We start from the raw sequence: 72,089 nt of genomic DNA, 5'->3' as shown, positions 1-72,089 counted from the left end.
GTTTCCTCCACTCTTCCGGGAAAATCCTATCTATGAGGCACGTCGTAAATGTTTCAGTGAACCCCCATGGAACTGTTTCGACGGCCACTGTGAGTGTTTTATTCGGAATGCCATCTAAACCTGAGGCTTTAGTTTCGGAAATCTTCTTCGCGGCTTCCAGGACTTCTTTCGTGGTTACCTCGGGAATTTCGCCGGGATCTAACTGGACAGTGGGTAGGTTCGACTAACTTGAAACTTGTGGGAAGAGAGTGCTAATGATTTCCCGCAGCAAATCAGGGTTGGTGGTCGGCGGTGAGTGCTTTCCCTTGATTGTTGCCTTAACTGCCTGCAGAAGTATTTCCTCGAACATTTCTACATCAAATTTTTTGGATGCCCAACCCGATACTACAGTGTTCTTGATTCGCTTTGCTCCTATCGTACGCTCCATTTGTAAGATGGTAGCCTGATGGTCACTGTACGTATATTCCTCGCTCACCTGCCATTGGAGATCCTTAGATAACAACAAACAACAAACGTAACGTCTATCACCGATCCCATATTCCGTCTCCGAAAAGTATTGACGCCGCCAGTATTTGCCAGAACAACGTTCAGACGTGAAAACACTTCGAGCAATATGCGGCCTCTAGCATTTGTTTCGCGACTACCCTAATCTTCGGCCCAAGCGTTAAAATCGCCAGCTATTATTATTGGGTTGTGGCGGCTTGCTTCGGAAGCTAATTTTTTCACCATCAGTACGAATTCATCTAGCGTGAGGCTCGGCGCAGCGTAACTGTCAATACTGCCTACCTTAACTCGTATGAATCCGTCTTCTATCCTATTGCTCGTATTTTCGATCGCTCGGTTTCCGCAAGTCCAGATTGCCGCCTTGCCGCTGTTGTCTGATACAAAGGCACCACGCTGGAAGTCGGTGTAAGATTCGCATATAATGGCAACGTCAATTTCATGTTCCAACACGCTTTGAGACAGTAGCTCCTGAGCTGCCTGGCAATGAAATCGGACATCTGTAACTGCCTGTGATATGATCGACGTTACCCTCCTGTGTTTCTCTACATAGCAGGCATTTAGGATTCGCATTGCACTTTTTGGCAATATGACCTTCTTCTCCACATCTTCGGCACAACTTAGATCTATCGCACTTGCTTGAACAGTTTCTCGAGATGTGTCCAAATTCCAGGCATTTGAAACACCTCTTTGACGATATCTGTTCTCGCAGTCGGCAGCTGACCCAGCCGACGTGTATTTTGCCAACAGTAATAGCCTTTTTTGCTGCTTCGAATGGTGAGGCTATTGTGGCCGTCTGAGGACCACCATATGCTTTTCGAAACCTTATCACATTGGACTCAAGGCCTCGCAGATCTCCGCTTTTGTGGTGATCTCATCCAGGTCCTTGCATTGAATTAGCATTGAGTCCTGGCTCACCTTTACCTCCGCTACTTTGCCCAGTGATGACTCGATCTTCTTATGTAAATCGTGGGACTTACTCTCTCCTGGCCTAAGCTTAAGGAGCAAATCGCCTTTCTGCGTGCGTCTTATACGGTTCACCCAATTCCAAGAGGGAACTGCTTGTTTTCATTTTCCGTAAAATTTCCGCATGTCTGTTTGTCTGTCACACGGACTTTTCTCAGAAACGTCTGTACAAATTGACACGAAATTTGGTGAGAAGGTGGGACCTGTGAACGCCCAGACATGTAGTGAGCGATATCCTTCTACGCTAAGATTGAGGGGGGTCCCAATATATCCCCGAATATGGTCATGTGAGATATCAAATTAAAGGTCTTAATTAGTACTTTTCGAAGCCGGTCTTTGTTTTGAGATTTGTTAGAAAGGCGGGGAGTGGGAGGGGTGGAAACTGATGATTTCTTTAACGGACCCATTCTCAGAAACTACCTAACCGAAAAATCTGAAATCATGATGCTGCCTCTATATGGTGCCCAGGCCTTAAAATACTTTCCATATCGATATCTATCCAAATTAAGTTAATAATAGTACATTACCATATTTTTGGGAAAATTGAGTAAAACCCCCCTTAAGTTTGTCCCAGAGTTATAACAGTTGGTAGTAGTATAAAATATAATATGGAGCATATTATCCCATATTATTGATCGAAATCATACTATTAGTTTGTTACTAATAGTAACAATGTTACAGTAGCTCAAATTTGTCTTTACCGTGTAAATTTACAACCCGAAGTACCAAATCTGACATGCTAAATGTATATATGTTACATAACGGGCTACGTACAATGGGATAGTTCTACACTTAAATATATTCACATAAGAAGCAAACAAAACCTTTCATACCTGAAGCGCCCAGCTTCTGTTTTCTCGACTGTTTTTATGCTGCTATTTGGTAAGCACTGGTTTCCATCAGGAGTGCTGATCAGTCTCGTCCTGAAGGAGTGCCATTAGGTTTGGTTGAGTTTGGACACGTTGAAGTGCTTCGGTGGGCGTAGGAGACCAAGAATTCTATAGGTCATTACAGATTTGGATCAGCCTGGCACGTTAGAGCTCTCTCTAGGATGTGAAGTGCTGCATGGGGGAACGAAATTCGGCATCGCGCTGGAAAAGGAAGCATTTAGCATTTAGAGATGAAGGTTAGGTTTCTCATTGCCGGAATTGCTACTCAAATTACACGCACTGAACTTTTTTGTAGTTCCCAAGATTTTAATTTGTGCAAAACTGCTGCTTTCACTGATTTGAAAACCGTGGGGAAATGCACATCTTCCACAACATTTGGCGAGATGCTTGTGTGCTCATGAAAAAACGATCGCTTAAGTTGTCTCTTATTGGAGAAAAAGTAGACCGTTTTGCTCTGAATTTATAAAACGCGATGTCGTGAGCATAGCCAGTAAGTTAACCTGTCAGGGGAGTTTGGTTCGTGTCATATAGTTGAACATCATATTGTACAGTAGCGGGCCCAGTAACTATACTTCATCGTTTACCAAATATTCAACAGGGTCTACGCCAGGGTTTTGAGGAGCTTAGTCCTTGCACATTTGTTGAATATAAAGTATCCCGCTGATTTAGTGCTATATACTGCCATTCTACAGATTTGAAAGCACTCCTTACATCGAGAGATAGACAGCTTTTTTGATTGTACCGCTCTGCGGTCATGCGAATGCAATTACTTTCTCGACTAGACTGACTGTAGATGGCATCTACTGTCAATCGAGTGAAGCGAAAAGTTTAGTGTTAATTAAACATGCCTCCTGCTTTCTCTATACTTGAGAGCAGGTATGGAATGCACTTCCATACGATCCAGTAAACAAGTGAAGCGGTGTGAGAATGGTTCACATCATGTGGTTGTTACTCTTCATTAACAGTGCTAGCATCTTGTTTTGCCGATGGCAAGACACCTCCCTCGAAGCAGATACTAAACTGGAGGCGAACCATCGCCTTTAAAGCTACGGTAGATATTTAATCCAGCCCGAATCTTTTGTTGGCTCCAATCTTTTCGCCGGCAATGATAAGCTCGACTTTTGTCACAGCCAAAATATCCTTTGCAGTATGCTCTCCTATGACCATAACAGTCTAGCTATGGATGGTCATCGTGCCAAATAAAACTGGGCTGGTAGGTAGGTATCGGTAGCCGCTTCAAACAGCACAATTAACGCTGTTGTGTACTGTTTTGATGCCGCAAACTCGTAAGACTGTTGTTGGAAGGGCAAAGAGAGCAGAATCGAGCGAGTCTAGATCTTCAGAATGAACCCGTAGAGTTAACGAAGGATAGTCGCTCTCTCAACTTTTAAACTTTTTAAAATCAGGAAAGAATTGATTACCCGCCCCTGGCAATTGCTGGAGCTGGCCAATTGCAAAGGAATCGTCCTCAATATCCCCGGTAAGGATATGCCGAATCTAGCGGTATGATGTCATGAAGACAGGTCTCAGCGCAAACCGCAATAATTCTGCACGTGTCTGGCCCAAAACCTCTCGCGATCGAGTCTTATTATAGAAGGGCCGAAATGCTTCGCGATTTGGCGCAGATGGTAAGCTTTCGTTTTCCGAAGGCAGTGGATGTTAGATACTGCTAGTAGATTCCACCTTTGACGGTCATCCGCGAGGCGCAAACTGTTCTCGCCAAGAGCAAGAGGTACGTTTTTCCGGTCCGTTTGTCCTTCATTCTCCTCTATATTCTAATGAGCTGAAATCCAAAGAAGGTGACTTTTAGCGTGTCGCCTAGTCTGTTCAGCGTATTCATAGACTGCCCCACTAAACCTGGAAGATGTCGCATACTGAGAACAAAGCCTTAATTGACGCTTGGTTGTTGCTCAAAATGCTATTATGCTTTGGACTCCAATTATGCCCCAGCCAGGGACTGACTTCCAATAAAGCAAATAATTCCCTGTGGAAGCAAATAATTCCCTGTGGAATGGAGACAGTGTTGCGGAGCGAGTAATTTGCGTGTCGGATGCACATAAGTGCGAATCGCGGTGCCCATGATGTCGAAAAACAATTTTTGATGGCGACATGAAATTTGCTGGGAAGGTGGGAGTTGTAAACCCACAACTTAAGGAGAGTGTAAAAGATGGAGTATCAAATGACAGGTGCCGATTGGAACTTTCTGAAATAGATATAAGTTGTGACATTAGTTTCAAAGAGGAGGAATGCGGGGGTCCATAAAGGTCAATTACTTCAAAAATTCGTTTTCAGACACTAATCATTTGAAAAATTTAAAAAAAAATATGGCGGTTTGTGCACGTTTTATGTAGGTCTCAAAATACTTTCGGTTACAATATCTGCTGAAATAAAGTTTATAATGGTATTTTATTAGATCCTGAAAATTTGGTGCGAGTCCCCTTAAGTTCATCTTAAATTCACATTTTGCAGTAAGATAGGTTTTGATCGGAAGCAGATTTGACTTATTTTGTCCCCTATTCAAATCCTTAGCAACTTGATTATCAGTTCAACCGAGGTATATGAAGCGAATGACATGGTTCATTGAACGCCTCTATATCCCCCGGTCATGGCAGGCACATTGCAGAATCGTTCATCATTCTAGATCCTTAACATTTTAGACAAAAGAATTGGCCTCATTAAACAAAGTTTCTTACATAAACAAGTTAGAAAATCTTTCATTCTCGGTTTCGAATTTATCTAAGTGGATAAAGGAATCACGCGATTATATTTCCAAGAGATCTGTTTTTAGTTTATTGATCGTCCTATTAGTTTACTTCCATTGAAAAACTCCTTTTTCTCGAATATATCTCAAAAAATTAAAATGTTTCTTGCGGTTAGACGCCTTGACTTCTTATCAAATTAGATAAGAATAAAATAAGCCACTTTTACGTTAATTAAGTGGGACATGCAGACAGACAAGCCTTATCACCACTCGATGGTTTTTACACTTTCAACCTTAAAACTTAGTCATAAATTAATAGAGCTTACTATTCATTATGTTGATAACTAAATTAGAGGAATATATTGTCTGCACTTTATTTTAAATTCGTAATCTGTAAGCAGGCATGTAGTTGTAGGGGAGTCATTTTTTGCAGCGGCTCATTCTACATTACGAGATAATGGAGCTTTGCATTGTCGCGCTTTTTGAATTTTATAGGAGAAAATATAAAGAAAGCCAAAATTCAAATTTAATCGAAATTAATTCAGCAGATATTATCCGTAATTGTTTAACAACATTTGTACACAACATGGGAAAAGTAAATAAGTCGGAAGAAGAAATTGAGGGCTGGTATTCTGTTTCATATGTAAAGAATGTTGTTCCATTTATCATCATCAACGGCGCAACAACCGGTATCCGGTCTAGGCCTGCTTTAACGAGGAACTCCAGACATCCCGGTTTTGCGTTGAGGTCCACCAATTCGATATTCCTAAAAGCTGTCTGGCGTTCTGACCTAGGCCATCCATCTTAGGCAGGGTCTGCCTCGTCTTCTTTTTCTACCATAGATATTGCCCTTATACACTTTCCGGGCTGGATCATCCTCATCTGTACGGATTAAGTGACCCGCCCACCGTAACCTATTGAGCCGGATTTTATCCCCAACCGGACGGTAATGGTATCGCTCATAGATTTCGTCATTGTGTAGGCTACGGAATCGTCCATCCTCATGTAGGGGGCCAAAAATTCTACGGAGGATTCTTCTCTCGAACGCGGCCAAGAGTTCGCAATTCTTGCTAAGAACCCAAGTCCCCGAGGAATACATCTTTATTCTTCCTGTTTGATCAGTGCGGTTTGATGTTGTTGGCTGGTTCGTCTTCGGTGCTGACGTTGCCACAATACATATATTTTGTCTTACCTTCATTGATTTGTAGCGCAAGATCTCGCGCCGCCTGCTCGGTCTGGATGAAGGCAGTTTGTACGTCTCGGGTGGTTCTTCCCATAATGTCGATATCGTCAGCATAGGCCAGTAGTTGTTCTGGGACTTAAAGAGGATCGTACCTCTTGCATTTACCTCAGGACCACGGATGACTTTCTCGAGGGCCAGGTTAAAGAGGATGCATGATAGGGCATCCCTTGTCGTAGACCGTTGTTGATGTCGAATGGTCTTGAGAGTGATCCTGCTGCTTTTATCTGGCCTCGCACGTTGGTCAGGGTCAGCCTAGTCAGTCTTATTAATTTCGTCGGGATACCGAATTCTCTCATGGCCGTGTACAGTTTTACCTTGGCTATGCTATCATAGGCGGCATCGATGAATAGATGGTGCAACTGTTGTTCCACTCTTACCTAAAAATTGAATTAACGCATAATTTTTCAAGACCAATTTTCGCGTCGAATTTGTCCTAGAAACTGCTTCGTCCAGAATAGTTTCCAATAGTTGAGTATGACTTAAGAAGTTTGAAGCAATTCAAATTATATTAATTAATTAAATTCCTTTCATAGTGTGACCTATGTGCCTCCTTGGTGGAGGCACATAGGGCATCCACACACTCAGATTGCGCTTCAGTTTCACTATAATCACACTTAACGCTGCGTATGTAATTAGCTCACAGCAACGGGGCAAACACAAGACGAACACAGACATCCATGACGATAGAGGTTCCAACCAGGAGCACCGATATTCAATAGGTAATAAGAATAATATTGTCAAGTGGGCCCTAAAAGAACTATTGTACTATTTTGCTGGTTATAGTATACCTATAAACTATAATATATCCTTTGAACCTATAACCAACAGGAATTTTGTTACGTTTATTCCTTCTAAGTGTTTCATCTGGCATCTGGTATTAAGTATTCTTCTAGGTGCCTTAACTTACTTTGCGCCTGTGCGGAGTTGCCAAATCTCCCATCAGGCGCGTCCCTTCGTGCGGATAAGGGAATGCTCGGCGAATGTGTCATGGGCATGCACATGCACGCATCCGGAGATGTGCGTGTATGGGCATGCTTATGCGCAGGCCGGGTAGGTGGGAAGTAAACGCCCACCCGTGGATAAAAATTGGCTATGGGAAGGACACCCAGAAATTAAACCAAATATGGAAGAGGAGAAAAGTAGTTTTTTTACGGTGCAGGGCTTCGGAAACCCAGTGCCAGTGGTTTTTGGGAGTGAGCAAGCGGGTTCCCGGCCGTCGATATCCAACGACCGCAGTGCCTCAGTAGTGGGAAACTTGGCTACTGTGGCATCTAATGCTACAAGAGATAATGGTGGAGTGGAAATTAGGTCCACACCGGATCCCTTTAGGAGGAGTTCGAAGCTTGGGAGATCACCACCGAGAACAATGGTTCTTTTTGGTAGTCGAGATTCGTCGCGGGACTCTGAAAGAAATACGAATAGTCCCTTAATCGAGATCATTCCTTGTGGCGCAAGGCCCGAAAGCAAACGGGAACATACCGGAATGGCGTTCGTTACACTCGGGGAACGAATAAATGAACTGTGCGAGTTCATCAAGGAGAGGCGGAATATCCACCAAAATATTCGAGCCTTGATAAGAGGCATTAAATTGTCTTATATCAGGGCACTCGAAGAAAAGAATTCCCAAGCGTCAGTTGGCAAGGTCACAAGGGAAACGCAGGTGACGCCTCCCCGTGATAAAGCAGGCGGGAAGACAGGAAAACGGGCTAGAGACGATATCAGCGAGCCTCTTGGACCACAGCAAGTCCCGAAGAAGAAAAAAGCCTCTTCACCAAAGAAGGCGGAGCCGGCGAGAGTACCCGCGAAAGTCGGTAATTTCACGATTGCAGCCACAACACCTACAAAAGTGGAAAAAACCAACGCCCGGAGGCCCGAACAATGGACTAAGGTGAGCAACAAGAGGCAAAAGGACAAAAAGAAGCTCAGCCCGGAAATAATAATTATTTCCAAGAAGGGAAATATGTCCTATGCCGACATCCTCCGAAAGGTGAAGTCAGACCCGGAATTGAAGGATTTGGGGGATAATGTGAGCCGTATTAGGCGAACACAGAAAGGGGATCTGATGCTGGAGTTAAGTAAATCCGCCGACAAGTCGGCCGATAACTTCCGCGGGAAGGTGGAAAGTGTACTTGGAGAGGAAGCTGAGGTAAGAGCTCGGAAACAGGAGATAGTGGTTGAGTGCAAGGACCTAGATGAAGTCACCTCACGGGAGGACATCTGTGCTGCTAAAGCAGCAGTTCAACCTTGGCGATATAGACCAGAGTGCCATAAAAATGATGAAGAAGGCATATGGTGGCACACAGACCGCTATTATTAGTTTGCCGGCGGAATCAGCTATTAAGTTGATTACCGCGGGCAAGGTAAGAGTAGGTTGGGTCGTGTGCAGGCTCAGGGAACAAATCTCTCTAAAGAGATGCTTCAGATGCCTCGATTTCGGCCATTTTGCGGCGGCATGCACTAGCCAGCATGATAAGTCGAGGAGTTGCAGGAAGTGTGGGGAAGAGGGCCACCTCATCAAAGATTGCACCGGCGATCCACGGTGTATGTTATGTAGTGGGAAAGAGGGCGTGGACAGCCGGCATATTGCGGGAAGCAGCAGATGTCCGGTATATAGGAGGGAGCTGAACCGCACAGGAAAATTAGATTGATACAAATCAATCTCAATCACTGTGAGGCAGCTCAGGACCTGCTCTCGCAAACCATTCGAGAGTCGAATGTCGATGTCGCGGTTATTTGCGAGCCGTACAGAAACTACGGCGGTGCGACTTGGGCGGTGGATGCGTCTGGCAACGCGGCAATCTGGGCGTGCGGAAGACAGGCCATTCAGGAAGTCATGGCCCCCCCGGCAGCCGGTTTTATAAGGACGAAGGTCAACGGTGTCCATATTTACAGCTGCTACGCTCCTCCTAGTGCAACCTTAGCACAATATGAGGAGATGTTAGACAGTCTGGTGTCGGATGCTAGAGACCGCAGCCCTAAAATCATTGCGGGCGATTTCAACGCGTGGGCCCTGGAGTGGGGAAGCCGATCGACGAACACCAGAGGTCAAATTCTGTTGGAGTCATTTGCGGAGCTAGACATCGTGCTGGCCAACGTCGGATGCGTGCCCACCTTTCGAGAAAGAGGGTCGGGTTCGATCGTTGACCTGACATTTGTTAGCCCTTCACTGGTGAGGGGGATGGCTTGGCAAGTGAGTGAGCACTACACCCACAGTGACCACCAGGCCATCTTCCTCCACATTGGGAACCGGGGAAGCAGTCAATGACGCTCTGGAGGTGGAAAGGCTAAGGCGGTTGGCTGGTCTATCGGAGCTTTCGACGAGGAGACATTCCTGGCCGCATTGGAGGGAGCCCATGATCCGGATGGAACAGCGGTGGAAAGGGTCACACAGCTGTCTCAGCGTGTAACCGAAGCATGCGACGCTACGATGCCACGACGACGTTTGCACCACGGCAAGAGGCCAAACTACTGGTGGAACACGGAGATCGCTGCCTTGAGATCCTCTTGTCTCCGAGCGAGGAGACTTTCCCACAGGACAAGAGGAAGGCCGGAGCACTAGGAGCGTGAGGAGGAATACAGGGATATGCGAAGCAACCTTAAGAAGGCCATTCGGAGAAGCAAGCGGGAATGCTACCAGAAGCTCTGCATGGAGGCTAATACGAATCCGTGGGGTACAGCCTACCAAGTTGTAATGAAGAAGATCCGGGGGCGAAAATCACCTCAGGTGACATGCCCACGGCTCTTGTTGCAAATAATTGCAACTCTTTTCCCGCAGCAGGAGCAGGACGAAAGAGAACCCCAACTGGCAGCTCAGCAGGACGTCTTCTCGATCCCTGATATTACCGAAGAGGAACTTTGGGAAATCTGCAGACGTATTGGGGACAACAAGGCTCCGGGATTGGACGGAATTCCGAACAGGGCTCTAAAGGTGGCGGTCAAGGCCAGACCAAGGTGGTTCGCAAGCACATTCGAATCGTGCATGGCGGAAGGGGTGTTTCCCGCCCAGTGGAAGAGGCAGAAGCTGGTCTTGCTACCGAAGCCTCGAAAACCACCCGGCGTGCCCTCTTCATATCGCCCTATTTGTCTCTTAGACACCATGGGGAAGATGTTGGAGAGGGTGATATACAACAGGCTGCTCCCGTTCATCGAGCTTGCGGGTAGTCTTTCAGAGCGGCCATATGGGTTTCGGCGAGCCCGTTCTACGGTCGATGCAGTAGCAAAGGTCGTGGAATTGGCTCGAAATGCGATGGCCATGGGCAAATGCTGTGCTCTGGTGACGCTGGACGTCAAAAATGCTTTTAACTCAGCCAACTGGGGCTGGATTAAGGGCGTTTTGGCCAAACTGGGTGTTCCTAGCTACTTGGCTCGGCTCATCGAGAGTTACTTTTCGGATAGACTTCTCTGGTACGAGACGGACGACGAGCCGAAGGAGTACATTGTGACAGCAGGTGTGCCTCAAGGTTCTGTATTGGGACCGCTGCTGTGGAACATAATGTACGACGGAGTGCTTGGCCTTCGCGTGCCGGAGGAGACAACGCTGATTGGTTTTGCGGACGACTTGGCGGTAATTGCAATTGCAAAGCATCCCGAGGACGTGGAGCTTTATGCAAATGAAGCCATTCATACCATCAAGTCATGGTTACGAATGGCCAAGCTGGACCTGGCGGACGAAAAGACGGAGGCGGTCCTCATTACCAACCGTAGGAAGAACAACACGGTTACCATCCGGGTTGGTAATCGTGAGGTCGTCTCAAAATCGGTTGTCAGATACCTGGGGGTGATGATCGATGCCAAGCTGAGTTTCAAGGGACACTTGGATTATGCGCGAGAAAAGGCAGCAAATGCCAGCTCATCCCTTGCAAGGATGATGCCTAACGTGGGAGGGCCGAAGTATAGTCGCAGGCTACTCATCGCGGGAGTGGTGAGGTCGATCCTGCTATACGCAGCCCCTGTCTGGGCGGGAGCGTTGAACCACGCTGTCAACCGGAGGAAGATATGTTCGGCATACCGGCCAATTGCGCTAAGGGTGTGCAGCGCATTTAGGACGGCGTCGACGGAGGCAGTGTGTGTTATCGCAGGAATGATCCCTATAGATCTTCTAGCGAGCGAGGCACACTGGCTCTACGAAAAACGGAAGACAAATCCAGCCGAGGTGAATGCGGATTTCCGAAAAGCCATCAAGAGAGAGTTGTGTGGCAAGTGGCAACAACAATGGGATAACTCCGACAAGGGCAGGTGGACCCATACATTGATCCCATGTATCGAGAAATGGGTCAACCGAAAGCACGCAGAGTTGAATTACCACCTGACACAGTTCCTTACGGGACACGGTGGCTATAGGAAGTACTTGCATTGCTTCGAGTTGGACGAGTCTCCCAACTGTCCTGAATGCGGTGCTACACTCGAGGACCCGGAGCACGTTATGTTCTATTGTCCCAGATTTCTGCAGCAGAAAAGGAGGTTGAGCAGCATCTTAGGGGCGGACATCGAGCCCTCTAACCTGGTGGAAGAGATGTTGAAGTCGGAGGAAAACTGGATGGCGGTAAATGAGGCAGTAGCCGTGGTGCAGACAAAACTCCTGGAGTTGGATCGAGCTCGGCGGCGCGACGGAGACGTGACATAGACGAGCTGGTATAGCGAACCAGAGCCTCCCCCGCGAAGTAATACTTCACGGTGGTCCCGCGGGGAGGGGCGGAAGAGTGGGGGTGGTTTTAGTGGGTGTGAATCCCACACACTGCTGCAATCTGGCGCAGCAGCGTCTTTCTAAGATTTCCACCTCCATCCATAAAAAAAAAAAAAAAAAAAAAACTTACTTTGCGCAAATGCCTTATCATTCTCCTCACAGAGTCTACAGATAGTATCCGTAGATATCCCTAGCTTACCCAGGTGATAATTTTGCCTACAGTGATCAGGTGTGATCCAGGCACTCTTCTTAGTCAGGTGTAAGCAACCTTCCGAGTGCTTGAGTTCGTATTCCCTCATGAGCATCTTGGACTCCTCCAGGACTCCTCCTAAGTTGGCCCACTATAATTGCCTAAGCAATTCCTCTTCGTTTTTTAGTGTAGACCCATTGCCAATTCCATCGAATGGTTCAGGCCCGGCCCTGCTTGTTTTCTGACCAGCTTGTCGGCTATCTCGGCCTCTTTTAATACAATGTGGCCTGGAACCCAAGTATCAATATCTTATTGAGGGAGGCTATCACGTCCAGTCTGTTAGGATGTTCCTATACTAGTTTGGAATTTACCTGGTACGACCTAAGCGCCTTGATCGCCGGATGGCTGCGCTTGTTATAACAATGTTCCCCTGTAGTTCCTTTCGAGGTTGAAGGAGGCGTATCTATTTTCGGCGGTGATGTGTTTACCCTTTGATACAAATTACATTTTCCATCGATTGAATGATCCGGCGCTTGCTCTTTTTGCCCTAAGGGATTCGCCAGTGTACCAGGTTTCTGGTTTATGCAGTATATCAATTCTACGCTTCCGTAGTTTGCTCTGTTGTTCCAACCTGTTTCAAACTTCTTACCGAAGTGAAACTTCTTTGACAGGTTATATCGTCTACAAACAATATCAATTTTCCTTTGATTTAGGCAGCTCCTCGGCTGATTGGTACTTCTGGACATTCTGAAGATCCCAGATGGGGAGAAGTTAATCCCAGAGGAACCTCCATGGATGCCTATCGGCATGTCCTCATTACCCCACTGATACACACGCAAGCAAGCAAGTTTGTGTAACCCCCTGGCTTTTGTGCTGGGTTCAGTTTTGTCTGATCAGATTATCGCTTTATAGATAATCATTGGCCTTAATATTGCAGTGTATATTCAGTGCAGTATTTTTGGGTCCTACAAGTCGTCAGAGCTTTTGTAGCTTCCTGACATATGTTTTCAATATGTATCTTGCAGTTTACTCTTTGGTCCTGTGTGATTCCCAAATATTGTACCTTTGTCACTCGTTTCACATCCATGCCGTGTAATATAATGATTAAGCCTGCGCTGTGCAGTGAATAACCACTTTTGCATGCCTACATGCCTTGGTATATATTCCAACACTATGCTGCCCCTTACCAATTTAAGATAATGATTTCTGGGCCTCTCTGGAGTAGTGCTATGAAAATGTCATCTACTCCGGATGATTTCAGTGGTTTAAAGGTTCCCACTGCCTACCTTACCCTAGCTTCCAAGCATACCTCGTTTGCTAATTTCCAGGTCTCTTGTTTTTCCCTTCTCTTTATTGTCCTCATTCTCGGTAAAAGTCCAATTTTTTTTTCTTCAAACTGCCCACGTTACCCTAGCTTCCGAGCATATCTCGTTTGCTAGTTTCCAGTTTTTTGCTTTCCCTTCTATTCATTATTCATTCTCGGTAAAAGTCCGATCTCCCTTCTTCAAACAGATAGAAGATATTGCCCTGTGGCCCTTTGTCTCTAGCTTTGTATAGTCTGCTTCCATGGTTTGTTCGATTCTTTTATAGAATTTCCTGACACTGTTTCGTGCTGCTTGCCTGATCGGATTGCTATATGGAGTCAGTGCATTTTTGTTCATCAGTCATTCTCGGCTTTATTTTGCCGTTTGAAAAGTTTCCGGGCGCCAGAGTACAGTCCTTGATGGTTTAACTGTCGGACATCTGGCCTCATATGCATCAATGTCGATTTGATTGAGGTCTTCCAGTTCCAGTTTGGTTCTGTTACCACCGCCCCTTTGTGGATGTTCCCCCGGGATTCCTGATTATTCTTTTTATTTTGGAGTTGCCCTCATTGTCGGATCTAATTTTTTTGTGATTCGGCAGAGAGGGTTCATCCCAACAATTCTTGAACAGCCCGTTTACCAGAGTATTCTATAGAGTTATGTTTACTACCTCTTGTCTAGTGTTGATTACGAATATTAGACTGTTTCCTATATTATATAATTCTAATTTATTGGTAAGACTAAAATTCTCTTCGATTCGCTGTTTAACTAGATTCCTTGATGGACGTTTGCATCGCGGTCGCGGATTAGTGATAGTGCCTTCTGTTCGCAGAACTTCACTAGTCGAGGTTTCCAATCAGGAACTCTAAAAGACATGTAATCCCTATTTGTGTTTAAGAATGCTGCAAGCTCTTGGCTTTCAGCTAGAAAAATCCCAAATTTCAAGCATACTTCCTCTTTGCAGACCACGAATCTGCCCTCGGTACACCTAGGGTCCAATGTCGTCCTCGGAGGTTGCCCTTACAATCACTGTAAATACATCTGTTGCATGGTAGACGTTTATCTGGGCCATCTTACTATAGATAGCGGAGAATATCTTATAGATGGTACCCATCAACGTGATACCTCTATAATTGCTGCACTGTGCGATATCTCCCTTTTTATGTATGAGACAGATAATGCCTCGTTGCCAATCATGAGGCATTGATTCGCTGCCCCATACCTTGTGCACAAGTTGATGAACCACTGTAACTGGTCGCCTCCACATTTAACCAATTCAGCTGTAATTCCATCGCCTCCTGGCAACCTATGATTTTTTAGCCGATGAATTGTTATCGGCTTTGAAAACATAAGCGAACGACTATGCACTCTGCGCCTACGAGACACCTTTAGAAATATAAGCCTCATTAACGTTCACGCCCCTACAGAGGAGACTGCAGAGTCGGAAAAGGATACCTTCTACGAGGCAGTAGAACGAAGCCTCGAAACCTGTCCCAAATATGAATCAAAATTAAACTTGGGGATTTTAACAGCCAGGTAGGGAAGAAGCCCGTATTCAGGCGATACGTTGGCTCCCATAGCTTACACCAAGATACAAATGATAACAGACTGCGGATTATTCAATTAGCAGTGTCACACGAAATGGTTGTTGGAAGTACCTGGTTTGCGCGGAAAGCGGTCCACAAACATACGTGGGCCTCTCCAGACGGGACCACTTTCAACCAAATTGACCACGTGTTGATTGAATGCCGCCATCTCTCAGCCTTGATGAATGTCAGAAGATATAGGGGGGCCAATATTGACTCGGATCACTATCTCGTTGGCATGGTGGAGCTCGAATAACAATACCACCTAGAATCTCCTCTGACAATCAGGTGAGAGTGAACACTGAAGCCATCCACAACACAGTCCTCCGCAACACCTATAAGAGGGAAATGGATGCCGCAATAACCGCAGCCGACAGAGGACCTGGAAATGAAGCATCAACAAATGATCTTCACAATCACCTGAAGAACGTTATCATGGATACGGCCACAAGCATACTTGGCCCCAGCCGCAAAAGGAGTCGGAAAGGCTGGTTGGACGATGAATGTAAGCTAGCAACGGAACGGAAGAATGCCGCATACCGAGTAATGTTGCATTCTCAAAGAACGCGGGCACGCGCAGAGACTTATCACGAACTCCGTCGAGCGGAGAAGCGGAAAAAGGAAGCCTGGGAGAACCAATGTCTGTGAACTAGAAAAGTACAGGAAGCAACCGCACCAGGCACGCAAGTTTTACCAACAAGTCAGCAGGATGAAGCTTTATACACCTCGATGCTCATCCTGCCGAGACAAAAAGGGAAATCTGCTTTCCGACAGAACGGGCATATTAGAGCGATGGGTTGAGTACTTTGATGAACTACTGAACAACCAGAACATCGGCGAGTTGAAGGTCCCGTCAACTGAAGACGACGGACAAATACTGCCACCACCAAATATAGGAGAAACAGTCCGTGCAATTCATCGGCTAAAGTGAATATTCTGACAAAGTGTATGCATATACATTACGTGCTACGTACAATTGGAGCAAATGTCACTCAAATATTTTTATGTAAGAAATACACAAATATCAAAGGGAGAGAACTGCGGTTACGGTATTTGGGGAGAGTTTCTAGGTCACCTTTTGGAAACCTTAACTGAAGCTGGCTGCGAATGGAACTGTCGCTCACCCAAATATTCCTCCATACAATTTTGCTTCCATGGTGCAGTGGACGACAACGGATATCCTTGGAAAGCTGCAGTTGGGTCAGATTTGCTTGGACACCTTCCGATTCTTTCCTCTGTAACATTTAACCCGGTGATTGATAAAGCCCAACTTTGGAGTCGCTTTTTGGCCAGCCATAATAATTTGGAGTCTCCACAAACTGTCCCAAAAATACCTTTCTTTCTCAGAATAACAAACTCGAGAACATCTCGTTATTGGTTTGAATAATAAATGAACTAAAAGCGATATAACTAGAAATTGAATCCAAGTATCTTTACAAAAACAACCAAGTTTGCTCGCGTATCCAGAAATATTTGCATGTTTATTTGGTGATAAATTCATCGTATGACCAATGGGTTGGCCAGAAAACATTATGATTAACGCAGTGGAATGTTTGTGCGCTTGTTGATCCAGTCCAAGTAGGATGTGATACGAGTAAAAGCAGCAGGGAAGCCCTTTTCGCAGCCGATTTTCGATCCGAACGATGTAGCTCCAACCAAAATGGGTGTCCCGTCAGCTTCGTAGACCACTAGAGGTCCACCAGAGTCGCCGTTGCATGTGGAAATACCATTTGCTCCGCCAATGCAAATGTTGTTATCGGTTGGCACAAACAAATACAAGAGTTTGCATACAGCCAAACTGGAAATTTGTGTTTCGATGTAACGTAGCACGGGGGAAATCACTGTAGACTCTGTGCAAATAAAATAGATATTATTCATACCACCCTTAAGAGAGGGGCAGTAAAAGCTCCAGGGTTTAGCCAATTTTTGAAGAAAAGACGCCAACTATGATTCGTTCCAATGGAATTCTATTCGATTCTGTTCCTTTCATCTGACGTCAACATCTACTTACCGTCTGAATCCTTTCCCCAACCTGATGCAACAGCTGGTTCTCCTTCGAAATTATTATCGACATCAGATTTACGAGGCAACTTGACGGGTTGGATTTTATCTGAAAATTGAGAAAAATTCTATGGAGTGTGTTATAATGAAGACAGTGGAATTGTGGACTAACCTGAAAATTTGACTGGCTCCGGTAATTTTATCAGCGCAATGTCATTGCGTATTTTATCCATATCCCATTCTTCATGGACAATGAACTCTGTAGATAGCATTTCGACACGGTCCTCTTCTTGTTGGATGTGATGTGCCCCGAAATGAAGCAAAACTGATTTTGCACTGAAATATGAAAACATATTGATTCTATTATGAACAAATACTGAAAAAGAGTATCTTTATTCAGGACCAAGTAATCTGAGAAAGGTTATTTTCCAGGCTTTTATCACCGCCTAGTTTGTGTTCACGTACTTTATGAAGGTTGAGTTCGTTTTGCGAAAAAAAGGTAATTCTTGAACCCATCTTACAGCATTGTGTATACCAGAAGTGGTTCCGCTACGCAATAACTCACTTTGTCTATGATGTCAATATAATAAGTTTCCCATATTGTCATATTCATAAATAAACGGAAGAACTTTAAATGGCGAAAATGGTCCCATTAAAACAGATTGATTTTCCTAATTAAGGGATGGCAAAGCAAAGCTAACTCCATGCAAAGCCAACTAATAACGCACCCGCCTAGAACAAGAACTATTCCCTCTTTTCGCAGGTATCACTTCACTTCTCAAATTTATATTACTATTCCTTATGTTTCAAAACTTAAGTATAGACTCACCCATCGGCACAATGGGCTGCAGTTAGCACCCATTGATCAGAAATCAAGGATCCACCGCAAAATGTTCTGAATTCCTCTAACTCAATCATTAGTCCAACTTGATAGGGAAATGCGTGCTTGGGTGCCTCCTGACCTCCTGTAATTCGTCCTTGATGTATTCCATTTGCTTGTATATACTTGGTTGGAAGTCCTCTAAGGACGTCTGGTAGAATATCGCGAGGATGGATTTGCGACCAATCAATTTTTGAACTTGCCGCGAGGGTAATCGTGACCGCCGCGATGATTAGAATTAGAGACCGTGCCATCGTTACTTAATAACTTCAAGAAAGCCAATTTTCCACGGGTTACTTCTCCATTTATATAGCGTAGATAGCTTGTTCAATTTGAAATATCTGTTGATAAAAACTGATTGCCATCATTTTCGGCCCCTGTGGTTGGTGAGCCATAAATTTGGAAGCGATAGGGTTTGGATTAATTAATTTATGGCAATAATTGAGATATGTTTGTCTTGAAAGTAATGCGACAAACCCGTACTTTCTGCAGCTACAAAACTATTAGGGATGTCTATATTAAGCAAGTATTTCCGGAATCGGTAGAAAAAGGCTTCAATCATACCCAATTCCGACTTTATCATCATCATTAACGGCGCAACAACCGGTATCCGATTTAAACCTGTCTTAATAAGGAACTTCAGACATCCCGGTTTTGAGCCGAGGTCCACCTGTCTGGCGTCCTGACCTACGCCATCGCTCCATCTCAGGCAGGATCTGCCTCGTCTTCTTTTCCTATCATAGATATTGTCCTTATAGACTTTCCGGGCTGGATCATCCTCATCCATATGGATTAAGTGACCCTCTCTCTCGAACGCGGCCAAGAGTTTGCAATTTTTCTTGCTAAGAACCCAAGTTGTACCGTTATTGATATCGAATGGTCTTAAGAGTAATCCTGCTGCTTTTATCTGGCCTCGCAAATTGGTCAGGCTGAGCCTAGTCAGTCTTATTAATTTCGTCGGGATATCGAATTCTCTTATGGCCGTGTACAGTTTTACCCTGGCTATGCTATCATAGGCGGCTTTAAAGTCGATGAACAGGTGGTGCAACTGTTGTCCATATTCCAACAGTTTTTCCATCGCTTGCCGCAGAGAGAAAATCTGATCTGTTGCTGATTTGCCTGGAGTGAAGCCTCTTTGGTATGGGGCAATGATGTTCTGGGCGTATGGGGCTATCCGGCCTAGCAAGATAGTGGAGAATATCTTATAGATGGTACTCAGCAACGTGATACCTCTATAATTGCTGCACTGTGTGATATCTCCCTTTTTATGTATGAGACAGATTATGCCTCGTTGCCAATCGTCAGGCATTGATTCGCTGTCCCATACCTTGAGCACAAGTTGATGAACCACTTGGTGTAACTGGTCGCCTCCATATTTAACCAATTCGGCTGTAATTCCATCGGCTCCTGGCGACTTATGATTTTTTAGCCGATGAATTGTACGGACTGTTTCTCCTAAACTTGGTGGTGGCAGTATTTGTCCATCGTCTTCAGTTGGTGGACCCTCCAACTCGCCGATGTTCTGGTTGTTCAGTAGTTCATCAAAGTACTCAACCCATCGCTCCAATATGTCCATTCTGTCGGAAATCAGATTTCCCTCTTTGTCTCGGCAGGATGAGCATCGAGGTGTATAAGGCTTCATCCTGTTGACTTGTTGGTAAAACTTGCGTGCCTGGTGCGGTTGCTCCCTGTACTTTTCTAGTTCACAGACTTGTTGGTTCTCCCAGGCTTCCTTTTTCCGTCTGTGAAGTCGCTTCTCCGCTCGACGGAGTTCGTGATAAGTCTCTGCGCGTGCCCGCGTTCTTTGAGAATGCAACATTACTCGGTATGCGGCATTCTTCCGTTCCGTTGCTAGCTTACATTCATCGTCAAACCAGCCGTTCCGACTCCTTTTGTGGCTGGGGCCAAGTATGTTTGTGGCCGTATCAATGATAACGTTCTTCAGGTGGTTGTGCAGATCATTAGTTGATGCTTCATCTCCAGGTCCTCTGTTGACTGCGGTTATTGCGGCATCCATTTCCCTCTTATAGGTGTCGCGGAGGGTTGTGTTGTGGATGGCTTCAGTGTTCACTCTCACCTGATTGTCAGAGGGGATTCTAGGCGGTATTGTTATTCGAGCTCGGAGCACCATGCCAACGAGATAGTGATCCGAGTCTATATTGGCCCCCCTATATGTTCTGACATTCATCAAGGCTGAGAGGTGGCGGCGTTCGATCAACACGTGGTCAATTTGGTTGAAAGTGGTCCCGTCTGGAGAGGCCCACGTATGTTTGTGGACCGCTTTCCGCGCAAACCAGGTACTTCCAACAACCATCTCGTGTGACCCTGCTAATTGAATAGTCCGCAGTCCGTTATCATTTGTTTTTTCGTGTAAGCTATGGGAGCCAACGTATCGCCTGAATACGGGCTCCTTCCCTACTTGACTGTTAAAATCCCCAAGTATGATTTTGATATCCTATCTGGGACAGGTTTCGAGGGTTCGTTCTACCGCCTCGCAGAAGGTATCCTTTTCCGACTCTGCAGTCTCCTCTGTAGGGGCGTGAACGTTAATGAGGCTTATATTTCTAAATTTGCCTCCCAAGCGCAGAGTGCATAGCCGTTCGCTTATGTTTTCAACCCGATAAGGTGTCATTTTTTGGCTGACTAAGAAACCTACTCCAAGCACATGGTTTATTGGATGGCCACTATAATATATGGTGCAGCGACTCATCCCCACGAAACCGATCCATGTTCAACGTATCTCTGGTAACGCCGTTACATCAGTCTTATATTGGGGCAAGGTATCGGTTAGCTGCTCAGCTGGTTCATCTCTGTACAGAGAGCGCACGTTCCATGAGAAAATGCGCAAATCGTTATTCCGTTGTTGTTGCCGGGTTCGTCGTTGAGTTATCCGTCCAGTCCGATGCTCCTGTTGTGGCTTCGTAACAAGTGGTTTTGCATGTAGGGTTGTGAGCCCTACCCAACCATCAACCTGGAGGACCAGCTGGTACAAATCGCCCCGTTTTTAGGCGCGGAAGACTCGCCTTCATCCTTCTCCATCTGCAGCTTTTCGTTAAGAAAGAGCTCTCAGCGGTCACTACGTGGAGGTGAAGATAGGGTTTGGTATTAGAGCCATTGGTGTTGGTTCAGCAGCCGTTTCCCAGGTTTTATGCTCCATCGTGGGTACCAAACCACGTTTCGCCCTGAGATCTATACTACCCTTTGACCACCAAATTTCGACTTTAGGACCATATTTTAAAGGGATCTCCTTACAAGGATTAGATAAGATTGACTTTAGGAAAATTTTGTTACACTGCGGTTGCAATATAAAGCAATGAACAGAAAGCTGAAATATTAGTGGGATTCTCGGATATAACAACTATTTTATTAATATTTTTTTGCGAAATTCTCTAATTCATGTCCCTTAGTTAGTTGATTGCAATCGCAACTCCGCGTTCCTTGTGTTTTTTACCTTTTTCTGGTTACATGAGCCCGAGTCACCAAATGGGCAACAGCATCGCGGTTCTCCTGGCTCTCCATTCTTGCCAGTGCTTCCTCCAGCCTCTTCCTTTCCTCTATAAATTTAGAATAACTGAAGAAGTTATGCTCCAGGTCCTTCGGAATACCGTCACAACTTGGGTGCTTAGGGAAGCTGTCCAGTTTTTTATCTGGTGAACAGAAGAAAGGACCTGACCTATCCCAGACAAGCCTCATCTTATGGACCAGAATACCGATCGGCGTCATTCCAGCTATCGCATTGTGTAAGTCGATCTTCAAGCCATAGGCCTTAAACTGAATTATTTTTTTGGGCTATGCATGCGGTATACAGCGCAGTTCCCCAAACAGTCACTACGTGGAGCAGTATAGACCTAATCTAGCTAGAACCCGCTTACGGGTGTATCGCGAGCTCTCAACATTTGGCACCGTCCTTTGAAAAGCCGTACTGATATTGACGGCTTACAAGCATGTTGCAAATGCTACTTAATATTTAGCCTAGCATCTATCGCCACACCGAGGTTTTTCACTGCAGGTTTGGAAGTGAAGGTGCCATTTCCTATTCTAATGTGAATGGTCGCTTCCTCACCATGTTTAAGATAAGTACCACTTCTGTTTTGTTCCCGATGAATGCAAAATCTGCATTTTTTAGTCACTTATTTATAACAGTGATTGTCTGGGATGAATACAACCATTTTGCAGTAATAACAATTTGTCTGCTATGCGAAATCCACTATCGTGGTTAGATGACTTTCAACAATAAGTTTCCCATCGCAGCGCCCTGTGGAACAGGCATTATGACAATTAACCCCTCGGTTCATCGTCCGTCTCCTTCCAAAGCTCATTTTCTACTAGATTGCTGTTGACAAGAGCAGCTAAGTAACCTGATTCACTAATTGTTGCCGGTGAGGCCACTTCTAGTTGGTCAAGTTGAATTCATTTTGCACATCAAGGGTAATCACTGCGCAATCTAACTCCACAAATATATCCGGGATCAACATAAAAGTCAGCTTAAAGGCTCCGTTTACTATTCCACCCGCGCCTACATTCCATTGAAAATAAATTTTGATCAATTTGTAAGAACAGATCGGAACATGTAATTTGCAGAGCCAGGTGTTTAACCTTTGTCCAATTACAACCCTATAGGTGTTGAGTTTTTGATTTGTATCCATCTATGCACAAAGTTTTTGAAGAATTCCTTCTTATTTTGCTGAGGTTTGTTGGAACTTCCTTTTAGACATACCCCTCTGCCTCCCAAACAGTCCTACCCATTTCTGTCGATCGGTGCTGCTTGCCTAGCTTGAAGGCGCGCTCACTAAAGATCAGACAGATCACTGCTCTCCCAGCAGTTAAGCCTTTTACTGACGAAAGTATGATGTTCCGGCATTGAGCAGTGGCATGTGATGCACTCCGTCTATAACGGTGTGAACGGTATAGTGCCTTGGACAAGCCGCAACTCCATATACATGTACCTTATGTGCTCCTCATTCTAGGTCGCAGAGGCTAACAATTGTTTAACATGATTGTCAGGCTAAGGACGATTGCCTAGTAATCACTGTACGTGTGGTGTTCACAAAGGTTCTAGGCAATATTCCGGGCTAGTGAAGGAATAATGAAACTTAACCCGCCAGCGGACATTGTTAGTCAATTCGTCAATTGTTTAACTGCGGTAAGGTCTCTATTAGAAAGCGCCACTTGCTTTGCTTCAGGAAACAAACCAACTAGAATTATATGCGGCCTATTTGTGCCCATATGAAGATGGCCACCGACTATATGCTTAGATACGCCATTCTGCGGCTTACCATTCTGTTCTGCTGAGGCAGCACAGGTCTTTGCCTCATAAATGACCTCGTCTAAGTCCTTTGCCTTATAAATGACCTTATAAATGACCTCGTCTAAGTCCTTCCACTGGAATATGAATATGTACTGTAGCACTCGCCCCATGTAAATTTCTCACTTAACAATGGAAGCCTTCGACTGTGTTCCCAACGGATGTTTTTTAGCTTCAGTATAGGATTTTCCTTTCGGTTTTTTCAGATCCTGCTGCCTTCCTTATTACATCTCTGACGGACATGTTCGTGCTTTGATATGATAACCATAATGAGGCATACTTACATTTTTTTTTAGTTGATATTTTGGCTTAAATTTAGTCCAATGGTCAGGTTTTTTTCGACTGGACATCATCTCCCTTGTTGGAGCCAGAATTTTTCCAATTGCTTCTCTCGCGCCGCTCGGTATCGTGCTCTAATTGGAGCATGGGTTTTGTGGGGAAGGGGGGGGGGGATTTCGCTCTTTTAAATACTCTCAAACAAATGCTTTTTTGGATAGAGTGAGTAAATGCGTTTACGCACTAAGTATTGGATTTTGTCAACAGACAAATAATTTGAACTACTAGACACATTACTTAGGGCTCCTACTTTTCGACCTTTTGTCTGTTCGACATCAATGAAACAGGATTTGCGCAAAGCTCCGAGTTTGCCGGTGACCTTTACGTCTCAATCCATCTTCCCGATTAGTTCCTGTCAACGGCGTTGCTTTTATTTATTGCGAGGATTTCTTTTAGCAGATCTATCCTCTGTCATTCTGGTGATCAAGCCCTCCTAGTCGTATGGACGCAGTGCCAAATTACTCCGCTGCAGGCTTGTCATGGTCTGATGCTCCACAGATAGTTATTATCAGGTCCATATTTGAATCCATGACACTGTCAGATGCTCCACAGATAGTTATTATCAGGTCCATATTTGAATCCATGACACTGTCAGATGCAGATCCTACGCCTCCGAAATATCTCCATGTGCAGTTCTAACCGCCTCAACAGCTTCCTAGAATCTCCAAATGTTCACTTTTGCGACATGGCGCGGTGGTTTAGTTGAATAAATGTCAGCCCCTCAATATTGTTACCCCAAGTTCGAAACCCGGTTATCATATATATCTGTAAGTACGATATGATTGAAACTAAACACACTCCCATTGAAATAAAATAAGAAGGAAAAAACTAAATAGTAAAAAGAGAATGTGTGAACGTCCTGTACTCTATGCAGAAGGACTCATATACCAGTTTAGCGTTTTTGTTACTAACTGTCCACGTGAACTCAACGGAAGAAGCCTACTATTAGGAGTAAGAATGAAAAAGAACTAAAGAATTACTGTGAGCGTCAAAAATAAGTAAACACCCATCTTTTTTGTATTTAAACTTTTATTGCACAACGTTTATTGATAGAAATTAAAATGTTTTATCATAGCTTGAAAGGCTCATATAATAGAAGTTTATGTCAGCACAAATACTTAAACAAAACAAAACATTTTCAAAAATAATTCATCTTGTCTTAAAATACTCATGAATTTACGCGTCAAAAGAAAGTATACAGTGGCAACACTTCTCGTTTTATTTTTAATTATTTCCGGGAATCACACAAATTTCTTTGAAACTGTTTATAAGTGAAGTAAGCAAATATAGTGCACTAATATTTTTCGTAGATTTTCTTTGTTTTTGTTTGAATAAGTGCAAAAGTATAACATTTAAGATAATGGGTAAGCAAACCACAAACGAAACACGAAAAATAATTTTAGATTTACATAAAGAAAAGAAATCTTTGCGTGAAATTGGAAAAATCGTCAGAAGGAATCATTGTACGATAAAAAAAATTATAGATAAATATACGACTCGTCATACCATTGAAAATTTACCGCGGTCTGGGCGACCTAAGAAGCTTACTGACTCCGAAATGCGGACAATTGTACGAGAAGTAAGGAATAATCCAGTTTCAAGTGCAGTAAACATATCAAAGAAAATAGCTGAGACTTCAGGCAAATCAGTGAGTGCAAGCACAATTCGAAGAGCGCTCCACAAAAATGGTCTACATGGCAGAGTGCCACCTAAGAAACCCTATATTTCTAAAGCGAATCAAAAGAAGCGTATAAAATTCGCCAGAAAGTACCAAAATGAGGCTCCAAACTTTTGGGAAAACATTTTATACTCCGATGAGAGTAAATTTGAAATATTTGGGGCGAAAAAGCCACCAAAAATATGGCGAGCGGAAAATGAAGCATTTCTCGACAAGTGCGTTACAAGCACCATAAAGCACGGTGGAGGCTCAGTTATGGTCTGGGGATGTATGGCGGCATCCGGAGTTGGAAATCTAGTTTTCATCGAGTCTAAAATGACTAAAATAGACTATTTAAATATACTGAGGGACAATATCACTCTTAGTGCTGACAAATTGGGGCTGTCGGGAAACTGGATCTTTCAGCACGATAACGATCCAAAACATACGTCCCACATTGTTAAGGAATGGTTGTTACACCGAACGCCAAAAACCCTTGATCACCCACCGCAGTCCCCAGACCTTAATCCTATCGAGCATTTGTGGGAGCACCTTGACAGGAAAATCAGACAAAGAAGCATTTCCAACAAGGACGACCTAAAAAGGGCTTTAATCGAAGAATGGAACAACATTTCTCCAGATATTACAAAAAATCTTGTCAAATCAATGCCTAAAAGACTGAATGCTGTTCTAAAGTCACATGGAAAACAAACTAAATATTAAAAATTATTTCTAATTAATTATTGGATATTATTTCTTAGAGAAGTAAATTCTGTATACTTTCTTTTGACGCGTAAAATCAGCAGTATTTTGAAGCATTAATAATTTTTTGAAACGGTATTTTGTTTTGTTTAACTTTTTTTTCAGATTTGAACTTCTATTATATAATACTTTTAACCGGTGATGAAGCATGTTAATTTTTATCAGTAACTGCTATGAAATTAAAGCTTAAATACGAAAAAATTAAGTGTTTACTTATTTTTGACGCTCACAGTATGTGCGCTGTTTAATTAGCTTGTTTCACGGGTCGACTACTAAGAATACGTCCGCACTCACCGGCGGTCGGAACAAAAAGGAAGTGGTAGTGCAACACGCCGGCCTCTTGCCAGGCTGCCAGCTGTGTCGGCGGCAGTTCAGTGCGTCGGCGGAGGTGTTCTCACCGCCGACAATGCAGTCGGTGGTTCTTGCCTCCAATGTGCCGCCATACTATTATATCAACTTCGCAAAAAGAACCGGACCGGTGTACGCCCGGGGTAGCGCTGCCGAGTAGCGCCGCAAAACCTGCCAACAGTTATTGGCATTATAGTCTTAACCAATCATGATCCGCTCCTAAGCTCCGAACGAAGACAAAGCTATCCCCTCGCTTTTGGATTCTAATTTGAAGACGGCTGTCACCTTGAACCAAGATAGCAATGTTATGTATCTAATAAATCAAGACACCAGAAGCTGTTGCCCTGTGTCTAGTAATGTTCGCTCATTAGCACTAATTCAGATTTTACCATAACATTGAACTAGGCTACCAACTATTGGGCGGCTGCGCTACGATTAAAGGTGATTTGTAAAACACCGACCAAGTTAGCTGTATCCTAGTCCTCCACGGTTTCGCCCTGAAGATCGCACAAATCTTCGTTTCGTTTCCCAGCTGCCTGCATCTACGGTCTGTTATTATTAGCGTCTGCCGTTATTAACGCGAAATGGTAGACATATTCCACCCACAGCGAGCCTCGGCCTCGAGAATTCAAATAGGTGGTACCTATCCGGATATTGGCTTGTTACAGGACATTTATGCTTGATAGTAGCTTCCACTTCGGTTTTTCCTGTAAGACAGTCGCGATTCACAGAGCATGAGATTATCGGTTGTGTTCGGACCTAATTAAACAATAATTAGACCGGATTTAGTCTTCTGTATAGTTGACACTTTTGCTTCACTAATTCGGATTTAATTTTATAGCGGATCTCATCGAGGGCTTCGGCAACGGTCTCCACCTTCGTCGGTTTGACGAACAGGCAGCGGTCCAGTTCTCTTTGCTTTCTTTAACTTTTGTTTTTTTGCTTGGCCATTCGTATCTACCTTCACTTCAGGCAGACGGTACTGCTGATTATTTCCTCTTGTTCTTCTTTTTTTGTGCCATGGAGACTACCTGGATGGAATCTCATCCAGGGCCATCATCCTTCTTTCGCTCCTTGACCAGTTTGCTTCATACTAGACTATCTGTCGCCCGTGTGGGGCTAATGTTGCTCGCAACGGGAATTACGACTGAACATACTCGTAGGCAGCTACGATTCAGCAGATCTTTGAGTTCCACCAACTCTTTTTTCGCGTTTTTCCTGACTTTTTCTGGAGATAATTTGTAGACTCTAGGGAGTCAATTCAACCGAGGATCAAAGCCAACGATTTTTTCTGGGCTTCTTTCCGGTGCATCAACACTGCAGAGTATTGGAATTGCAGTCTTCGCATCGGCAGTCATATCATTTCGGGAGACTTCCTTTGCATTTAGCCGTATACGCTTTGAAGTTTCGTCGAGCATTGCAGTCCTTGATGCCTCCTTAACTGAGCGCTGCAGCGTACGACACATTTTCATACTGTGCTATACAACCAGTTTTCCCTCCTCCCCAGAGAGGACTCTGTTTCATTCATTCCTTTGATTTCGATCATAGTTAAAAATAAAACTTGATCAGAGATAATGCAGGTGATGGTTTCACATTCAATATTTAGGATTCTTACATCCAAAATGCATGCTTAACCTGGAAAATCTAATCTAATACAGATGCATTTATGTACCTTATTCGTCTTTATTGAATATCAAAGACTAATTAGTTATAGTCTCAGCGTAAATTATGGTCCCAAAACGATTCACATCAACGAACCAATGATTTCCGAGATATCTGAAGTACAGATTACACTTGTACCTTTCCTAGAGATTGAAATCCGGTTTCCTTCGAATATCTCAATTCATTTGTTCGATTTCGGTTAATCAAAAGTCATGCCCCCCAGTTCAATCGATTGATTTGGAGTGGGAGGATGCGATCCGAAGACAAATTGAAAAGAAATCAAAATTCCCAGGCATCTTTCAGATGCCCTCTTTCAATATGCTAATAGAAAAAATGATGAAAAAGGCAACAACGGATTGAACAGATCACATTGAAAAATGTGAAATTTGTTCACAAGCGTATGTAGAGCAGTAGACTCAAAACTCCCAGTGAAAACAGCAAATGGTTTTTCTAGAGCTACTATGCAGAGCCGTTGATAACTGAGGATCCACTGCGATGAAAAAGATGCATAGATTATTCACAGTCCTTCGGTGCTCAGAGGTGACGAGGAGGCGGAAGGGACAACAACCCTCTCAGTCGAGTCAGCATCAAGCGGCCACAGATAACCCCCAAGAGGTGGCACCGGCAAACACAGTATTCAGTTTGATTTGCCGGTCGTGATACAGTAGGTGAATGTTCCAAGAGCTTGGGTGATCCAACCTGAATCTACATGGGATTCATCTGAATCCGGCCACAAAGCCTCAACAGAAACAGAGTTGGCAGTCCGAGTTCATATATCTCCGGTTATTTATAGCTAACTCCTTGCGGATTGGGGTTCTGCCGACATCGTGGACAGAGCTCCTTTTGGACTCAAGCGTGGAATCGCCCTGCACAACTCGGGTGAAATACTCCTTAGAGAGCAAAGTAGAGGCTTTCAGTAGGTCCTGCATCGACCAGTATGAATACCGAGTATGCACTCAGTATAAACTGGTACCGTTGCCAGTCGCCAGTCATAGCGAGGCTCTGATTATGGTCTCCAAATCAATCCGTGTTTCGAGAAAATCATAAAGTTAGGTCGGCACAGCGGCTACGCACGTAAAACCACTTGCTCCTCCAAGATTGTATTTTTCATATGAATACCGAAAGTTAATTGAAAAAGGGATCACACGATCACAGAATGAGCACAAATATTCAGTGATAGTTTGTTTTGAAGATTATTTAGGAAAGGGTTATATATTGACCTATTTCTTCTTCTTCTTGTAGATCCCCTTCTGAAACATCATTTGACCTTCATGATGGGCATTGTACATCATCAGATCTGGTTGATAATGTATCCTGGTTTATTTCTTTACGAATTTTTCAATTAGGGATTATCTCTAGTAGTGATACATAAACAATGAGCACAAAATAACGTTCATAGTTCATTCAGTAAATTCTCTTCTTTATCTAATCTAGATATTTGATGTGGGTTCTGCGGTTGTAAAAATGACGGAGGTTAATTTATTGGCCAAGCAATTCAAAATCGATTAAATTGAAATCAATAATATAAGTGTCTGTTATTCACAGTCATAAATCAAACGTAACAACAGAGAAATGGGAATTTCACAATCTATTAATATCATTTTAATTAAATATTTAACCCATAACATATGCAGGTTTTGGGTTCCTGAAAGTATGAGACGAAATCCGGAAGATCAACGCTTCAGGTATGAGAGATCTTCTATATTTCTTCTTCTTCCGTAGAAGGCGCCTTTATAGAATATCTACATAAACAGGGTCTTCCCCACCGTTCGAATCAAACTAGATGTTACGGAGCCATAAAAGGGACTTCGGATTGGGTTGATTTTATAACGAGCACCCGGCAATGAAAACAAAGACGATTTGCACATTTTCTCATGGATCGTAGCTGGCCTTGTCTCAATATAACACTGATGTCAAGGCGTTGCACGAGATGCAGTAAACTTTTATTTTATTGCTCGTGGAAAACATATGGATATTTCGATGACTGTTCGCCGCTTCCTCAGTGCTAAGGTTCGATTCGAATGCCGATTAGGGTTCGACAGAGATCCTATCCTAGGCAGCCAAAAGATGAAATTGAAAATATGAACGAACGACTCTGCGGCTCTCCGTTTGCTAGGCAAGTTCCAAAATATAAGCTTCATTAACGGCTCCTTAGGAGACTCAAGAGTCGGAGAAGGACCTCTCTTATGAAACAGTGGAATTGCAACTTTGAGTCTGTCCCCGATAGATATCAAAATCATACTTTCCGATTTTAACAGCGAAGTAGATGCGGAGCCTGCATTCATGCTATGCGTCAGTTCTAATAGTTTGCATAAAATTACCAATGATAACTGACTGAAAATTATTCAACTACAAGTGGCAAAGGAAATGGTCGTCGGAAGTATCCGGTTTGCGCGGAAATATATCTATAAACAAACCTGGGCTCCTTCAGACGTAGTTTGTAGAATGTGGAAGAATAGTTGAACCAAATTAAGGACACGATCCACAAGGCGGCCTATGCAACCCTCGGGGCCACCAAACCAGGTAAGCGGCACATCAACCAAGATACTTGGCTTTGAAATGAAGGTCCCTGAAAAGAAACGCCTCTGCCACAAGTTTCTCGATGATAAAACGGTCGCTGACTGGCAATTTATAAGAATGCTGATCCTCCACTTCCACAAACATTGCCTACATTTGGACCAATTCCACCTGGTGCTCAGAGGTGGCGGTGAGGAAGACGGGGCGATAACCCTGTCGGCCAAACCAAAACCAAATAGCCGAGGAGAACCTCAATAGTGGTGGCACCGGGAGACGCAGTACTCACTTTGGTTTGCCGGCCGTGATGCAGTAGGCGAATGCTCCAAAGGCCTAATTAGGGCGATCAGACCCGAGTCTGCACGGGGACTGATCTGAAGTGGTAATTGGCCACGAAACCTTGCCAGGGGTATACTGGTACCATGGGAACCGGGATAGCCCCTGGACTCTCATACTTCGGGTGAACTCCCGTTGTATGTGAGTACAGCTCGGTTATTTTTGGTAGGCCCCCTAGTGGGAGTTTCATGGGGGTTTGGTTATGCTAAAGCGAGAACAGACCTTCGGGCCTCGGCATGGTGTTGCGTTTCAACACGGGTGCCGTACTCCTTAGTTCGGTAGAGATTTAAGTATGTCTTGCATCCACCAGTATGAATGCTAAGCCATGTCTCAGCGGGGCTCTGATTGTGGTCACAAAGTCAATTCTTGTCTTAAGAAGACCGTAGGATTAAATCTCCACGACAGGTACCTACGTTAAATACTCAAGGGCTTAACTGTCAGCGTCACTGGAGTCATAGCAATAAAGCAATAAAATGAATGAAATCGGGGAAAACAAAAGGACCTGACGACATCGCATCTAAGCTCTGGAAAGCGAAGAGCTGGGACTCAACACTGAGGCTGATTGAATTCTTTAATCGGGTTATTCAGCAAAATAGAACACCATCTGACTGGCAAGAAAGTACCACAGTATACCCAATATGGAAAAACAAAGGTAATTGACCAGAATGTTCTTGCTAGCTATTCTATGCTATGGCAAAAACAATACACGGGGATAATTGAATCGATATGCTGACAAAATTGATAAGACTGACTAGGCTGAACCTGACCGATGTGCGAAACCAAATAGAAGTGGCAGGATCACTCATGCAACCTTTGAATCCCAAACACTGACCTAAGGCATGAGGGTCTACTATTCTACCTAAGGTCGAAAATCGCAACCGATAACACCCACAACGACGAAATCCACCCGCGGTTGTGCAGCCAACAGAGCCTATTTCAGCTTACAAAAATTGTTTAGCTCGAAACCTTACATCATAGGGTCAAACAAAACAACGATCTTGCCAGTCCTCATGTTCGAATTCTTTTTGCAAGCAAAATTGCGAAGTATTAGGCGCATTCCAAAGAAGATTTCTTCGAAGCCTTTTTTTGCCCTCTATAGGAGAATGAACGATCCGGCTCAATAGGTTGTGGTGGGCGGGTCACCTAATCCTTATGGGTGAAGATGATCCAGCCCGGAAATTCTATAGGAACAATATTTATGGTCGAAAAAGAAAACGTAGGAGACCCTGTCTGAGATGGAGCGTTAGCGTGGCTGTTTGCTAGGTAGAATTGGGGATCCTCGGCGTAAAGCCGGGATGCCTAGAGACCAAACACCAGTTATTTCGCTGTTGATGATAATGATCTCTACATCTTTAGAATGCGGCTAAAAGTTCCGAATTTGGTTTGCTTATGACAGAACTTAACACAAAATATATGATACATCACGATCTCTGCCACAGCCTAGCGGAAATGAGCATGCTCGTCTTGTTATCTGTTGTTATATCTATCTCCACTAGACTAGTACCATTTGCCATTGTTGTTGATACTGATGGTGGTACTATAAATTTAAACTTGTTTCGTCGGCGTGTAGTTCCAACTGTTATGCCGTCTGATCAATTCGATCAAAGGCTTCCTGTAAAGCAGCTTCACCGCTGCAAAAAACAACCTTGTCAATGGATGGATTAGCAAGTAAGTCAGTTAGTGAGGGTGATATCTCTCATGCCAATTTTGAGTCTAATCTTTTTTTAACGCCAAATTGAAGGCAACAGCCGAACTTTTCGAAAAGTTCCTCTCCTTCCTCCTAAAAGTTGCGTCATTATTACTGCGGTGACCTACTTGTCGACCCGAGCCAAGAGCACGCATAGGCCGTTTTTTGCTTTTAAAGTTTTGTGGGAAATATTAAAATTTATTCAATGTCTGTCTGTCCGTATGTCCGTCTGTCTGTTTGTCACACTCGATTTACTCAGAAACGGCTGAACCGATTGTCACGAAATTTGGTGAAAACATGTGGTTTGTGTGTCTCCGCATCATTTTGCATTGGGATTAAGAGAGGGGCTCCATGCATGCAAGAGGAGTGTGTACATTTTTTTTCACAAAATATAGTCATGTGGTTACAGATGGAACATCTGGATTAGCACTTTTCGAAAAGGATCTTGTTTCTGACATTGGGTGAAACGCGGGAGAGGGAAGACTCAAAATGTGTGTCCTGGCCTGTTCTCAAAACCTATCCAACCGAACAATCTAAAAAAAATTACAGTGATGTAACATCTAGGCCTCAAAATACATCCCATTTCGATATCTGCTCAAATAAAGCTAATAATAGCATATTACTATATTTTAGAAATTTATCTGAAAAACCCCTTTGGATTCATTCAAACAAATTTGGCATCAGTATGAGTGATAATATAAGACACAATTGTGGAAAGTTTGAAGACAGTTCAACTATAACTAACAAAGTTATAGAAGGACAAAATTGTGTATTCCACGTGAATTCGTTGTACTTTGACATGTGTGGCGTCATCATCATATACACAGAACTCATATCGCAAACGATCTACTGAATGGCGGCCGCACTAATTTGAGTAGCAACTCGCTCCGTTCCGTTGTTCAGTAGATGGCGGACTCAGGGAGTTTTGAATTTCGTCAGGCCTGGCTGGCTTTTCAACGGGGGTGGGTTTTGGTAGACTCAGAAAATTTCATGAATCCGAGCGTTTGATTGACGGATTTGTCAAGGAAAAAGTGATGAACTTGTAACAATTTTTCGGAAGGAATTCTTTGGCAGTTGATTGAACAGTCACAGTCTTTCTGTCACTGCAAATAGGTTCCCTGTTCTTAGTCAGAACGAATTTGCTGTAGCATTTTTACATCTTGGAACATATTTTACCCGGGCTTGATATCTGCTAATTTGCGGGTTAGCTTTTTGTTACGGAATTTCGCTTCCATTTCCCAGATTAACATACTGAGGCAGATGATCCAAAGAGCCATGCTTTATACTCAGCATTAACTCTATTTCCGTTCTTACGAAACGCTTAAGATTTATGCGTTAAATTTGTCTGACCTTCAGGTGTGAAGAAATGAGTTGTACCGGTACTCATCGTCATTAATAACCTTTGTATTTCTGCGTGCCGTATTCATGGCGTCTATCGTCAAAATGATTTCTTCGTCGATTTCTTTATCCTATAAATTACGGGTGGTTGCGATTTTTTTCAAGTTCAATCTTGGTGTTAAATCTGATTTGAATATATGCCACTTCGCCTGGGCGAAAGATCTGACAATTGTCATTACTCACTTTTGTGCAGAGTTGGGGAGCAGTCTGAGTTCCACTGCATAGTTGTCGGACATACCTGGCAAGGCTTTAAAGGAGACTACTTGAAAGTTTTGTCTTATTTCCTCAATCAGCAGGAAGTAGGAAGGATTGACTAAAAGGTGTTTTTGGTGAATTCGATAAGGCTATCTCAAGGTCGGTTGGTATGAAAGAGTTGTGGATGCATTTCAGGAGGGTTTACCCATTTAGGTTGACTGCCGTATCGTCTCAGAAGATGCGCCGTGAATTTAACTCGTCACCGAGGGAAAGTTATTAAGATTTTAAGTTGACATTTATTTCTATAGGTTGAGAATTATGTTAGTTTCATAACAGCGAAGTTACGCTGCTCGTGGGTGGGGGGCTGAAGAAAGCGCTTCAACTAATCCACGGAAAGCGTTGGTGTGTGGATTGGGAACTGGTTGAACAGCCGCTACGGCCGAGTTGAGCGTAAAAGACCCCAGGATTTGTCAAACTTTGTGAGAGTTGTGTCACCGTCCGCTTGACACGAAAGACTTCCGTTGTTTTCCGATTTTTGGCAGCCTCCCTTCTGGCTACTATCTCTTTGTAGGCTGGGCATCTGCGACAACTCGCAGGGTGGCCAGCTTGTCTGCATTGCAACAGTGCGGCATTTCATAATTTGCTGGTCCAATGCATCCCCCCTCCCCTCTCGCGTGGATGGCTCTCTGTATACTTAACGCACCTGTATACAATCGTACAGTTTATGCCGATGTGCGCTAAGTTCTGGCAGTTAAAGCGCTGCACCTGCTCAATTAGCTTTACGTTTTCAAACGCCATCTTTTGATGAAGAATTTACGTAATTTTTAAACCTTGAATGACCTCTTGAGCGGGTTCGAAGGTAACCACGAACAACCTCGATCGCAATTTAATCGGGAGCGTGGGGATTTCCAAGTGGAGAGCTTTATCCTGTTTGGTCACAAGGTACGAACGAACGTATTTTAAGCTGGGGGTATCCAAATTTTAATCGATAATTAGGAACTGCGTTCTTAATTAAGAAGGGTAATTGTACAGGCGTTCAGTCGTAGCTCTTTAAGAAGAGTGAAAATCTTTCCATGATCCTCGACGGACTCCGCGAATATATTCATGTTTTTAAAGGCTACTTTCAATCCGCTTTGTCAAACTCGCTAACGTTGTGGTCTATTCACAATGATAGGTGGAATCTCCTCCTTTTTTCAAAACAGAGGGCTGGTTCGCATGGAACTGCGAAGGAGATGAAGAGGATGTCTGTGGAGCTTTTACATGCTTACCACCAACCTGCTTCTTAGTTCTCTTTTTGCGAACTGCTAGAAAGTTGAATGTGTCCCCATTAGTTGTTTTATACCCGTCTAGACTATTTCCAAGATCATGTCTATCGTTGTTGCTGGTTATATGTTGATGTTAGATTATGCCGCTTGCTGCTCTTGTTCTCGTAGCTAATCCGCTTCATGTAGATGGCACTGCTGCCGCGGTTGAAGCTTCTCTTCTACGACGATTCGTAACTCCTCTTGAAATTTAAGGATGAGTGTTTGCTAGTATTCAAGCTAATGTGCCCTAAATGCTTTTCCTTCTTCTGCTCTTGAATTTAGCTTAGGATGACCGACTTCCACCCCAACTGTTCTACGGGGCCCAACATCCCCCTTGGTGTTACCAGATGGCCGTTAGCTGCTGCTCGGGTATCACTTTAATTAAACTAGAGAAGCTTTTTTAGAAAAAAGGGAAAATTTTTTCTCAAAATGCAGCATTACTCGCTTCGACTGCTCGGAGCAGACTGCATTGCTCGTATTATTTTTGAAGATAACGTGATTTCCAAATGTAAAAAATTAGACGATAGCGATTTCCATATACACAATCCATCATATTTGCATTAAAGTTTTACTATCCAAAAAGAAATCCTCATAGAAATCTGTATCTTGAAACTGGAAGAATAGTGCAACCGCAGTATTGCTACTTTGCACAATAAAAGCTTAAATATGAAAAATAAATTTTTACACAGTGAAGCTTTCCCAGTTTTCATACATACGTACTTTCTTCCTATGTGTGCTTTTCAGTCAATTTACGCGTATGAATGTACAGGGTACGGCAGCATAACTTCCTTTTTTAAAATGCGCGCCACTCAGTTAGTTGATGTCATAGCGGAGCGCTAGTGGTCTCGTTCAAGAGGAGATACTGTAAAGTTTTTTTCCCGACACGGTTCAGTCGCCATCATGCGTTGGAATAGTGAGGAGCGTCCCTTTTTCGTTGAGGTTTACTTTCCAAGCGGATGTTCGGTTATTGCAACACAGCGTGCATTTCGGAATCGCTTTAATTTAGCCCCGTTGGCTCCCGTCCCACACCGCAAATCAATTGTTACATAGGTCACTACATTCAGACAAACTGCAAGTGCGACAAAAGGAAGAACTGGAGTCCATCGGCCCGTTAGATCACCTGAGAACATTGAAGCAGTGAGAGCGTCAATGTTGCGATCGCCACGGCGTTCTACGCGCAAACACGCATCTGCCCTTGGACTATCCGATCGTTCTGTGAGAAGAATTCTTCGTGATGATCTTCATTTTCATCCCTATAAGATGGCGATAGTGCAGGAACTTTCAGAACGTGACTTCAATTCTTGGATGAACGCGTATGAGCTTCTTCTTGATGTCGTTCCCGAGGGTGCTATTGGTTTTTTTAGTGATGAAACCCATTTTCATTTGTGTGGGTCGGTTAACAAACAAAACATGCGCTACTGGGCTGACACCAACCCTCCAGAATTGCATCAAAAGCCTTTGCATTCACCCAAAGTCACAGTGTGGTGTGCAATTTCCTCAGCTGGAATTATTGGTCCCTGGTTTTTTGAGGAAAATGAGGTTACAGTGACATGCTACAGGATTTTTTTTCCCACGGCTAGAAAATTTGGATTTGGGGGACACTTGGTTCCAATAAGACGGTGCAACAGCACACACTTCAAGAGCATCGATGGCTGTTTTGAGGAAACACTTTCCAGAGCGCCTTATCTCAATTAGAGGCGATTCGGAATGGCCGGCACGCTCTCCCGATCTGTCCGCTTGTGATTTTCTTCTATGGGGTTTTTTGAAATCCCGTGTTTATGTGAACCGTCCAAGAAGCCTACAAGATTTGAAGACCAACGTCCAAGAAGAAATTGCCAACATAACACCTGCTATGCTAACAAGAGTCATGACAAACGCCATAAATCGGTTTACGCAATGTATGGAGAATGGGGGACGTCACCTAACAGATTTGATCTTCAAAACAATGTAAATAAAAGCTTAAGACATGTACCTACATTATGAAAAATAAATAAATATTTTCCGATGCATACAATAGTTTTTATGGGGTCAAGCAGTGTACTGCAGGATAGACTGATGCGGAACATAGCTCCCTGAGGCCAACCTATCTTTGTCTAAGGATGAGTTGTCTCTCCTCTGGGACGGTGTGTGCCTTTTCAGGGGCCAAGCCTCTCGTCTACCAAGACCGTTAGTGAGTGGTGATAGCCACACCCTGTACGAGGTGACCCTACTATTAACAAAACGCTACGGATCTAGACTGGGGAGTCGAAAAACACCTCCCCCAATCCAGGGTGTCATGCGAACCGTGCCCATTGGATAGTTTGCAGTCAGGGGTAACTGACTGTATTCGAACGGAGCCTCACTGATACCTGGTCGCCTCAGTGAGTAAGTTAGATCTTACCGTGCTACGGGGGGCTATGGCACGGCGGACCTCTTAACCCCCATACTCGTGGGAATCAAATGAGTACTAAATTGGAAAAAAAAAACAAAAACCAAAAAAGCGGGGCCCCGTACCGCACCAAAACTGGTTAATCAGGTGGAGGCACGTCTCCGAATTACTGAAAGCCAGGTGACTACACCCAAGAAGGGAGAAGTTGGGACGTCAAGCAGTGGATCCAAGGTGAGCATTGGTATACTGCATGGACTACAGCCAACGAACACCACTGCTCAAAGAGCAGGGACCAGCAAAAGTACGTCTGAGATAAACATAACAGACGTCAGGAAGGAGACAGGTCTCAGTGGCGCCGGGGTTAAATGGTACCTGCGCTATCTGAAGGAAGGCCTGAAACCAGAAGAGGCCCTTAAGAAGGCTCAGGACAGACCTAAGCCATCTCTACCGGAGCCGAGAAAGCGGGGAGCAGCAGAGATCAGCCCGCATGAAGGGAATGCCCCCAAAAAACCCAGACCTGAACCCACGGGAGGAGAAAACCCGGGCAGGTCAGGAGTGAAGGCAGGACCCAGGAAGCCCGGCATTAGCTATGCTAGTGCGGTCAAGGGCATTCGGCTGGCCATACTGCCAAAAAGGTTTCCCGAGCAAATACTCACTCGGGAGGAACAGGAAACCATTGAAGAACTGGTCGTCAAGCAGATGATCAAGGGATGGACGTCAAAACTGGTGTTCACCGGGATACGCTTTCGACCAGGCCTTATACTGGTGGACTGCGCGACGGAAGGTACCGCAGAATGGGTCAGAACCATAATTCCTAGATTGCCAGGCTGGGAAGGGGTGGAACTGTCAACATGTGCTGGAGATGATATACCAGGAGCCCACATGGTGACAGTTTTTCTCCCAAAGGCCGCGGCAATAGTAACAGAAGACCTCATGAGACTCCTAATTGCTCAGAACGAAGATCTCCATACTCGACTATGGAGAGTCTTCAGAAGCAAGGTGGAGGGAAAGGGTAAACTCCTCACGATCGGGGTAGATGACCGATCCCTAGAGGCAATTAAACGTCGGAGTTGTCATATCAACTACCGATTTGGCAACATACCCGTGCATGTGCACAAGGAAAAGCCAAGGAAAGAAACCTCGGAGGAGGCATCGGGTGGAAAACTTACCGAGGTCCCTGAAGAAGTCGCGGAAGCCATAGAGGCGGAAAGAACGGGATCAACCAGGGAAATAGACCTGCTGCCCAGTGAAGAGCAGAAGCTGGACGACCTAGACCTAGGACTGCTAGGGCTCGGGGTGGACAGCGACGCGCAGGAAAGCGCCATGTCGGAGGAGGAGGGTGACACTCCGACAGTGGAGAAGAGCTCCAAACAATAACGGAGCCAATGGCCAGCACTAGGATAGCCCAGATAAACCTCCACCATGCGAGAGCTGCATCTGCAGTGATTGCAAGGGCAAATTCCAAGGAGAACATTGGAATAGTGCTGGCTCAGGAGCCCTGGGTGTACCGGGGGCAGATTCGCGGTCTGCAAGGAGGAGACATGCAGGTAATTTGGGACTCGTCTTGTGAAAAACCAAGAGCTTGCATAATTCTCAAACGTAATCTAAAATACATATGTCTTTCAGAGTTCTTAACCGGGGACCTTGTGGCTATCCAAGTCTCATTGGAAGCCGGGAGGAGCACTCGAAAGGTAGTGGTAGCATCGGGATACTTCCCAGGAGACGAGAGCCGGGCTCCACCGGAACAAGTCGCAAAGCTGACGGAGTATTGCGAGGAGAGGGCGTTACCACTTCTTCTCGGCTGCGATGCCAACGCCCACCACGTAGTGTGGGGAAGCAGTGACACTAATCGTAGAGGTGAGTACCTTCTCGAATTTATTCTTAGTAATAAGTTAGAAATATACAACGTAGGGAACACTCCAACATTTGTGACCAGCACCAGACAAGAGGTACTAGATATAACTCTAGGAAATACCCTAATGAACGGGATGGTTAGGAATTGGAGGGTGTCGGATGAACCCTCAATGTCTGATCACAGGATAATCAGATTCGACATTGAGGGTAACTCCGAAATAAAAAGAATAATAAGGAATCCCAAGAGAACGGATTGGGAATCCTACATAATGCACCTGAGCAACAACATTGCCCACGTTCAAGGGAGCGGTGACATCAGGAGCGAATTAGAATTAGAAACGGTGGTGGAAGACCTCAACACAATCGTCATTGACGCATATGAGGCCAGCTGTCCGGCCAAGACAGTCAAGTCATCAAGGGATGTACCATGGTGCAACAGAAACTTAGCCAGAATGAGAACGGAGGTACGAAAACTCTTTAACCGGGCAAAACGAACCGGGGACTGGCGGAGGTATAAAAATGCACTGACTACGTATAGCAACGCCATCAGGGAAGCGAAACGGAACAGCTTTAGGGAATTCTGTGAAGGGATTGAACAGATCACAGAAGCAACTAGGCTGTACAAGGCTGTAGCCAAAGACGGGAGAATATCCTCTGTCTGCTTGAAAAAGGAAGATGGGACATTCACCGAGAATGAGGAGGACAGGGTACACCTGCTTCTCAGAACTCATTTCCCGGGGTCCTACCCCTCGGCGGCAGGCGACAATAATCTGCCTGACACCCCAACAACGAATAAAAGGGGAAGGAAAGAGAGCTGGAAACTAGCAAAAGAGGTATGCTCAGAAGCTAGGCTAAGATGGGCAGTGGGAACCTTTCAACCAATGAAATCTCCCGGAGCAGATGGCATTTTCCCTGCACTTATCCAGAGGGGCCTAGGAATTATCCTAGAGTCTCTTCTGAGGGTGGTAAGGGGGAGCATAGCACTGGGTTACATACCAAGGGCATGGAGACGGGCAAAAGTGGTCTTTATTCCGAAGGCGGGTAAAAAGGATCCTTTTCACCCTAAATCTTTCAGACCAATCTGCCTAACATGGTTCGTACTCAAAACGGTGGAGAAGGTCATAGACAACTATATTAGAACTAACGTTCTAAAGCGTAATCCCTTACATAACTGTCAACACGCTTACCGGGCAGGAAGGTCAACTGAAACTGCTCTGTATCAGCTGACAGAGGTACTACGGGACGCCATTGAAACAAAAGAAATTGCACTGTGCGCGTTTTTGGATATCGAAGGAGCATTCGACAACACATCGCACACAGAGATACGGGATGCCCTGAGCCGCAAAGGAGTGGGAAACACCCTGGCACTCTGGATGGGCAAAATGCTAGAAAGCAGACAAATAGAGGTACAAACAGGTACAAATTCTATTATCATGAACACCACTCAAGGCTGTCCACAGGGCGGAGTACTATCGCCGCTGATGTGGAGTATGGTAGTGGGTGAACTCCTGGACGTGTTAACTAATACTGGAATACAAGTCCAGGGCTACGCGGACGACATTGTTCTAATCTGTAGGGGCAAATATGAAGATACCCTATGTGATAGAATCCAAACTGGATTAAGGGTTACTAGTGCCTGGTGCAGGAAGGTGGGACTGCGGATCAACCCAACCAAAACCACCATAGTACCATTCACTAGGAGGCGTAAGCTGGACCACCTGAAAGCCATAACATTACATGATATGGAGGTGAAACGAGAAAGAGAGGTCAAATACTTGGGAATCACGCTAGACCAAAAATTACTCTGGAAGACACATGTCGGAAACACTTGTCGGAAAGCCACGAGGGCTCTGATGACTTGCAGATCCATAGCAGGAAAAAAATGGGGTTGTAGCCCGAAGATACTACTTTGGATATATACTGCAATAGTAAGACCAATGATTACCTATGGAGCGGTAATCTGGGCAGAAAGAACCCAACTCAGCACACAAGCCAGGGAATTACATAAGCTCCAAAGGCTGGCTTGCGTGTGTATCAGTGGGGCAATGAGGACATGCCCAACGGCATCCCTGGAGGTCCTTCTGGGATTAACCCCTCTCCATCTGCACATACAGATGCAGGCAAGGAGATCAATATTCAGGATGGCCGGTAGCATGAGTGAGGCGGGGAGCTGCCTAAATCGAAGGAAGATCGATATCCTTTCTAGGCGGTATCCCGAATTACTGATACCGAGGGACAACATGACAACGAGGTTTCACTTCGATAAGAAGTTTGAAACACGTTGGAGTAACAAGACAAACTGGGAAAGCGTGGCTGTGACATACGGCTTAAACCAGCAACTGATTACTTGGTACACTGACGGATCCCTCACAGCAGAGGGAGCGGGTGCCGGTGTCATTGATCCAAGGAAAATGTACTTTGAGCCAATGGGCAGGTACACTAGCATATTCCAGGCGGAAATTTACGCCATAGACAAATGTGCCTCCTTTAATCTGCAAAGGAACTACAGGGGGCAGAACATAGCTATTCTCACCGATAGCCAAGCAGCGATCAAGGCACTTAGGTCCAACCAGGTGAACTCTAAACTGGTATGGGAATGCCTTGAGAGACTGAATACACTCGGCTCGTCCAACAAGGTCTGGATACTTTGGGTTCCAGGCCATGCTGGGCTGGAAGGCAATGAGGCAGCGGATGAACTAGCCAAGAAGGGAGCAGGGATGCCTTTATACGGGCCAGAACCCTTCTGTGGAATCGGAAACGGTTTCATGGCTATGAATCTAAGAAACGAAGAAAAACGGTTGAGGGAACTATATTGGGCGGGCCTACCAGGGATGGAGCAGTCCAGGGTGCTTATTGGGGGATACGAACCCATGCGCACAAAGGATTGCTTAAACCTCACCAAAAAGAACCTCCGAATCATAGTGGGAATTCTCACTGGTCATTGTCGGCTGAACTACCACCTAGGGAAGCTAGGGATATCTACGGACACTGCCTGCAGGTTCTGTGAGGAGGAGGACGAAACCTCTATGCACGTCCTGGGACAGTGTCCAGCACTTGTGCAAAGTAGGTCGATACATCTGGGAGAACACTTAATACCAGATGCAAAGCTGAAACTTCTGGAAGTGGGGAACATACTAAAGTTCCTAACGGTTACTGGCCTGCTTGAGATACTATGATCAACAGGTACACTATAACCAGTAAAAGGAGCACAATAGTTCTTCAAGGACGCGGTGCGACTTTCCCTTAACAAAATAATAATAATAATAGTTTTTATTGAGTTTTGAAAAAAGAAAGTTATGCTGCCGCACCCTGTATTTAAGGTAAGATAATGATAAAGTAGAAAGTTATCGATTTCTATTAGAGAAAAGTGCGATAGTTGTTAGAATATAAGAGCAATTATATGTTATGTTTCGGGAATTTTCTAATATTACCTTGGACTGGGTTCCGTTGCTACTTCCAAGTTCTAATTTAATTTCTGAGTCGAAATTCTTGAAAGTATCTATTATTTATGAGTCAAAAGAAGTGCATCAAATGGACCATATGTATGACATTTACGGGAGAGTGAGAAAACGGCTGCGCTTGGGTCAATGCGAGGCATTAAGGTTGAAAGGCTTACCCCAGAAATGCTAGAGTTAGAGGAAGTGTGGGATACAGTGAATACGACCATCAGCTGACTTACTAATTAGCTGTGGGGGAAGGGTGGTCATGCCATGGTCTACGGTGCTCTTACCACCCTACAAAATGATCTCTGCTGACCGCTTTTACTTGCTTGCTCTGTCAAGTAATGTGATAACGGTTCCTGATACCGGGCGGGTAGGGGTGGTTTCAGCGGGATAAACCACCGCACTGTGGCTTCTAGTACACTTCTTCCCTATAAAAAAGGCTGGCATGTAGTCAAACACAGACTAAATTTCCGCAAGACCTTAAAATGGTGCGTGTTCAGGCAGGTGTGATCTTCTCCATGAAGTTGTTCATTTACAGCTGCAATGATTTCCTTGGAAATTCGGTACTTGCACATCGATTTAAGCAGTTTCTCTGTTATCAAAACATTACTAAGAGTAATAATCGATCATAAACGCCTTATCGGTTATTGAAATAAAATCCAAATTTATCTTACCAAACTTTTATTAAAGATAATTATACCATATACGGCTTATTTGATGAGAGTCATCATAATTTATTGAAACTTAATTACATACAATTATCGATACTTTGGACATTTTCATTTATGGTTTTAGAGTATCTGCAGTCTACGATCTAAAACGCTTATCTTTAAATCTTTTGTTGAGAAAAAAATTACATGGATCTAATTTATAATTGCAATGCCCGTAGCTTGTGAGATCCAATCCAGATATTTGGACACTCGAGCATGCATAGTAGCCCATCCTGAAACGCAGCCCACTGGATTGATGAAAGACGTTACGCCAACTAGGATGCGAGTACCGTCTTTCTTTTCGTACATGAGTGGCCCTCCATCATCATGAGTACAAACTCCTTGTCCAAGCCCTGTACTTGTGCAAATATTGGTTTCAAATACAATGTTAAGGTAGAAATGCCGACAAACAGGAAGCGGTAATACTCGAAGTTTCGCATATCGAAGGAGGTTTGTGATGCTTGTGCTGTCTACGGGAAGATGTTGGTTAGTCAGGAAATGAATTACAAAAAAGGTGACATACTGTCGTAAATATAACCCCATCCGGTGGCTGTAACAACGTCATTCTCCAAGTCAAGCTCATCATCTGATCGACTGGGTAGTGCGATTGGTTTTATCCTGTCTGCAATAGAGTAAAAGAAGAGGTTAAAATTTTGTAATTTACTACTACAAGAAACATCAACGTGCGTGTCATCCCTACCCAGATTCCCGCTATTAAGGCTCAACAGGACTGGAGAGGCGACCAACGTAAGAATCATATAAAGACAACATTCAAAGGCCCGCATTAAAGCGGTAATGCGTTTTAACACAAAGTGTGTGCGACCATGCATTTGGCATTAATTTTCCCGCTGAAATCACAATTGGAACTACTTGAGTCTTCTGTAGTCTCTATATCTGCTTCATATTGTCCACGGCAGGATCATAATTTCCGATGTTTGTATGTTATTTAAAAGTGAACCGGTACAACAGTATGCCTACATCAATTATAAAGCACGTTCGTTTTCTTGAAAATCAGCACTATGATCACCTGTGTAAGCGACGGCATGGAGTGGCCAAAGAGCAGTTTAACAGGATTATTTTCCAATATTCTCTACAGGGTATACTTACACCCTCTTATTACTCAGACCTTACTAGCCCATTATATTCGAAATCAGTGCAACTAGACTATTGTTTACGATAACTGTCCGCCTATCCTTCAAACGATCGCCAAACACTTATGTAGGTTTTGCCCTTAGGAGCTCATGCATTTCAACTTTGGTTCCCATTTACACTTGGTGGGGTATAGCCCGCCACCACCCCTACATCGTTCATGGCACACTGGAGTGCACTTAAGCTCCCTCCAGGACTTCCTGAGACGAACGCAGTCCTCCACTACTGTTCAGTCCTTTTGGGACTCATCCCTGATGTGTGATTTATCCAGTGCCACTTCCGTCTTTCGATCACAAGGCCTGTGAACCAGCCAAGTTGTTCGTTTGATATATTGCAGTATCAGGCCAACGTACTCCGACAACACGACAAAGACCTGGAGCTTCCAAATAACTGCGGTGATAACTTTCCATGTGCTACTCACATATAGCAACACAGCCAGAATACTAGCACAAGCAAGCTCCAACTGTATCGTGGTGATGTGATGACTATATTTCCAGCAGCGAAAACGGATCTAGTGCTGTTAATGCGTCGGCCGACATCAAGTTCATTGCTACCGTTGGCAAAAACAACACTCCCTAGATATATAAATTGATCGGAACCTTTCATATTTTAGCATTAATTCAGATAGATAGAATGCGATAAGCCATCAGTCTAAGAACCTTGGTTTTGTTCATGTTTGTCGTCTATCCAACTCTACTTGCCTCTTTTTAAAAATTCAGCGACCTTCGGCCAAGGTTCATGACTCGGCGAGAGAGCAAACAGGTAGCAGCAGCTCAGTCGAGATATTTGGGGAAATATGTGGATCATTTCATCAATTTTTTTTTGGGGAAAAAAACGTGCTCACTCATTTAAAATACAAATCTTTTACTAAAAACTTGAATGAAAATAAAAAAAATTAACGAAAATATACATATTTGGGTTGGGTGGTTTCTGAGAATGTCCCTGTGATGAGTATTAAGTTTTCACTTTCTAGCCCCGCCCTCCCTCTTCACAATTAATGCCAAAACTAGTACGGTCTTGGAAAGTACTAATTGAACCCTTCAATTCACCTAAAGGAAACTGTTTTTTTCCAGCATGGGTAATTTTTCGTACGCGCATACGCAAAAATTCAAAGCCTACCCCGGCGTAAAAGTTTTTGGCGGTAATGTCAGCAAAAATTCGAAGGAACCAGAAAAGGATTCCTTGCTTGAGCTGAAAAAAATCAGCTTGAGCAAAATCTATGGCTTTCGTAATCAAGTTAAGAACTCAGACCCAACGTGAAGTCTACAGTGAAGTAAGGAGGAGAGAGGAGACTACCGCACTACCTTCAAAGAACAATTTGAGTTGGGTCTTCTCCATTGCAAATTTGAGAGAAGCCTATGTCGGTTGGAAAAATTCAAACATTATGGGTTATTTGTGGTCTGAGAGAACAGACCGATTAAAGAGACGCTAAAGGTACGGGATGAAAGACCATATTGCCAAACAGGGCAATAGGGAGCCTAGATTCATATTGTGCGAAAGAAAGGAAGGAAGAGCGAGAATCTAGAAAGGCCTTAATTGTAATCCCTGCAGAGTCGCGTTACTACACTTCACTCAAAATAATATTGTCCTAATTTGAAGGCATACTAGGCAATTTTGTTCCTATTGCAAGGAGGCGAAGTTCAAGAGTGATTGCCGATGATTTTATTGAATGGGTCCATCGAATCTGTGAGACTAACGCAAAGGGTCGACGAAAAAATGAACACAATCCTCATAACCAAGCGCTGGAAACGAAACTGGATTCATATTAGAATTGAGGAACATATCATCACTTTCAACAAATTCTTGGGAGTAGTGATAGACAGGAAGCGCAGTATTAAGCAACAGTTGCAGTATGCTTATAGCAAAGCAGCCATGGCGAGTATGGCCCTAGCAAGAAAGATGTCGAAAGACGTTTGTTGTTCTTAAAAAAGAAAAAAAGTAGACGGACAGACAGACATTCATTCGATTTTAATGTTTTATTTCAAACAAAATTTTAAAAACCAGTATCGCTATTAGGGGTTTGAGGAAATATTAATTGTGGGTGCTCTAGACCTCATGGTTTTACGGGAGGATATACCGTAACCGGTGCAGGAAACTCTGAATTTTGTTTTGATTTAAATACGTTAGTAACCTTTACTCCCCATCTCGATATCTGATTAAATATGATTAGCTAATAATACTAATATAGTTAGTATTTTTTTAGAAATTGACTAGAAACCCCCTACCTTACAACCACCATTATTTGCACCAGTATCGGCCGTAATATAGACCAAAACACTGCCAAGTTTAGTAGAAATCGCACTATTACTAACAAAGTTACAATAGGTCAAAGTTGCCGCTTTTGTGCAAATTAATTACAATCTAAGACTTTGAGTGCTAGAATCACACTAAAGGGAACACTCTGCCAAACATGCTTAAATATTACTACTATAGTTAGGTAGAAATGCCCACTCAAATATTCTTATTCTTATTGAAGTTTTAAACGTGTTTTTCAAGTTATTGTATTTGGTAGCTCAGAAAGTACTTTTCTAGTCTTACTAAAAGATTGCACAAACCTACTGGTACCTTCTAGTTGAACCTAAGAAATGTAAAAAAAATATTATTAAAAGAAAATATTTTTTTACTGAAAATTCGCACGTTTTCGTTTAAAGCTTAAATTTTTAATGAAATGTGATAGTTTATAACATTTCATAAGTTTAACTAGAAACAACAAACAACAAATTGTAAAATTTTTATTTTTTCAGACAAACAAACATTGTGCGGTCTTTGAAACAAGCGAAACATATTCTCGCTATTTTGCTTTTCAAGGGCAAAACAAAACTGGAATGTGTGGAATTTCCAAAAAAAACCTTAAAATTGTCCTGGTAATTTACAGATATTTATCTATCCTTTTAAATTCCTATGGCCTGGGAATAAGCTGGATAGCGATAATTTGGAACAAAAGCGCAATCTTCACCAAAACAATGTTGAAATTTTTCATCGAGATGAAAGTTACCTATCTATGATTAACTTTAGTTAAAGCTGTCCATCAGAGAAAAGATTAGAACTGATAATTTCTGTTTGGTGGTCAAAGGGTAGTATAGGTCCCAGGGCGAAACGTGGATTGGTACCCACGATGGAGCATAAAACCTGGGAAATGCCTGCTGAACCAATACAACGGATCAACGAACGATTTGCGCATTTTCTCATGGAACGTGCGCTCCTTGTACAGAGATGAAGCTGATGAGCAGCCAGCTGATACCCTGTCCCAATATAGGACTGATATAACAGCGTTACAAAAGATGCGATGGACAGGGATCGGTTTCCTGGAGAAGAGCCACTACACCATATATTATAGCGGTCATCCAGTAAACCATGTGTTCGGAGTAGATTTCTTAGTCAGCTAAAATATGAAACCTGCTATTATCGGCTTTGAAAACATAAGCAAACGGCTATGCACTCTGCGCTTGCCAGGCAAGTTTAGAAATATAAGCCTTATTAACGTTCACGCCCCTACAGAGGAGACTGCATAGTCGGAGAAAGATACCTTCTACGAGGCAGTAGAACGAACCCTCGAAGCCTGTCCCAGATAGGATATTAAAATCATACTTGGGGATTTTAACAGCCAAGTAGGGAAGGAGCCCGTATTCAGGCGATACGCTGGCTCCCATAGCTTACACGAAAAAACAAAATGATAACGGACTGCGGATTATTCAATTAGCAGCATTACACGAAATGGTTGTTAGAAGTACCTGGTTTGCACGGAAAGCGGTCCACAAACATACACGGACCTCTCCAGAGGACCTGGAGATGAAGAACGAAGAAGATGACGATGAAGAACGTTATCATAGATTCGGCCACAAGCATACTTGGCCCCAGTCGCAAAAGGAGTCGGAACGGCTGGTTTGATGATGAATGTAAGCTAGCAACGGAACGAAAGAATGCCGCATACCGAGTAATGTTGCATTCTCAAAGAACGCGGGCACGCCTAGATACTTATCACGAACTCCGTCGAGCGGAGAGAGAAGTTCATAGACGGAAAAAGCAAGCCTGGGAAAACCAACAAGTCTGTGAACTAGAAAAGTACAGGGAGCAACCGCACCAGGCGCGGAAGTTTTACCAACAAGTCAACAGGATGAAGCCTGTTGAAAAGATGAGGGAAATCTGATTTCCGACAGAATGGGCATATTAGAGCGATGGGTTGAGTACTTTGATGAACTACTGAACAACCAGAACATCGGCGAGTTGGAGGTCCGCCAACTGAAGACGACGGACAAATACTGCCACAACCAAGTTTAGGAGAAACAGGCCGTGCTCATCGGCTAAAAAATCATAAGTGGCCAGGAGCAGATGGAATTACAGCCGAATTGGTTAAATATGGACCAGTTACACCAAGTGGTTCATCAACTTGTGCTCAAGGTATGGGACAGCGAATCAATGCCTGACGATTGGCAACGAGGCATTATCTGTGTCATACATAAAAAGGGAGATATCACACAGTGCAGCAATTATAGAGGTATCACGTTGCTGAGTACCATCTATAAGACATTCTCCACTATCTTGCTAGGCCGGATAGCCCCATACGCTGTTCGAATATGGACAACAGTTGCACCATCTGTTAATCGACTTTAAAGCCGCCTATGATAGCATAACCAAGGTAAAACTGTACACGGCCATGAGAGAATTCAGTATCCCGACGAAATTAATAAGACTGACTAGGTTGACCCTGACCAATGTGCGAGGCAAGATAAAAGCAGCAGGATCACTCTCAAGATCATTCGATATCAATAACGGTCTACGACAATGGGATGCCATATCACGCGTCCTCTTTAACCTGGCCCTCGAGAAACTGATCCGTGATGCTGAGGTAAATGCAAGAGGTACGATCCTCTTCAAGTCCACCCAACTACTGGCCTATGCTGACGATATCGACATCATGGGAAGAACCACCCGAGACGTACAAACTGCCTTCATCCAGATCGAGCGGGCGGCGCGAGATCTTGGGCTGCACATCAATGAAGGCAAGACAAAGTATATGGTGGCAACGTCGGCACCGAAGACGAATCAACCAACAACATCAAACCGCACTGGTCAAACACGAAGAAGAAAATCACAACCGATAACAGCTACGATGATGAAATCCGCGCACGATTGTTGTCAGCCAACAGAGCCTATTTCAGCTTACAAAAACTGTTCCGCTCGAAACGTCTCACCATAGGGTCAAAGCTCTTACTGTACCAGACAATGATCTTGCCTGTCCTCATGTATTCCTCGGAAACTTGGGTTCTTAGCAAGAAAAATGGCGAACTCTTGGCCGCGTTCGAGAGAAGAATCCTCCGAAGAATTTTTGGCCCCCTACATGAGGAGGGACGATTCCGTAGCCTACACAATGACGAAATCTATAAGCGATACCATGACCGTCCTGTTGTGGATAAAATCCGGCCCAATAGGTTACGGTGGGGGGGTCACTTAATCCGTATGGATGAGGATGATCCCACCCGGAAAGTCTATAAGGGCAATATCTATGGTAGGAAAAGAAGGCGAAGCAGACCCTGCCTAAGATGGAGCGATGGCGTAGGTCAGGACGCCAGACAGCTTTTGGGGATATCGAATTGGTGGACCTCGACGCAAAAGCACGATGTGTGGAGTTCCTTATTAAGGCTGGCCTAGACCGGATACCGGTTGTTTCGTCGTTGATGATGAATTTCTGTTTTATGAATTTCGCCTGTATAGTTATACTATATATAGTGAACCAATTTGTTTTTAAGAGAAAATATCTGAAATCGCGTAACGACGACGGAACCAACCCTATCCCTAAACAAACAAAAATTTTATGAAAGCAAATATTGCTAGTCTATATACTCGTATGTACACATTACGAAAAAAGAAAAAGATACATCGGAATTTTTTTGAAGTCTCTTTCTTCTATAATTACCTCTGAATTGTATTTTCTCCGGTAATGGAACCAAGGCAATATCATTAGCAAAAATGGCGAAATTCCAATCGGGATGAATTATGATATCCTCAAAGAAAACCTTGAATTCTAACTGGCTCTCTTCATCCTCGCGTATATTGTGTGCTCCTAAATACAAATGAACGAACATACAGCTGTAAATAAAATGAAGAAAATACATTTAGGAAATATTAACAAGGATCCAATTGAATTTCACATTTCTCAACAATTTCTTCCATTTACGAATTCTTATGAATATTCCGAACACATTACCATTTTACCATGAAGTTCGAGTTTAAGGGGGGTTACCTTACATGCAAAAGGGGGAAGGCGTAATTTTTATAACCGAATACAGTTACGTGGTGTCAAATGAAAAATCGATTAGTATTTATGGAAGGTCTGCACATTTAAAATAAGAGTCAATTCTCAGAAGGTGCACAACCGAAAAACCTACAAAACGTGGTCCATCTTGGCGGCATAGCAGAAGCATCTTCAAATCTTCTAGGATCTTTGGATGGTTTGCATAACGACAAAATTTCAAAAACCCCATGGGAAAAAATCACAAGGGGTTAAAGCGGGAGAGTGGGTCAGACACTCTAAAACGCCCCTAATCGAGATGAGACGCTCTAGGAAGGGTAACATGTTTACATACCTATCCGAATTCACTGTCACTGCGACTTCATTTTCATCAAAGAACCAGGAACCAATAATTCCAGCTAAGGAAATTGCACACCACACTATGGGGCAGGAGGGCTGATGTCACCCCAGTAGCGCAAGTTTTGTTTTTTGAGGGATCCACACAAATAAAAATTTCAACAACAAAAAAAAAAACACATTTATCCGAGAAATGAAACCACGTTCCATTTATATGTAGCTCGTAGTGTATATACGGTTAATATACCCGATAGCTGAGTGGTTAGAACGCAAGGCTGTCGTACGGAAGGTCGCGGTTCAAATATCACTGGTGGTAGTGGAATTTGTATCGTGATTTGCCGTCGGATACCAGTCGACTCAGCTGTGACCTGAGTCAAATCAGGGTAATAATCTCGGTCGAGTACAATGCTGACCACATTGCCTCCTACAGGCTAATCTGTAGTGTACCGTTAAGGTCTTGAATGAAGTGCTCTAACACACTTCAAGGCCCTGATCCAATATGGATTGTTGCGCCAACGATTGCTATTATTATACCCGATATTCAATTTGATATACGCTAACATTTTATCTCTTAGGGAATAGCAGTTTGACGCGGAACCGCTAAATTTAGTACACTATAAGTTTATTAATAATAGTAGAATTTCCACCAAACTTTCCAGATTGCTGCTTCGTATTAAATTCTACAATTGACAGAGCTAAGTTCCACTTTTATTTACCTTATTTGAGTAATTGTCGTAAAGGAGAGTATTTCGGAGCCTAAATACCATGTACGTAAATCACAATAATTTTGTTCAGATTTTTCGGTAGGGTAGTTTCTAAAAATGGTTTCTTGATGTAACCTCGCCTCTCTGCACTCATCCCCTTTACAATCAATGTCAAAACTAATGGCTTCGGAAAGTACTAATCGAGACCTTTCATTTGATATCCCACATGGCTATATTCAGTGGAAAACAAATTTCCAACCCTCTTTTAGGTGATTTGGAACCCCCCCGCCCCCTAAGTTCAACGTACACCAATGTGTGGGGTTCACAGTTCCAACCTTTTATAGAATTTCATGTGAATAGGTGTAATCGTTTCTGAGAAAGTGTGTGTACAGACAGGTAGACAGCTGATTTGCATATGGGGAAGGAGGCGTTCAAATGTAGTACCACTTTACCGAGAACACCGATAACAAAACTAAACAGTCACCGCGAATGTTCAAGACGGGCGACAGTAGGAGCTACTCTAGGGCCGAGGAAGAGACTCATTCAAAACAGGCTCATTAACTCTGAGATCTCCACCAATGTCAAGGACGGTGAAGGATAAATCACATGGAAGGACAATAAATACCAAAGCTTAAGGAGCGTATAAAAGGAGTAATCCCATTAGGGCTCATAAATAGAAGAGCACTGATCCAGGCGATTACCCCTTCATCCAGCTTGCGGCAAACATAGTTGAACTGTCTGAGTTTACCAAGGACAAGCACGATCTGCACCAAGCCATAAAAAATATAGCGAAGGCTATTGGAGTCCTTGAAAAATATACGGCGGGAGGAGGAAAGGAACTCTAAGGAGATGTTAAAGCCTACTGTCCGAACAATGTCACAACCGATCGAAGTGACGCCTAACCGTATTGCCATTGAATAACGCCAAATAAACGAGTACGCGGAAAAGAAGTGCCCCTCTAAATAATCAACAGGCGCTTAGAAGAAAAAAAGGCGGACAAGCGGTCCGAAAACCGGCGCTAAAAGCTCAGAAAGAGGAAAGCATGCAACTAAAGTATGAACGTCGGCTAGTGTTGCGAAGCTCGAGGCGAACCAAAACAATGGATAAACTAGTTAGGTAATAATAATAATAATCATTGAAGGGTGTTGGGGCACTTCGTTCAAGACCGTAACGATACACTACAGTACACTGTAGGAGGCAATGTGGTCAGTATTGTGCTCGCCCGACATTATTGCCCTGATGTGACTCAGGTACTCATTCACAGTTGGGTTGACTGAGATTTGAATCGCGACCTTCCGTTACGATAACCCAGCTTTCTAACCACTTGATCCATCCGGACAAACTAGTTAGTGTCCAACAAAGAAGTAAAAAGAAAAGCAACTGGGCAAATTCGTTCAAAGGCGATTGTTGTCTCCGGCAAGGGTAATCTGTCCTACGCCGGAATACTCAAAAAGGTCAAAGCTGATCCCGACCTAAAAGATCTGAGCGAAAATGTGAACGAAATCCGAAGAACCCAGAAAGGGGATCTCATGTTCGAGTTGAAAACATCTAGCAAAGGGAGAATGCCGCAGAGTGTGACCAAGAACATAAGATCTAGATACAATGTAAAGATCTCGATGAAATGATATCGAAATTTAAAATTTCCACTGCCTTGAACGAACAATTTAAGTTGGAAAAACTAGCAGAGGGGACGATTGTTAGTTTATGAAAAGCCTATGTGGGTACTCAAATGGCCATATTGCGAGTATCATCGGAGGCAATGTAGAAGTTGTTGGCCGCTGGAATAGTTTGATAGGTGACTTGGTTGGTGGTATAAGAGAACAGATCTCGCTAAAGACGTACTTCAAATGGGTCATGTTTGGGCACTTTGCGAAAGCATGCGCCAGCGGGATTGATCGATGCAGAAGGTGTGTGGAGAAAGGCCTTATTGCCTGGGAGTGCAACAGGGATTTCAAATAAACCTCAATTGTTGCAGGATCGTTCTACTCTGCCAGGTTGTATATAGTATAGCAATTAAGTATTAGTACTAATGAAGGAGGCACGTGGTCCGCGCAACAAGTGTATACTAAAGGACAATAAAAATTACAGAATAAGGAAAAAACCTAGTTCTTTTATTAATTTATGTATATAGCATGCTGCCCCCAAACCTAGATCAATGAGCAGGACAGGCCCCGGCCCTGACAAAAAATGTACAAGGGTACTTCACGCATGGATAGCGTCAGGACGTATGTAAATTAGTCCGAGCAAAATAAATACTCGTCTAAACGCTAAATATTGGCACCCTAACAGGAAACACTGACAAAACTCGCAAGAGCCATCCGGAAAAGGCGTATTGGTATCTGCGCTCTACAAGAAACCCGATGGTATGGTATCAAAAGCTGCGATAGATAACGCGAAGAGGGTAAAAAAGGCTACAAATTCTTCTATGCTGGTAGCCCACATGCTTAGTAGGGTGTTGGCATTGCCATCCCTGAGGGTTCCCCTAACGCCATTAGAGAAGTCTAACGATTTGATGACCGACTGCTGAACCTCCCCATTCTTATTTTTCTTCAGCCTTTGTCCCGCTCACAAGCGGGGTCGGCTCGTCATGATCGGTTTCGCCATTTGGCTCTACCGAAGCTCACCATTATATCAGCTAATCGCACTATTCACTTATTCGTCGCATAAGCATCACAAACAGGTCGACCTGATGCGGAAAAAGAGGTGTTCTGTGAACTTCTCGATGCAGTCGACTTTGCGGACACCCATGACCTTGTAATTATGAGTACATGGTTCATCAAACGATTATTTCAGTTTCCTACATTTTATAGTAGGAATCATCATCATCAACGGGGCAACAACCGGTATCAAGTTGGAAACACAGTTCACTAAGTGAGCTATGTCGCCCTCGGGGTCACCAAGCCAGGTAAGTGGTTTGTCAACCGAGATACTTGGCTTTGGGACGACGATGTCCAAATGAAGATCCATGAATAGAAACGCCCCTACAAAAAGTTTCTCGACCATGAAACACGAGCGGTCCCTTACAAAGATCCTTACGATGAAATAGACACTCGAAAGGGGAGATATATCTGTTTCGAGTTGTCAAAAGTCGACATCAATGAACAAGATATCGAACACTGTTCTGTTAATGAGAAGAAAGGTACTTTGCTAACCGATCGACGAGATCCGACGGATAGATGGCAGCAATATTTTCAGCAAATTTGTCCATCCTCCACTTCCAAAAGTACTGACGACATTTTGAGTTACCTCACCTGTCTGCGCGATTGAAGGCGAAGAAGCAATAAAACGAATGAATTCAGGAAAAGCAACGGGACCTGACGACATTGCATCTGAGCTCCGGAAAGCGAAGAGCTGGGACCCAACACTGTTACTCAGTAAGTTCTTCAATCGAATTATTGAAGAAGGTTGAACATCATCTGACTGGAAAGAAAACATGACAGTTCCAGTAAAGGGAAAAAAAGGTAATCCAGAAGAATGTTCGAATTGCCGCCCAATCCGGTAGCTTTCCCCTAGAATGAAGATTTTTGAATGCATTCTTGACAACCGTATTCACGAATTCGTTCAAATAACCGTGAATCAAGCAGTTAGATATATGTATTTCTGGCCAACGAAGGTGATTTTAACTCGCTTCGGAAAGAGCGTCTCGCTCGGTTGTAGACCTAACTTTCGTTAGCCCTGTATTGGCGCGTGGTATGTCCTCGTGCGTCGGCGAACGCTACTCCCACAGCTATCACCAGGAAATTTTCATTGAACTATGCGGGGAGCCATAATGTGGAGAACAATCATGCATGAAATCGAAAAAGATTTCAGGCTCATCTGCAAAAGCTTTGGATGAGCACAGAGGTGTGATTATACAAACCTAATAAAGCAGGCGTCTCTACGGGGAGAACTGTCCATGTGGTATAATGTATCACCAAAGCATGTGATGCGTCCAAGCTCTCGGACTGTATATTGAATTGATCAGGGACAAAAAGGATACGCCTATAACGCCCTTAAGTTCGCCATCCATTCAGCACAACTGCCGCCAAGTGGCTTTCCTATATAGCACTAGCGCTGCAACCAACTACAAGCAACTACATATTTTGATATTTTATCAGGTGGATACAAACGAACTGAGTTCATTATATAGAAATGACACGCGACACTGCAAAAATTCTCTGCCAGGCAACTCGGATGTGTCGCGTCGCGTAGCTAAACGTCGCATCGCGCAGTATCGCTCAAGTGTTTATTGCTACCTACAAAAGCATATAAACATATTTTGACAGGCAAAGCAAAATGTCCTATATCAGGTTTATGTCGACCGCCGAAATGAAGCGTGAATTTCCCGTTCCGAACGGCATTCCAATGGCTTCGCTAAAAGGGCGAGAATTGAAGGCTTTACATGAGATTTTTTAAGAAACCGAAGATTTATGGACTCGGTATGGCAAATTAATTATGGTTAATAATCACTTTCTAATTTCTAAATTAATTTTTCTTGAAACTGCATATTGAAAATTGAATGCCACCCTAGTCCAAAATCTTTCCAACCAAATTCTTTGAAATTTTCATGACTTATTCCGACGGTATTTCTGCGGTTCGCAAACTAGGATAATTGTAATTTATCGGGCCGTTTTTTCTATGAATTAAAGAAGGCGGAATAGAACACCAAAATTTACATGAAAAAAAATTTAACAAGACAATTTTCAATATTTTTTAATAATCCTAGTTTGCAGTGGTATAGTCCACACGTTAAAATGTCGTTTTTTTCTCAAAGATGAACAAAGCGGCCTCTAGCGCAACACCTGAAAAACACCATTTTTTTGGAGATGGGTGTATATGTTACTGCGTAGCCTAATAATGAGCCACGATATCCGCCTGAAAAATAGGCTACGTAAGCCCAAGATATCAATAAATATATGGTGAAAAATTCGCATTTGAACCTTTATTCAGCAGAGGAAAACAACTTGAACACTGGATGACCCTCTTAAGAAGTTCTGTTCAGAAGCTTACGGAATTGTGACGGGACTATTCAAAGGCGGTTCATCACCGTAGATTACGTGGCAAGATGGTAATCTTGCTTAAAATCAGCCCGGGGTTATTCCCTCATCAAAAGGGAAATCTGCCAACTTCCAACAAAACCTTAAAAAGGAAGTTATGCCGCCGCACTCAGTATTATTAATAAAACTGTAATACATACTTCCAAGAATGGAGGGGTTTAATAAAAACTGATATCTTTCTCCAAACACCTCGACTACGCTGATGACATCTGTTTGCTTTCCCACAGTGTCATAAATCTTGTCAAATGGTTCTAGATTTGACAAGCAAAACAAGTCTGAAAATAAGTACCAACAAAACCAGGATTCTCAGTTTGACGGGTCATCATACTCTCCCTATTTGCATTAATGAAGAGAGCATCGAAGGCGGAAGGGAGCGTGGTTGCTGCGATCACTACGTCATTTCAACGCCAAGATCAAGTTGATCTTATTCTGTGCTTTGGTTTTTCTATGCTGCAATATGGGAGTAACACATGTAACACATGGAAAGTAACCACCACTGTTACTAAAAAACAGTAACCCTTCGTTACCATTTGAGGTGTCAATTTCCAAAAAAAGAACCCGGTCGCATCATAATTGGCAAGTTACATAATAAATCATACTTGCAATTTCCCTTTCGTTACACCTTAGTGATTTTTTGAGTGAACCAAAGGTAAACGATTTTATCGACTATACTAAATGTTTCTTTGTCGCATCATGTCAAGAACACCTTAGAAGAATGTCGTTTACTCTCACAGATTGCTGTTTGTAATTTTTACCGGCAAGGTTTATATTGTATGTCCCCGCTTTTCTATTCAGTTCATCATTTGCGCGCTGGTGATTCCTTTTTTCCTTACGGGAATTTATCCCGCAGTTGCCTGCTTTTGTTATTCTATTATACCAGGGCTTCGGTAGTTTGTAGGTTTTACCTTTACCGGTTGGCATAGAGACAAGTTGATAAAAATTTGGTCAGGTTTGCAGCGTGCAGCTTTCGGAAAATATGTCGTTGAATTTCTCCTCATCAAATATCTTCGAACTCCACCGCTTCGCCCGATATGTTATTATCTTACGATAAAATTATACTAAAAAGTCTAAGTATAAGTGTAGATCATTATCTCATTAACGCAACGCAAAAGCAACATCAACCTCTGAGGCCATCCTTCCTTTGCGAAGGAGGTGCTTTCAATATTAACTATAACGTCTAGCAACGAAAAGACTTCTAGCAGCATCAACTCTGCGTTATTTAAAAATTTGGTTCCTTACTAGGTAGATCAACTGTTGAAGTCCCATATGCCATCAAACACCTTGGAAACTACTGAGTGTCCTGCATCCGTTGTTAATTGCAACTCCGAACACAATTCGCTCATGACTTTTTCGAAAACTACTACCTTGGTGGTCAAAAGGGTAGTATAGGTCCCAGGGCGAAACGTGGATTGGTACCCACGATGAAGCATAAAACCTGGGAAATGCCTGCTGAACCAACACCAATAGCTCTACTACCACACCCTATCTGCACCTCCACGTGGTGACCGCTGGGAGCTATTTCTTAACGAAAAGCTGCAGACGGAAAAGTATGAAGGCGAGTCTCCCGCGCCTAAAAACGGGACAAATTGTACCAACTAGTCCTCCAGGTTGGGGGTTGGGTAGAGCTGACAACCCTACACGGAAAACAACTTGTTACGAAGCCACAACAGGAGCCCCGGACTGGACGGACTTTAGAACTGTACAGAGATGAAGCTGACGAGCAGCTACCCGATACCCTGTCCCAATACAGGGCTGATATAACAGCGTTACAAGAGATGCGATGAACAGGGGCCGGTTTCCTGGAGAAGAGCCACTACACCATATATTATAGCGGTCATCCAGTAAACCATGTGCTCGGAGTAGGTTGCTTAGTCAGCCAAAAAATGAAACCTTATCGGCTTTGAAAACATAAGCAAACGGCTATGCACTCTGCGCTTGCGAGGCAAATTTAGAAATATAAGCCTCATTAACGTGCACGCCCCTACAGAGGACTGCAGAGTTGGAGAAGGATACCTTCTACGAGGCAGTAGAACGAACCCTCGAAGCCTGTCCCAGATAGGATATCAAAATCATACTTGGATATTTTAACAGCCAAGTAGGGAAGGAGCCCGTATTCAGGCGATATGTTGGCTCCCATAGCTTACACGAAAAAACAAATGATAACGGACTGCGGATTATTCAATTAGCAGGGTAACACGAAATGGTTGTTAGAAGTACCTGGTTTGCGCGGAAAGCGGTCCACAAACATACGTGGGCCTCTCCAGACGGGGCCACTTTCAACCAAATTGACCACGTGTTGATCGAACACCGCCACCTCTCAGCCTTGATGAATGTCAGAAGATATAGGGGGCCAACATAGACTCGGATCACTATCTCGTTGGCATGGTGCTCCGAGCTCGAATAACAATACCACCTAGAATCCCCTCTGACAATCAGGTAAGAGTGAACACTGAAGCCATCCACAACACAATCCTCCATGACACCTATGAAAGGGAAATGGATGCCGCCATAACCGCAGTCAACAGAGGACATGAAGCTGAAGCATCAACAGATGATCTTCACAACCACCTGAGGAACGCTATCGTTGATACGACCACAAACATACTTGGTCCCAGCCGCAAAAGGAGTCGGAACGGCTGGTTTGAAGATGAATGTAAGCTAGCAACGGAACGGAAGAATGCCGCATACCGAGTAATCTTGCATTCTCAAAGAACGCGGGCACGCGCAGAGACTTATCACGAACTCCAGCGAGCGGAGAAGCGACTCCACAGACGGAAAAAGGAAGCCTGGTAGAACCAACAAGTCTGTGAACTAGAAAAGTACAGGGAGCAACCGCACCAGGCACGCAAGTTTTACCAACAAGTCAACAGGATGAAGCCTTATACACCTCGATGCTCATCCTGCCGAGACAAAGAGGGAAATCTAATTTCCGACAGAATGGACATATTGGAGCGATGGGTTGAGTACTTTGATGAACTACTGAGCAACCAGAACATCGGCGAGTTGGAGGTCCCACCAACTGAAGACGATGGACAAATACTGCCACCACCAAGTTTAGGAGAAACAGTCCGTACAATTCATCGGCTAAAAAATCATAAGTCACCAGGAGCCGATGGAATTACAACCGAATTGGTTAAATATGGAAGCGATCAGTTACACCAAGTGGTTCATCAACTTGTGCTCAAGGCAACGAGGCATTATGTGTCTCGTACATAAAAAAGGAGATATCACACAGCGCAGCAATTGTAGAGGTATCAAGTTGCTGAGTACCATCTATGAGATATTCTCCACTATCTTGCTAGGCCGGATAGCCCCATACGCCCAGAACATCATTGGCCCATACCAAAGAGGCTTTACTCCAGGCAAATCGGAAACGGATCAGATTTTCTCTCTGCGGCAAGCGATGGAAAAACTGTTGGAATATGGACAGCAGTTGCACCATCTATTCATCGACTTTAAAGCCGCCTATGATAGCATAGCCAGGGTGAAACTGCACACGGCCATGAGAGAATTCGGTATCCCGACGAAATTAATAAGACTGACTAGGCTGACCCTGACCAATGTGCGAGGCCAAATAAAAGCAACAGGATCACTCTCAACACCATTCGACATCAACAACGGTCTGCGACATGGGGATGCGCTATCATGGGTCCTCTTTAACCTGGCCCTCGAGAAAGTGATCCGTGATGCTGAGGTAAATGCAAGAGGTACGATCCTCTTCAAGTCCACCCAACTACTGACCTGTGCTGACGATATCGACATCATGGGAAGAACCACCCGAGACGTACAAACTGCCTTCATCCAGATCGAGCAGGCGGCGCAAGGTCTTGGGCTGCACATCAATGAAGGCAAGACAAAATATATGGTGACAACGTCAGCACCGAAGACGAATCAACCAACAACATCAAACGGCACTGGTCAAACACGAAGAAGAATAAGGATAGGAGAATACAACTTTGAGACCGTTGACAATTTCTCCTATCTAGGGTCGAAATCACAACCGATAACAGCTACGATGATGAAATCCGCGCACGGTTGTTGGTTGCCAACAGAGCCTATTTCAGCTTACAAAGACTGTTCCTCTCGAAACGTCTCACCATAGGGTCATAGCTCTTACTGTACAAGACTATGATCTTGCCAGTCCTCATGTATTCCTCAGAAACTTGGATTCTTAGCAAGCAAAATTGCGAACTCTTGGCCGCGTTCGAGAGAAGAATCCTCCGAAGAATGTTTGGCCCCTACATGATGATGGACGATTCCGTAGCCTACACAATGACGAAGTCTATGAGCGATACCATGACCGTGCGGTTGTGGATAAAATCCGGCTCAGCTGGCTGCGGTGACTGGGTCACCTAGTCCGTGTGGGTGAGGATGATCCAGCCCGGAAAGTCTATAAGGGAAATATCTCTCGTAGACGGCGATGACGTAGGTCAGGACGCCAGACAGATTTTACGGAAATCGAGTTGGTGGACCTCGGGGCAAAACCGGATGCCTGGAGTTCCTTACTAAGGCAGGCCTAGATTGGATGCCGGTTGTTGCGCCGTTGATGATGATGATATGCATATTTTGCGCAGTGCGTAAACTACAACACCAATCGTATATAGATATCTAAAGTTCTGCCCGCAAAGTAACCCTGATCGTTGATGCCGCGGCTAATTTTCACCAGGGATGTAAACTTTTGAAAACTGCATTGTATTTAAGTAACTCAATTAAACTGCGGGTATTAAAACGAACACATTATTATTCCATACTTACTCATCTACACAATGCGCAGCAGTCAAAACATATTGATCTGAAATCAAGGAACCACCACACCAGGTCCCAAAGTTTGGTACGATCCCGACATGATAGGGATACTCTCCAATGGGTGCAATTTCACCCCCCACGATTCTCTCCGAAGGTGGGACACTATGCAATACTCTTCGAGGTAAATGCAATCTATACACTTCAGGCAATGCGTCTGGCATTTTCAAGTTATCCCAATCCACTTCACTTCTTAAGCCATTTTTCACTGAATTTCCCACTGAAATAATAAACACTAATAAAACTAGCAAAGTATTTGCCGCCATTGTTGGGTCAGTTGGACAAGTCGAAATGTATAGAATTTGACTGAAAAGTTTAAGCGGTTTAACACCGACTTTTATAGAAGAAGAGTTAATTTCAGATTAGATTATTTACTGCAAATGTTCGTTTGTTGATTCGAAATGAAAATATAATCGTATAATTAGTACATTATTATATGGTTTTTATGGCATAAATTAATTGCTGCATAATAAACCTTCAAAATCATGTTATCATTTGGTCAATTTAGACATCCTAAAACAAAAACTTGTGTGAAATGATGATCAAACCAATCACAAACTTTCGTTGATTGAAACCGTAAGCGCCGACTTTATGTAAATTTGAATTGCTTATAACCTTCTAACTTGAAAGGAAGACAAATTACTTATAATTGATAATTGATAATCAGAAGAAATTAATCTGAAAAAGCCGTCAGTTGCTATAAAGTAAGCGCGTGCTGAGTTGACTTGGTGCTTCCGATGACATCAGCCAATGCATCGAATTTGGACCTAGTAGTTCGTATCCGCCATTGGAAGTTTTACAAATGGGTTTGCACCCACGCAATATTCCAAAGACATATGTCAAATAAAGGATAACGAAGCTCGGAGAGGAATAAAATAGGCGCACTGTAGAGATGCGATTTCAGCACCAGCCCCACACTTCGCACGAATCAGACAGCAGAGCATCGTTCAAATTGACAACTCGGATGTGGAGATCACCAGTGCTATATGCGGCATACGCCCCGTAATGGCCTTTACGCCATTTGTCTAGACAACATTTCGGAGGAAAGTCAAAGTCGCCCCCAATTACAAGGATTTTGCGTATACCGTATCATGAAAGAGCTCCCACGATTAGCCTTTGAATGGTCTCCCGAGGGACGTTAGCCGTAGGCTTCCCCATAATGATGTGTATTAAAAAAGGTTGAAGGTACAGTTTACCCTTCAATCTTATAACATCCAGTGGGGCCCCACTTCTTAGATGTTATTGCTAGCCACCATTATATACCGATGCGAACAACAGAAGCGGAAGTATAACATTATTGCCATCAATGCACTGCCAAACTTTTCTGTGTTGTTTCTGCAGTCTCTGTAGAGTTGTTACTTTCAATCATTCATAAATGCTGGAATCTCAGACCTTTCCCAATGAATGTAAGGAAGAATAATCGGTAAGATTTCAAGGAAGGTCATTTTGGATTTTGAAAATGTTTCCGGCATTATGAACAAGAAATTTTTGTAACGCTCTACGTAGGAAGGTGCATTCTAGAGAAACTTATAGTTATTATCAGATCGACATACGAGTATGATAGTGCCAAATGTCGTGTGCCACGTCCAGGTAGAAATTGAGATGTATTTGAAGTCCAGAGAGGAGTCTGCTAGAGTTACATCTTTTTAGCGATACTTTCTCTCTTTGTTGGATGTGCACGGGTTCAATTTACAATACCATCTTTCCAGTTACCTACCTCAGTTACGCAGGTGATATCTGCTATCTCTTGCTTGCCGACTCATGGTCCTTGGCCAAAAAACTGTAGGTCTGGTAAAGGCGGCAAACTGAGTCGGACTGAAGATAACCAATCAACCAAGGTTCTTAGAAGCCCTTACTCTTTACGATAATGGGCAGAACATCGAAGACATCGATCGAGCTTGATGTTGCTAGACGCGTTAGTGGTACTAGATTCACCTTTTGTTTTTTCCAAAATTTGAAAATGCACGATGATATCAAGTTGAGGCTGTTTCTGTGGATTGAAAGTGATCACCTCTCTCTCTCAGAAGCTCCAAGCCTCAGGCAATAACTCATGGAGAAATTGGTCGGGATACCCATAGGCGTCTTGATCAGGAGGTACAAGTGGTAGTGGATATGTCACATATTGAGGAAAGACGACAGCTCCACTGCGAGTGGTGGCATGCAATGTGACTCACTATCCCTGGATTGTCATCGAATAGGTCGCCCTAGAACCACGTGATATAGAACAGTAATGGAGCAGTGCAATATATGGTCGCCATTTAACCATTGGTGAGGTATAGTGCACGCGTCAACCACACCTACATGCCTTCATTCGCAGTTCGCTGAAATTTGCTTCACCTCCGCCCAGACCTTCCCGTAATGCCCGCATTCCTTTTTTAGTGTTCTGTGTGGAGTGCAAGGTTTGGGAAAATCGTCCAGACCGTTGAAGTGTATTACTTGGAACCGACAACGATGGCGCTTGAGCTGTTGGCGTGCTGTGCCCCACATAGACCCCGCCAGCATCAATGGAATTTTTCTGTCTTTTCTACGATTTTCAACTGACCTCCTTCCGCTCTAGATAACTATGTATCTCAACAAGTTCTTGTTGTACCTGATGCGTCACTCATTTCCCATGCAAACTGCTCCCAATATTCTGCATAGGACTATTCTTCCAAGAGAACAGAGTAGCAAGTTTTATTCGCCATCTGGATCGTTATCTTTATTTCATTAACCTAAGTAGGTAAAATTCATTTTTCATCTTTCAAAATTATATTCAACAATAGTAATATTCTGCCTAATAAGGGCATTTTTAGAGTTTTGTGTAAAACAACTTTTTTTTTCACCGAATATCAGATCAATAGCATACACGATGTCAGTACGAGAAGAGTGGTGTTAGTAGGCTGCCAAGCATTTGAAGAAATTTTCGGTACTTTGAGTATATTGACGGGCACGCCGAACGAAGTGCAAATTGCATCATTTCGTTACCGCTAATAAATATTATGGCAGGAAAAATTCAGAATGTCGACCAAGAGACGACTGTGCGCATAGTAGAAACAGGCAAACGAGGTGACGGCAATGGTTTGACAGGCCCAGTCTCCCGACTCCAACTCAAAATTTATTTTATATTGATATTATATTTAGTAGCATGAGGTGTTAGTGGTATAATTTTCCTAGCGCATGTAATATATGCTTACAACTGACCTTGATTGTGCTAAGACGCAAAACGGTGGATATATCAAAAAGAAACTGCAAATATTGGGGTAGCTAATGACAAGATACTACGTTGTCCATCAGAAGCTAATCCCATTTTTCGAAGCAAGGAATCTCTACTTCGGGGTGCATCTTGGGTCAGAATCAAAATTCACATCTGTGCCTTTCTCCAAAAGAGTCAAGCAAATCTCACTGGTGTCAGCCGCGGAAGCAGGAGACCAGACACACATGGATACAAGCCGTTCAAATTTCTCCAGTATCGGTACGACTCTTATACCTGAGTAGCACTGAGATATCTCGGAAATGTATGTACCTCAGCAGCTACTAAGACTACCACCCATTCACTTTGGGTGCCTTTTAAAACACGCTGTACTTGCTTGGATCATAGCAGGTAACTGAAAACGAGGCTGTGTCTGATATATAATTGACCAACTACGAAGTTACATTAACTATCTTGGAAGGGTGATTCTTGAATACCCGTAAGCTACAACTGATATGGGCACGATCATCGACATGAAACTGATATCATGACGATGTATACTACAATGCGGAACTATCTGGTTGGCTCGGCAATCTTGGATTCCCCACAAGGATTTGAATGCGATTATAATACGCACAGTAATACGTAAATTTCACAATCAAATTCTGGGAATGGGAGCCCTCAAAGATTTGTGCATGTGGCAACCTTCAAGGAGCTTTCCGCCGTTGAACGGTGTCTGACGCCAACTCTTAAAAGTATACCAGTAGGACCCGTTACTTCCAGTGCAATAAACATCACCATACTTTGCTCCACTATAAAAATGGCATAAAGGTCAGTAATAATAAGTAATAGCTGGCGTTCTTTGATAACAGCAATAGCGAGAACCACCGGCCGGGATAGAGGAAACGTTACCCTTCGGACTGATCGACCCTGGATAACAAGCGTCCATCGTATAGTAGAAGCGGTAAATAAGTTGGGGCTGAATAAAAACAAGACGTTCTTGTCTACAATAGGAATCGGTGGTTTACATGCGGCAAGCATTCGCAGTGCATTCAGGATAATCATTGCTCATCGCTTCCAATCAAAGTTTCACCCTAAAGTGGGAGCTTGCGTTAGGAATCTTCTAGCAAGTCTACTATTAATTGAATATTCCATGACTAACATACTTAAAGGGACAAAAAAACTGCGGCTAGTTGATCAAGCATTAAGTGGACGTGATGGGTTAAATTTTTGTATTTTTTTTTTTTTTTATTTCAAGTGATATTGACACAAGAATTTCCAAGAAAGCGAAAACTTTGACCTATTATAATCTTGTTAGTAATAGTGCGATCTCTACCAAGCTAGGCAGGATCATGTTCTTTGTTATAGCTTACATTACATCAAAATTTCGTGATGCTTTGGGGTTTTGCAATCAATTACTAAAAATTATAGTAATATACTATTCTCAACTTTATTTGAAAGGATATCGCTATGGAAGATATTTCGGAGCCTAGGCACTATAGAGTGGCAGCCTACTGATGTTTTTCTTCAGATTTTGAGTTGAGTAGTTTCTGAGAATGGGTCCATTAAAAAGATTATCATTTTCGACTCCCCGCGCTCCCCACCTTTCCAACAAATGTTAAAACTGAGACCGGCTTCAGAAAGCACCAATCAAGACCTTCCATTTAATACCCTACATGACTCTATTTGGTGGTAAAAATGTACACCCCTCTTTAGCATGTCCCCTTAAATTCGACATAAAAAAAGTTCACAGTTGCCACCTTTCCACAAAATTTGGTGTGAATCACAATAACCATCTCCGAGCAAAATACGCGTGTTGAGCAGACAGACAGTCAGACAGATGGACAGACACAAAGGCAGACAGACAGTAAACAGATTTTAATAAGGTTTTGTTTTACGTAAGACCTTAAAAATGAGTAGCCAATGTATATAGTGCGGCAGGTCAAAGTCACATTTTTAAGCATGTTGTATAAATAGAAGAGAACTTTTGGAAACTGGTTTTACTGGTTATGATTGAAATTGTGTACGGAAAAGTTACTAGTGAATAAATGAATAAATAAATTTTTAAACACGTTTTTCTCAAAACAACGTTTTTTGGGTTGGCGTGGGTTATTAAGAAAAACCACTCGACCATTCGCTTTTAAATTTTATTATGCTACTGAACACAATTAAAGCAATAGAATGAACCTCAGAGACCGAGATAGGTGCTAAATATTTTGATTTACATAAGGCTTTTTGACGGAAAAAACCGATAAATTTGAAAAATCGCTCCCATTTTGTTATTTTTTGGCAATATTTTTTGATTGTGGTTCATTCATGCTGGTTAAAACTCCATTTTTTTCGACGTCTCAGAGAAACAAAATCACCCACGCCGTCAATTTTTGAAATTTTATTAACCTATTTGTAGCAAACAAAAACCAGTCTTGGAAATTTCATAAATCCTTTTTTTTAAACTTCAAGATTATGACAATATATATGAAAATATTAGGCGATGACGGCTTTATGGTTTCTTACCAGGGCAGAGGCAAATCACCAGACGCTGCCTCACCGCTGCTCTGAGAGTAGTGTGACGGAAGCGGCGGGATATTGCTCCTTTATATAATTCGCACAACACAACATGACGACAAATTATATTGGGCGTAAATCCGCCCCATTGACCAGAGCTTGGCCAGAGCTGAAAATATTTTTTTAAGAATTGCGGGGTCCTGCTTTGGTCAATAGGGCGGATTTACGCTCAATATAATTTGTCGTCATGTTGTGCTCTGCGAATTAAATAAAGGAGTATTTAACATCTGCGAGCTACTTCGGTCACGCTGCTCCCAGGGCAGAAGTGAGGCAGCGTCTGACGATTGCCCTGGTAAGAAACCGTAAAGCCATCATCACCTAACATTTTGAAAGTTTGGGTGTTAAGCCCTAGACGAGGGGTTCGTGGACCAAAAAAGGACGGAGTAAGTTGCTCTCCATTCGGTCCGGCCCGGCATCAAGTTGATGCGGACTGTGGACCCTGAAATTCTCAAAACAAAAAAAAATATGTATGGAAAATTTCATCGAAATATCTGTCTTTTTTCGCAGATCAACACCCGTTTGAAAAAAAAATTGATCCAGTCACGTCAAGGTCGTCATTGATTTGATTCTAGGCTTTTGAGGGAATTATCGCATAAGGTCTGTAGTAGCGCAAGAAATGAAGCTACACTGGACAATTTAGCGCAGTGCTTGCTAAAAGGGGGATGGCAGTTCGTGGTCCCAACGAGTATAGAAAAGATCTTCCTAATGGCGAAAATACAGTCGTCTCGGAAAAAGTTTCGAGCCAGCCAAAAATTTGTCGGCTCATGTATACGTGCTTCCGTCAATTTCATTTGCTGGACCTCCAACTCCAAGATATCCCGCGGAAAGAAAAGGGAAATTTCTACGTAGACAACATGTTGGGAGGAGCTGAAATGGCTAAAGAAGCAAGAATCGTAATTGATGACGGATTCATTAAGTTCAGGCGGTTTTACTTTACAGATATGGACTTCCGACGATTCGAGCCTTTTGGATTGTATCTTCAAAGATGCTAAGGGTTCAGGATTGTTTGAGGTTATTCATTCGTCGGAAACCAACTGTGTTGGGCAATCAATCAAATAGGCAAATAGGTACAATAGGTGATAACATCCATAGCGGAGAAGGTCGAAAAAATTTCAGCCAAACGTGAACTGAAATTCGTTTGCAGAGAAGCTCAATTCGAGGACTTTATAACAGTATTGTGCCAGAAGCCTGCTTAATCTCTCTCCAACAACGCGTAGGGTAGAACCCAGGTTTTCCATAATCTACTTCACACACCAAAATTTAGTCACACGTTTTGGCAATATATACATATATATAAAGCGATTTTTTTTAATCCAAGAAAATCTTCACTAACTTGAAGAAGCTCACCGAAAATGGATTTGCACTAAAGTGATCCTGCGAAAACTAAAGAGGCATTTCATTGCCAAATAAGTTGCAAAGAATTGGGCAAAGCCATTCAAAACAAGTCGCCAAACCAGATATGGAAGGTTTTGTGTATTTCATTTGAGTGGACATTTATTCCATTGGTACCTAGCACGTAATGCATATGCATGTATTCTATCACAATAATTCCTTTCACTTGCTACATACATTTAAAGTCTTATAGTTTGCACTGAAGTAACATCTATGACCTATTACAACTTTAGTAGTAATAGTGCGACCAAACTTGGTAGGATCATGCTCTAAATGATAACCTATATTACTGGCTGCTGGTTATTCTAGAATAGGGAGGAGAGGGGAGATTGCACTCAGTTATAAAAAATTATATTAATCTACTAATATTAACTGTATTTGAACAGATATCGGAATGGGCTGTTGCTGGTATTTCCGTTGTGTCCCGTTACATGAGAAATTCCACGGGGGTGTCTAGACTCTGTCTAGACACGATATAGTGGCAACTTCGTGATTTTTTTCAAATTTTTCGGTTGGTGGGTTCTGATAAACGCCGTCCCCTCGTGTGTATTAAAGGCGATGAGACCGAGCTTTGAAAAGTACGAATCGAGACCTCACTGTCGTCCACAGTTCCCACCTATTCACTACATTTGAAGCTAATCGGTATAACAGTTTTTCAGCAAAATGTGCGCGACAGACAGACAGGCAGCCAGCCAGACCCACAAGCAGAGATTGAACCGATTTTAATAAAATTTAAAAAGGCTGAAATTTCACACCAGAAACACAATTGGCGAATGTTAATAAGATCCAACAAGGTAAAGTGACAATTAACCAGATATTACAAAAGAACTTAGTCTAGGAAAAATACTGGGAATACAACCTGGATGTTAATGAAACATATGACAATATCAATCCCACAATGCTGAATAAAATATTGCCTGAGTTTGAAGCCTCGTCAAAATTCGTCAGATTCCATAAAATGCCAATGACTCAATCATCAGCCAGGATGAAAGTACCAGCCCAACTGACGCGAACCTTCAGGACAGATTCTGGGTTTAAGCAAGATGGTGGGTGCCTGTTCGAGCTCGCCCCGCTACATAGCACAGTCAACACTAAGCGAAGCGAGAGGCAACCTACCGAGCAAAGAGTCTCAAATAGGGTATGAATATTCAAGCACGATCTAAGTCCTGCGCCAGAAAATTTGAATAAACTAAATGAGGTAGGGAGTCGGTCTGTGAATCTAAGATGACAAGACGGAAATGAAACACTACTTAGGAAGACGTAACACTAAACGGTCACAGCTTCGATCAGGTGAACATCTTTGTCTACCTGAGACGACATCAATGAAATTGAAGAAGAATCATCTGTATAAAATTTATTAGGTCATGCTACCTATACTGAAGAACAAATTTCTACACCGAAAAACAGTATTGGCAATACACACAACTTTTAACCAGTTTGCTTTCGGGAATATTCGGCAAATATTGTACCAAATAAGAGGGAAGATGGTGTGTAAGATATAATGTGGACTTGTATATCATACATATATGACAAAGCCCCATCCTTATATTCGACACGATAGTCCTGGGGTTTTAACGTGAATACCTGTCATGGAGACTTAATCCCACGGTCTTCTTAAGACACGGATTGAATTTGTGGCCACAATCAGAGCCCCGCCGAAGCAAGCTTCGACGGTACCAGTCTATACCAAGGGCATGGCTCAGCATTCATACTGGAGGATGCAAGACCTGCCTAAATCTCTACTGAACTAAGGAGTACGGCACCCGTGTTGAAACGCAACACCACGCCAATGCCGAAGGTCTCTGTTCGCTTGAACGTAACCACAACCCCATGAAACTCCCACTGGGGGACCAACCGCAAACAACCGAGCTGTACTCACAAACAACAGGAATTCTCCCGAAGTATGTGGGTCCAGGGGCTATCCCGGTTCCCATGGTACCAGTATACCCCTGGTAAAGTTTTGTGACCAATTGCCACTTCAGATATATTGGGCAAGAAACTTCATTAGGCCAATCCCATAGAACGTATGAACGAACCGAGGATTCAACGATATTTTAAAGGAAGCACGCAAGTAGGTGGCCGCCTACCTGGAAAAGTCCAAAGTAAACTGAATTAGCCGACCGAGAAGGTCAGTCAAAAAATGGTTTTTTATATCGGATGATGCAATCTCGCGACCTTTGGATGCGTATCTTTCGGGTAGGTGAAGACCGAAATCAGCATCTGGCACCATAGAATGAAAATTAGATAAATCATCGCTAGGTGACAGGCTTGACCCCTTGATAGAAAAAGAGTAGTTTGACACTCCTCACACACCGATCTCAATCAAACAGAAAGTGTGACGCATTTGGAGACCTTATTGATATGATGAAGTAGTTTGTGAAGAAGAGAGCTACTATCAAATCAATATACATACGACAGAGCGGAATATGAAATAAAGAGCACAGTTTGTCAAAACTATATTCTGTCACCAACGCTATTTTTATAGCCAATAGCCAACAGTGTTTGATATTATCAAGAGGACATGAAAGAGTACAACAAACAATGAACAAATTTACCCTCTCCGTTCTATCATAAGGAAATAGCACGAAGGTTCCCTACGTGTCATAGAAGACGTAAGAAGTTCGGCGCTTATATTTCTTAATATACATTGTTTACGCATTACAAATCGCTTAAAGGTTTATTTTAATCATAAATTTTTTGTCAGCTAAGTCACTACTTCCTACTTTTATGCGGACATTATTGAAGAGTTATTTGCGAAAGATGCCATCTAATTGAAAAACCACACGAATTAAGTAATGTTTACCAATGGTTAATAGCGAGTCGAATAAGAAAGCCTAAACTTTGAAAGAAAACAAGCATAA

General features: G+C 43.3%; 1 protein-coding gene across 1 annotated transcript; it reads right to left on the bottom strand.

Annotated features, from left to right (window-relative positions):
• Positions 1 to 16,514: 16,514 nt before the first annotated feature.
• Positions 16,515 to 62,407, bottom strand: LOC119648536 (transmembrane protease serine 9-like). Its single transcript, XM_038050304.1, has 8 exons — positions 62,055 to 62,407; positions 50,888 to 51,060; positions 44,348 to 44,446; positions 43,980 to 44,294; positions 17,895 to 18,204; positions 17,238 to 17,401; positions 17,076 to 17,174; positions 16,515 to 16,914 (listed from the first exon to the last, which is right to left on the bottom strand). The coding sequence occupies exons 1-8, from the start codon at positions 62,366 to 62,368 to the stop codon at positions 16,601 to 16,603; spliced, it is 1,788 nt and encodes a 595-aa protein (XP_037906232.1). The 5' UTR covers positions 62,369 to 62,407; the 3' UTR covers positions 16,515 to 16,600.
• Between the last annotated feature and the right edge of the window lie 9,682 nt (positions 62,408 to 72,089).

This window comes from Hermetia illucens, chromosome 2 (genome assembly GCF_905115235.1).
Source record: "Hermetia illucens chromosome 2, iHerIll2.2.curated.20191125, whole genome shotgun sequence".
NCBI lineage: Eukaryota > Metazoa > Arthropoda > Insecta > Diptera > Stratiomyidae > Hermetia > Hermetia illucens.
The sequence above is the reverse complement of the archived record's forward strand: the minus strand, read 5'-3'. Positions and strand labels throughout refer to the sequence as shown.

Bases quoted from the DNA above. Each gene is read 5' to 3' on its own strand.
- LOC119648536 (XM_038050304.1), bottom strand. From the start codon at position 62,368: ATGGCGGCAAATACTTTGCTAGTTTTATTAGTGTTTATTATTTCAGTG. The intron at 44,447-50,887 runs GTAATTATAGAA...ACTCTATTGCAG, and splicing joins GGAGAAAATACAATTCAGAG to ACAGGATAAAACCAATCGCA. The intron at 16,915-17,075 runs GTAAGTAGATGT...TTATTTGCACAG, and splicing joins TTGGGGAAAGGATTCAGACG to AGTCTACAGTGATTTCCCCC.